Source organism: Callospermophilus lateralis, chromosome 2 (assembly GCF_048772815.1).
Source record: "Callospermophilus lateralis isolate mCalLat2 chromosome 2, mCalLat2.hap1, whole genome shotgun sequence".
Taxonomy (NCBI): Eukaryota; Metazoa; Chordata; class Mammalia; order Rodentia; family Sciuridae; genus Callospermophilus; species Callospermophilus lateralis.
In genome coordinates this window covers 167,871,217-167,943,305 of record NC_135306.1, presented here as the reverse complement: position 1 = coordinate 167,943,305, position 72,089 = coordinate 167,871,217, and the positions used below count along the sequence as shown (strand labels likewise).

General features: G+C 36.8%; 2 protein-coding genes across 2 annotated transcripts; both read left to right on the top strand.

Annotated features, from left to right (window-relative positions):
- The first annotated feature begins 24,617 nt into the window (after positions 1-24,617).
- On the top strand, positions 24,618-25,253 carry LOC143389679 (mas-related G-protein coupled receptor member X1-like). The gene has a single exon (XM_076842571.1). The coding sequence runs from the start codon at positions 24,618-24,620 to the stop codon at positions 25,251-25,253; it is 636 nt and encodes a 211-aa protein (XP_076698686.1).
- A 29,588-nt stretch (positions 25,254-54,841) lies between these two features.
- LOC143389668 (mas-related G-protein coupled receptor member X1-like) lies at positions 54,842-55,936 on the top strand. Its single transcript, XM_076842569.2, has one exon. It carries the CDS (start codon positions 54,842-54,844, stop codon positions 55,934-55,936), a length of 1,095 nt encoding a protein of 364 aa, XP_076698684.2.
- Positions 55,937-72,089: the final 16,153 nt, after the last annotated feature.

Sequence of the window (72,089 nt, the reverse complement as noted above, 5' to 3'; positions counted from 1 at the left end):
TCAGCCCAGGGCGGCTTTCATCATCTTTCTCACTAAGCTTCCTCATTTCTCATGTTCCATTTAGAAGGAGAGATGTAAAATTCATCCTTTCACTTGAACATTTAGAATGCTTTTCAGGTTATTAGTCGAACTGATTTCAATATTGTGGTGTTTCAGAAAAGAAGCAGGCCTCAGGAGAGGGGAGGAATGTAGAGTACCACTCCATGCAGCAGTCAGAACACACAGCCTTTATCACTAAGTTCACTGTCTAACAAAGCATAATTCATGGACACCCCAAAATAACAATAGCAACATCCAAGAACACGGCTCACAATTCACCATAACAGATACAATGAGAATGTGAAAGCTAGAAATATAGTGAAAATTCCCAAAATGTGACACAGAGACATGAAGTCAACATGGGCTATTGGAAAAGTAATGTTGAAAGACTTCCTCAAAATGGGGTTGCCTCAAACATTCAATTTGAAAAAAAAATCAAGAAGAATGAGGAAGAGCACAGGATGGAGGACAGAAAGAAGAAAGGTGGAAAGATGTATAAATAACCATAAAGAAAGATGCAACAACATGAGGTAAGTCTGAACTTATCTATTAATAATGACCTTGAATGTGAATGAATAACATCCAAATACAAAGGCACACTATGACTTGTAGGATTTTAAATAACTATAAAGTAGACTTTGGAGAATTCCCAAATACATATTAATTAAACCTGTTCCTAAACAATAAATGTGCAATGAGAAATTTACAAACATATTGAGAAAGTGAAAAATGTGACCAAAACTTACCAAAACATGTGGAGTGTAGCAAAGGCATATCTAAGAAGAAAACATGCAAAAACATGCATGCATCCAAAATCAAGAAATATTCCAACCAGACAACCCAATGTAATGCTTCAAGGAAATAGAAAAGGAACAAACTTAGCGCAATGTTAGAAGAATGAAAGAAATAATAAATGTTAGAGCATAAATAAAATGGAGTTGAGAAAAACAATATAAGAGATGAAACAGGACAAGGATTTGACTTTTAAAAATAAGAAAAAGCAATAAACATTTAACTATTCTAGCAAGATAAAAGGAGAAGTTTCATATAAATTTAATCAGAAGTGAAAAATAAGACACTATCTCAGGTACCACATGAATGTGAAGGATAAGAAGAGATGATTATGAACAAGTACACACCACAAAGAAGGTAACCTAAAAAATAAACAAATTCCTAGACATATACAGCTTGCTAATGCCTAGTCATGAAGAAGTACAGGACCTGACCAGATCAATAATCAGTGAGGATAACGAAGCATGGGTAAAAATCTGTGGTTGAAGAAAATCAAGGACTTGATGGTTTTGCAGCTCAATTGGATTGAATACTTAAGAATTCAGCAATTTTCCACAAACTTTCCCAAAACATAGAAGGGAAGAAAATATATTCTATGTCTATTTACAATGCCAGGATTACCTTAATACTCAGGCCAGAAAAAGACATCACATGACAAGAAAACTAGGATAATATCCTTGATGAACATAGATATAGAATTCACCAACAATCTACTAGAAGACCCAATTCCATACGTTCAAATATCATGCAAAATAAACAAGTGGAAATTATCCCAAGGTTGGAAGTAGTTTTAAACATTCACAATTCAATAAATGTGAATCTACATCCTAACAAAATGAGAGGCAAAAATCCTATGGTCATCTCCTTATATGCATAGAAATCATATGACAAATTCAACATAATTTCACAATAAAACTCGAACAAATTAGTTATAAAGGGCATTACTTCAACACAATAAAGCCCATATAAGTTTACAAATAACACTATATTCCATAGTTAAATATTAAAACCTCTTCTCTAAAATATGGAGCAAGACAAGAATACCCACTTCTGACAATTGTATTTAACATTAAAATAGAAGTCTTATCAGGACAGTAAGGCAGCCAGAAAAATGGAATATAAAAATGAAGGAAAATGGTATCACTGTTTTTTGATAACATGATCATATACAAAGAAAACTCTAAAGAATACATTATAATTATGATAGAACAGGTAAATAATTCAGTAAAGTTGCAGATACAAAATTCTTACACAAAGTGTGTAATGTTTATCAACCCTAATAATAAAAATTTCCAAAAAAGAAGAGTAGTTGCATCTCTGAAAGACACAGAAAAACAGTAATAAAATACTTATTAGTAAATTTAATTGAGGAGAGAGAAAACCTGAACAATAAAACCTTTTTTTTAAATAAATTGCAGGAGAGAGAAATAAATGGAACGACATTCCATGTTCTTGTGATGGAACAGTAAATACTGTTAAAATGTCCACATGGCCAAAAAAAAGGATCTATAGATTTAATGCTATCATTAATATGCTATTTAATTTTCTTACTGCCCTGATAGGACTTTACACTTTAGTTGCCTTGCTGCCTATATAGATTTCTATTTTTATATTTAAATATACTATTTAAATTTCCACATTATTTTCACAGAAAAAATAAAAATCTATAATTAACATGTTAACACACCAAAAAAGTTTATATCACTGAATCAATGATGAGCCAAAGAACACCGCTGGAGCCCTCGTCATCTCTTAATTCAGGCTATACTGCAAAGACAGAGCAAATAAAATGTGAAGGCACTGCCATCAAAATAGACACATAGGCTCCTGGAACAGAAGAGTGCTCAGAAATTAGCCCCGAATATACAGTCTAATGGTTCTCAACAAAAACATTATGATTATATCACAGGAAAAGAATAGTCTTCTTAATAAATGCTGCTGAGAAAATTCTATATCCATATGCAAAAAAAAATTAAGTTGGGTCCATACTTCAAATCACATACAGAAATATTAGCTCAAAATGAATTAAAGACTAACACGGAAAACCTAATATTTTAAAACTATTGCAACAGAATGGGGGCAGGGTGGTGGAGGACTACACATTAGCATGAGCAATAGCTTTATAATTTTTTTTAATATGTCGAATTTTATTTTTTATGTATTAGTTTTTTTTCTTTTTTATTTGTTTTAATTAGTTACACATGACAGTACAATGATCTTGACATATCATACATTTGAATCAGAGGGGTATAATTTCTAATTTTTCTGAGAATACAGGTTGCAGAATCACATTGGTCATGCAGTCATGTATATACATTCAGCAATAATAAAATCTATTTTATTCTGCTGTACTTCCTTTCTCCCCTTCCTCTCCACTCCTTCCCCATCACTTCTATCTACCCAATCTAATGTGACACACTTCTTTTTTTTTGTTTCCTCACTTTGTCATACATGTATTCTGTATAATGATGAGGGTCTCCTTCCATCTTCCATGTAATTCCCCTTCTCCATCCCCTTACCTCCCACCTCTCTTCCCTATATAGAGGTAATCTTCTTCTCATGCTCTTCCTCCCTACCCCATTTTGAGTCACCCCCCTTATATCAGAGAAGACATTCGGCACTTGTTTTTAGGGATTGGTTAACTTCACTTAGCATAATCTGCTCTAATGCCATCCATTTTCCTGAAAATGCCATGAACTTGTTATTTTTTAGTGCTGAGTAATATTCCATTGTGTATATATACCACTTTTTAATCTATTCATCAATTGAAGGGCATCTAGGTTGGCTCCACAGTCTAGCTGTTGTGAATTGTGCTGCTATAAACATTGATGTGGCTGTGTCCCTGTAGTATGTTGTTTTTAGGTCTTTGGGGTATAGTCTGAGAAGAGGAATAGCTGGGTCAAATGGTGGTTCCATCCCCAGCTTGCCAAGGAATCTTCATACTGCTTTCCAAATTGGCTGCACCAATTTACAGTCCCAGCAGAAATGTATAAGTGTACCTCCCCCCGCCCCCGCCTCCTCACCAGCACTTATTGTTGTTTGAATTCATAATGGCTGCCATTCTTACTGGAGTGAGATGGTATCTTAGAGAAGTTTTAATTTGCATTTCTCTGATTGCTAGAGATTGTGAGCATTTTTTCATGTATTTGTTGATTGATTGTATATCTTCCTCTGAGAAGTGTCTGTTCAGGTCCTTGGCCCATTTGTTGATTGGGTTATTTGTTTTTTGTTATTTAACTTTTTGAGCACTTTGTATATCCTAGAGATTAGAGCTCTATTTGATGTGTGAGGGGTAAAAATTTGTTCCCAGGATGTAGGCTCCCTATTCACCTCGCATATTATTTCTCTTGCTGAGAAAATCTTTTTAGTTTGAATTCATCCCATTTGTTGATTCTTGATTTTAACTCTTGTGCTATAGGTGTCTTATTAAGGAGTTTGGGGCCTGACCCCACATGATGGAGAGTAGGGCCAACTTTTTCTTCTATTAGATGCAGAGTCTCTGGTTTAATTTCTAGATCCTTGATCTACTTTGAGTTAACTTTTGTGCATGGTGAGAGAAAGGGATTCAATTTCATTTTGTTATATATGGATTTCCAGTTTTCCCAGCACCATTTGTTGAAGATGCTATCCTTTCTCCATTGCATGCTTTTAGCACCTTCGTCTAATATAAGATAGTTGTAATTTTGTGGGTTGATCTCTGTGTCCTCTATACTGTACCATTAGTCTAGCAGCCTGTTTTGGTGCCAGTACCATGCTGTTTTGTTACTATTGCTCTGTAGTATAGTTTAAGATCTGGTATAGAAATATACCACTTGTTTCACTCTTCCTGCTTAGAATTGCTTTAGCTATTCTGGGTTTCTTATTTTTCCAGATGAATTTCATGATTGCTTTTTCTATTTCTTTAAGAAATATCATTGGGATTTTGATGGGAATTGCATTGAATCTGTAAAATGCATTTGGTAATATGGCCATTTTAATTATATTAATTCTGCCTATCCATGAGCAAAGTATATCTTTCCATCTTCGAAGGTCTTCTTCTATTTCTCTCTTTAGGGTTCTGTAGTTTTCATTGTATATATCTTTCACCTCTTTTGTTAAGTTGATTCCCAAGTATTTTATTTTTTTTGAGGATATTGTTAATGGGGTAGTTTTCCTCATTTCCTTTCAGAGTATTTGTCACTGATATACAGGAATGTCTTTGATTTATGGTTGTTGATTTTATATCCTGCCACTTTTCAGAATTCATTTACTAGTTCTAGAAGTTCCTTGGTAGAACTTTTTGGGTCTACTAGGTATAGGATCATATCATCAGCAAATAATGCTATTTTAATTTCCTCTTTTCATATAGTTATACTTTAATTTCTTTCATCTGTATAATTGCTCTGGCTAGTGCTTTCAGACCTATGTTGAATGAAAGTGGTGACAGAGGGAATCCCTGTCTTGTTCCAGATTTTAGAGGAAATGCCTTCAATTTTTCTCCATTTAGAATGATGCTGGCCTGAGGCTTAGCATTGATAGCTTTTACAATGTTGAGGTAAGTTCCTGTTATCCCTAGTTTTTCTAGTGTTTTAAACATAAAGGAATGCTGTATTTTGTCAAATGCTTTTTCTGCATCTATCAAGATAATCATATGGTTCTTATTTTTAAGTCTATTGATGTGGTGAATTACATTTATTGATTTCCATATATTGAACCAGCCTTGCATCCCAGGGATGAATCTCACTTAATCATGGTGCACGATCATTTTGTTATGTTTTTGTACCTGATTTGCCAGAATTTTATTGAGGATTTTTGCATCTATATTCATTAGAGATATTGGTCTGAATTTTTCTTTCTTTGAAGTGTCTTTGTTTGGTTTTGGAATCAGGTTGATATTGGCCTCACAGAATAAATTTGGAAGTACTCCCTCTTCTTCTATTTCCTGAAATAGATTGAAGAGTATTGGTATTAATTCTTCCTTAAAGGTCTTGTAAAACTCTGCTGTATATCCATCCGGTCCTGTGCTTTTCTTGGTTGGTAATCTTTTGATGGCTTCTTTTATTTCTTCACTTGATATTGGTCTGTTTAAGTTATGTATATCTTCCTGACTCAATCTGGGCAGATCATATGACTTAAGGAATTTATCAATGCCTTTACTATCTTCTATTTTATTAGAGTATAAGGTTTCAAAATAATTTCCAATTATCTTCTGTATTTCTGAAGTGTCTGTTGTGGTTTTGCCTTTTTCATCTTGTAAAGTAGTAATTTGGGTTCTCTCTCTTCTTCTCTTCATTAGCATGGCTAAGGGTCTGTCAATCTTATTTATTTTTTCAAAGAACCAACTTTTAGTTTTGTCAATTTTTTCAATTGTTTTTTTTTGTTTCAATTTAATTGATTTCAGCTCTGATTTTAATTATTTATTGCCTTCTCCTGCATTTGCTGCTGATTTTTTCTTCTTTTTCTAGGGATTTGAGATGTAGTGTGAGGTCATTTATTTGTTGGCTTTTTCTTCTTTTAAGGAATGAACTCCATGAAATGAATTTCCCTCTTAGTACTGCTTTCAAAGTGTCCCAGAGATTTGGATATGTTGTGTCTGAGTTTTAATTTACCTCTAAGAATCTTTTAATTTCCTCTTTGATGTCTTCTGTAACCCTTTGTTCATTCAGTAGCATTTGTTCATTATCCATGTGATGTAGGAATTTTTCTTCCTTATTTTATCATTGATTTCCAATTTCATTCCATTATTATCAGATAAAATGCATGATAGTATCTCTACTCCTTTGCATTTGCTAAGAGTTGCCCTGTGACATAATATATGGTCTATTTTTGAGAAGGATCCATGTGCTGCTGAGAAAAAAGTGTATCCGCTTGATGTTGGGTGGTATTTTCTATATATGTCAATTAAGTCTGTTATTAATTGTGTTATTGAGTTCTATAGTTTCTTTATTTAACTTTGGAAGATCTGTCTGGTGGTGAGAGAGGTGTGTTAAAAATCACCCATGATTATTGTGTTGTGGTCTATTTGACTCTTGAACTTGAGAAGAGTTTGCTTGATGAATATAGCTGCACCATTGATTGGAGCATATATATTAATGATTGTTATGTCTTTTGGTTTATGGTTCCCTTGAGCAGTATGCAGTGTCCTTCTTTATTCCTTTTGATTAACTTTGGCTTGAAGTCTATTTTATTTGATATGAGTATGGACACCCTGCTTGCTTCTGAAGTCCATGTGAGTGGTATGATTTTTCCCAACCTTTCACCTTCAGTCTGTGTATGTGTCTCCTGTAGGCAGAACATTGTTGCATCTTTTTTTAAAATCCAGTCTACTTGCATATGTCTTTTGATTGGTGAGTTTAAGCCATTAACATTTAGGGTTACTATTGAGACATATTTTTGTTATTTAACATGATTTGTTTTCCTCTTTGATTAGTTTTTCCTTTACTGTACTACCTCCCACTATTGATTTTCATTGTTATTTTTCATTTTGTCTTTATGTAATATTTTGCCAAGGATGTTTTGAAGTACTGGCTTTCTAGTTGAAAATTCTTTTTAACCTTTGTTTATTGTGGAAGGTTTTCATTTCATCTTCAATCCTGTAGCTTAATTTTGCTGTATACAAGATTCTTGGTTGGAACCCATTATCTTTCAGTATTTGAAATATGTTGGTCCAGGATCTTCTAGCTTTCAGAGTCTGTGTTGAAAGATCAGCCATTAACCTGATTGGTTTGCCCCTAAATGTAACCTGCTTCCTTTTTCTTGTGGCTTTTAAAATTCTCTCCTTATTCTGTATGTTGGGCATCTTCATTATTATGTGTCTTGGTGTGGATCTCTTGTGATTTTGCACATTCAGCATCCTGTAGGCTTCTAGGATTTGGATTTCTGTTTCATTCTTCAAGTCTGGGAAGTTTTCTAATATTATTGGATTGAACAGATTGCTCATTCCTTTGGTTTGGACCTCTATACCTTCCTGTATCCCAATAACTCTTAAATTTGGTCTCTTTATGTTATTCCATATTTCTTGGATGTTCTGCTCATGGTTTCTTATCAGTCCCACTGAGCTGTCTACCATCTTTTCGAGATGATATACTTTGTCTTTGTTGTCTGATGTTCTGACTTCTAGTGTTCTACTCTGCTGGTAATACTCTCATTTGAGTTTTTAATTTGGTTTATTATTTCCTTCATTTCCAGGATTTCTGTTTGTTTGTTTGTTTGTTTGTATAACCTCTATCTCCCTGTAGAATTGCTTCTTCCATTTGTTTATGTAACTCATTGTAAAAGTGATATTTCATTGTATGAACTTGCTGAAAATGTCTTCCTTGAGACTCCGGATTCTTTATCTGATATTCCTTCTGCTGTAGATGTTACCTCTTGAAATGTTGAATTGACCTGCATTGTTTGTGGTCCTTTCTTTCCTTGTCTTTTCATACTGCTCACGTTTCTTTCCAGTTTTGTGTACTGTTGTGTTAATGTTTTCCCCCCTGTATATTTATATTGCTCTTGTATAGTTCTAAAGTCTCTCTTTTGTGGAGAAAGGCAATGTCAACAGTTCCCAACATCAATAGTACATCATCTAATCACAAGTTTTCATTAGTAACACATTTATAGTTAGACACTATGTCTACAGATGTTGGCTCCAATTATTATTTAAAATATAGTCATTAGTTTCATAAAAGGCATACCATTTCTGGTTGCATATAGAGAACTAAAAGCCAGGTGTAGGACATTATGTTAAGGAGGAAAGGAGTGAGGGTATGGGGTTAATCTAACTTAGCAACTTTGGAGGAGAACTCTAACCAATAGACGGGTAATTTACAGAAGAATGTATAAATTCAAACCCCTATTTGTATTTAGAAAATTACCCTACAAATACATAGTAAAAGTTAGGGGGTTGAAAGTGGGACAGAGGGAGGAAGAAGGAAAAAACAACAAGGAAAGAAAGAAAAAAAGAGAGAGAGGGAGAAAGAATATAAGAAGAAAAAAAGGGGGAGTTGGGGCATATGCAATTCCTCTATATTATATTATTCTAATGATTCAGTTGTTAAAGTCCTATTTCATGCAATGTTCTTGGTTTCACATATGTTGAGGTTGTGAGGACCAGAGGGGGAAGGGTAGAGGAGAATGGATGAATGGATGAGAAGAGAGAGAAGAAAAGAAAGCAAAAAAAAAAAAAAAAAAAAATCTCAGACTCTGTTTTCTTTTCCTCCAGTAGGTGGAGTTGTCTAGTCCAAGCTTGAAACTCTGTGTTCAGGGTGGTGGAGGTAGCCAGTGTGAGAGGATTTGAGCTTCCACTGGGAGCCTCCCTACTCTTAGTCTCTGAGATGGAAACCAGGTTGCTGTTTTCCATTGAGAGCTACACCACCCAAAAGTTTGTGAGAAAAATTTTGAGATATCACAGCTGGGGGTGGGGAAGTTGGAAAACAGATACCTGATCAGCCACAGAACCATGCTGGTAGCCACACCCACCAATTGATGGCAAGTAAGGTTTTCCAATATGGATTTGGTCTGTTTCCCGCGTAGGGTTTTGGTGAGGTGGGGGGGTGATGGGGAGACCTTGTGCTTTGTCCAGAGCTCCATCTGGTGACCCGAAAGCAAAGCCTCTGCGTTCTGTGCCTCTTCCGTCTGCGCTGAGCAGCCCACGGGACTCCTCCTTCCATCTGCTTGGCCTCATAAATTTGACCCCAAAGTGCAAGAACTAAATAAAAATTAATAAATAAACTTCTGTCAAAACTTAAAGCTTTTGCATAGTAAAAGAAACAGCAGAGTGAAGAGACAATGCAAACTGGTAGAAAATATCCCTAAGTTCTACATTTGATAAGGGATAAATATCCAAAATATATGAAGAAATCAAACTGTGTGAAAAGAAAACACACAACCTGATCAAGAAATGGTCAAAGAACCTCAATTTTGTACCACAATTTGGAAGTCTTTCCCACTCCAAACTAAAAGTAAATTTTCTTTGGATTAAGAAGTTCTGATTGTATTTTCATCATTTATTTTTACGTATTTAGTAAATTGGATTATTCACATCATATGGAAAGTGTTTATTTTATTTTACATGGCACCTTTTTTTCTCAATTCCATTCATTTAATAGTTCATGTTTTACTCACTGCTTTGACATACAACCTCTATAATATTCTAAATTCCCACATGCATTATAAATTTAATTTCTAGGACATTATAAATTTAATTTCTAGGACATTTTCAATATTCAGTTTCTATAATGCAAATTTACACTTATTCAGGCTTTATACTATGTTTTAATCATCCCTATTACTCTTTTCTTTCAGAATATGTCATTGTGTTTTATTTTCTTTGATTTTTAATTGCCTTTTTTAGGTAGAACAAACTAATGATTGTTTATATCATCACGTGGCATGCCACAATATATTTAAACTGTCTCTTTGCTGAGGTGATGTTTGAGACCTGTAGTGTCCAGGAGATCCAAGTCATCCCTGAAAGTTGCTTGCACACTTGTTCCACTTGACCATCAGGAAACTCTCCCTCTGAAACCATGTTATCAAGATCAACAGTGACTCCACATAGTTAAATCAGAGGTCAGTTTATCTACATCTCATCTGCTGACACTACCTACTGACCAAACACCCCATTACTTGGGTTCTGGAACACAACCTCTCCTGGTTTTACCATTTCTTTTTTTGTTAAATTATTTATTCTAATTTGTTATATATAACAGCAGAATGCAATTCATTTCATATTACACATACAGACCACAATTTTTCAAGTCTCTGGTTGTACACAAAGTAGTTTTACACCTTTCATGTCTTCACACATGTACTTGGAGTAATGATGTCTAACTCATTCCATCATCTTTCCTACCCCCATGGCCCTTCCCTTTCTATCCCTCCCCTTTGCCCTATCTAAAGTTCCTCCATTCATCCCATGCCCCCCCCAAAGCCATTATATGTCTGCATCTACATATCAAAGAAAATATTTGGCCTTTGGTTTTTTGGGATTGGTTTACTTCACTTAGCATTATATTCTCCAACTCCATCCATTTCCCTGAAAATGCCATGATTTTATTCTCTTTTAATGCTGAGTAATATTCCATTGTGTAACAATGGTACAGAATAGAGGACACAGAAACAAGCCTACATAATTACAACTATCCCATATAAGACAAAGGTGCCAAAAACATATTGGAGAAAAAATATACTCTTCAACAAATGTTGCTTGGAAAACTGGGAATCCATATGTAACAAAGTGAAATTAAACCTCTATCTCTTACCATGCAAAAAACTCAACTCAAAGTAGATCAAGGACCTAGGAATTAAACCAGAGACCTTGCACCTAATGGAAGAAAAAGTAGGCCCAAATTCTCATCATGTCTGATTAGGCTCCTAATTCCTTAGGAGCAAGAACATTCCTCTTGCCTCCACTTAATGAAATTGTTGTTTACCTCATTTGGCATAGATATTAAAAATTTAATTCATCTTTAATGCAAGAACTAAAACAAATAATCAAAAATGGGATGGAATCAAACTAAAAAGTTCCTTCTCAGCAAAAGAAACAATCAGTGAGGTGAAGAGAAGCTACAGAATGGGATAAAATCTTTACCAAAAGCACGTCATATAGAGCACTAATCTCTAGGATATACAAAGCACTCAAAAACATTAACATCAAAGAAACAAATAACCCAATCTATATATGGGCCAAGAAACTGAATAGACACTTCTCAAGAGAAGATATATAATCCATCAACAAACATGAAAAAAACGTTCAACATCTCTAGCAGTTAGAGACATGTAAATAAAAACTACTCTAAGATTTCATCTCACTCCAGTCAGAATGGCAGATAAGAAGAATAGAAACAACAATAAGTTTTGGTGAGGATGTGGGGGGAAAGGCACAATTATACATTTCTGGTGGGACTGCAAATTAGTACAGCCAATCTGGAAAGCAGTATGGAGATTCCTTGGAAAAATTGGAATGCACTCACCATTTGACACAGCTATCCCACTCCTTGGTTTATAACCAAAGGACTTAAAAACAGCATACTACAGGGACACAGCCACATCAATATTTATAGTAGCACCATTCACAATAGCTAAATTGTGAAACCAACCCAGATGCCCTTCAGTAGATGAATGGATGGGGAAAATTTGGTATATATACACAACGGTTTTCCCATTTATAAAGCAGCTGCTTCTTTTCATATTTTATCCACTAATCTGACATTAAATTTCTACTAGATTCCAATATGCATTTCTGCTTAATTCTGAGACTTTGGTGAACTTTCTAGTTCTCCTACCCATTGACTGCTGGATACAATGATTCCTCCATTTTTCTAATAAAGACCCCTTCAGAACTCTTCCCTTTCCAATCACTATTTGCTTTCTCAAGGAATGTCTCAGCCCTTTGAGAGGGATCTCCAAAGTGTCTACAGTCTAATCTAGGTCTCATTGAGATGATTCCTCAAATAATGTTTAGAACTCAGTGAGTGTGTATTAGTTTGCTAGGGCTGTAATAATGACTGACTGTAGACTGGGTAGATTAAGCAGAAATTGCTTTTCTCACAAATTTGGAAGTTAGAATACTAAAGATTTTGATGCAGAGTGGTCCAGATTTTTCTTAGAATTTTCTCGTGTCCTTGTAGCCATCATCTTCTCTGTTGTGTACTTTCATATTGTTTTCCCTCCATGTGTATCTGCCCTAATCTCCATTTCCTTTAAGAATACCAGTCATGTTGAATTTAGAAACACCCTAATTTATCTCATTTTAACTTCATCTTCTCTATAAAGATCCCCATGTTCAAAAAGCATTATATTCTGCAGTAGTGATAATAAGGTCTTCAGAACAGTGATTTGTGGAGGAAAATAATTGAGCCCATACAAATATTTCTGTGAAATATTTTCTAACTAAGTCTTCTGAACATTTCTTCTGAAAATAGGGACAGGTTCTAGCTAAAATATCATCTACAAAGTGACTAATAGCTTGCTCTGACTGGTACATGAGAAGAAGAAGGGAAGTTGTAGGAGATGAATGAAATTTTAATATCTATGCCAAATGAGGTAAACCACAATTTCATTAAGTGGAGGCAAGAGAAATGATGTTGGATGTATGCCAAACTCTTTGTTTTGGGAAATCAATTGATTCAATTGATCATATGGATAAATTAAAAATAGATGTTTATTTTTATTTGTCAGAGCTGATCATGATTATAGAAAGAAGCATGGAAAGTTTAGTATGTGAAGGTCAATGGAGAATAGGATTCAGGTCTATTCACTTAAATGATACTTTGTGTTTGGGAAAGAAATCAAACACAGGAATGCATTACTTCTGTAATGAAAAAAAACACACTAAAAAATGGGGATAAGCCAACACCTTGAAGACTTATTCATATATGTTTTATTCCATAGGTACAAGCCCCACATTGCAAGATTACATTGCTAACATGGCTACCTAGGATTACAGTGGCTATATAAGGATCCATAACAACAATGACTTGCAGGAAATTGAGCTGGTTGGGATGGGAGAGCCTGAGTGAGTGGAAATGGAAGAGCAATAAAGACTGTCTTGGTAATGGTCCGCACCTGGAATGCTCTGGATTCTGATTTGTCCACAGTAAAGGAAATAGCAGGCTGTTCAATAAGTTCATTGCTTTTTGGTCACCATCTTTCATGACAATTCTTCTAGGCATTTTCCACATAGAGAATGTAATAGTGTCCACTGGCATCTCTCAGTCCTATAAAGGCTATCCCCCTTCATCCTGGGTAAATACTGCACTCTGAATAGAAAAATGCACAAAATGAAAGGCAATATGCCTAGACTTTTTCATTCCCTTTTGAATTATAACATTTTTCAAAGTACAAGCCCATTTTTTCTACCTTGTGGTGTTATATGTAGTTTTCTTCATGAAAAGGCAAGATACAGGAATCACTTTCGTGAAACAAGGTGCTGGCATTGCTGACTACTGGGTTTCAGAATGGGAATTACCAGAACTTTCTCCCTTCTGATCCATATCTCCATAAGCTCCCCTGTATTCACCTTTTGAAACCTGCTTTCCTAGAAAGAATGGCAATTTCTACATGAATTTAAGGAACAAGGTGACAGGTAGGCATTTCATCAGACATGTGTTGTTATGAACTTGATTTCACTGATTTACTTGCTTTTCAAAATGATTCACATTAAGTATCTGAAAGATGTAAAAGAGGAAAAAGATTAATCAATCTGAACTCATTGAGGACAATTCCATGAACAGACCATGCATAAAATTGGGAAGGACTAAGAGAATTTCACAATTCACAGTAATGAATCCTAAGCATTAGTGCCACATCATTTCTATTCTGGGTTTAAAGTGATAAGGGAAGAAGCATGTGCCAATGAAAGCAGCTATCACTACAGCTTCAGAAGCAGGAGATGATGACCAGACAGGAGAAGAACCCCTGCCATTGTCAACCCAGGGCCTGTGGAACATGCACTTCTTATTCATTAGATGATATGTTTGGCTGCTCTAACAGACCCCAATTTTCATAAAGTCTAAGACTTGAGAAAGAGGTGCCAACACAATCAGACATAAGAATTTCTTCCAAATTGCTACTCTACAATCACAGAAAATCCCCCTTGTCCTACATGTTTCTGGACATATCATAGTGCCTCCTGGAGGAAGGGAAAAGAGGACAAATTATCTCCTATTAATCCCATGACTCAGGAGTTGGTTAAATTGAGTCTGCTCTCATCCTCTTCATCAGTACCTAGTAATATGGGGTAATAAACACCATGAAAAACTGAAAAATATGGTCTTTTTCTGATTTAATCCTCTTAACATTTTATATGACAGAGGTGAGAATCAGTATTGGAGAAAATTAGCCATTTCTACACCCCCCACATCTCTCACATTCAGCACTCACATGAAAATACGTTCATTATTTCTCTAAAGTAATGAGTAATGTAAGAGAGAACAGTGAGAAAGACATAGAAAGTGCTTCAAGAGCTGGGTGCTGTGGCACACACATGTAATCCCAGATGCTCCAGAGGCTGAGACAGGAGGATCAGGAGTTCAAGGCCAGCCTGAGGAATTGAGTGAGGCTGTAAGCAAGTCAGTGAGTCCCTGTCTCTAAGTAAAACACAAAAAAGAAAAAGGACTAAAGATGTTTCTCAGTTGTTAAATTTCCTGAGTTCAATCCATGGTACCAAGAGGCAGGGGTAGGGAGAGGCAAGGGACTGTAAGACCTGAGGCTGGCATTGGAGTGACTACTCTTGGTGTCTTTTCAGAAAATTCTGTTGTCTGTTAAAGCCTCAGTTTCTTCAAGAAATAAGTGAGGATATTACAATAGATGGTCATTAAGGAACACAGGGTTCTTTAGTGAAAAAAACAAGCATGACCTATGCCTTATTGAGCTTCTAATTTTAAGGAGTCAAACCTATGACAGACAGCTGGGTGAACTGTAAGTCCCCTGAGTGCAATAACAAAAGTGTGGTTTTCCTCCCCCCAACTCTTTCTGGCTACACAGGGGTGTGAAGCTCCTTGTTCTTAAAGAGCACATGGTGGAGGGCATCCATTCAGTCCTGGATGCATCTACATCTTCAAGAGATATGCATTCTCTGTCCACTCAGAGGCCTCATTTCCCCTGTGAGTGCTCTTCATTATGAAATCCTAGCTCCTTTTGTGAGACAACAAAGGGCACCTGGAATATTTATTCCTAACTGACTTCCATCCACCTTTCTCTTGGTGTTTACTTGAGTGGATACTCTTCCTCTCTCTGTGGAATGCACTTATGCTAGATTTCATTTTGATCCACAATTTGACTGCGATGTTGTATATAAGGTGGGAATGACTTCTCTGCTTTTCCTGCATCCTTGTGGGACAGCACACAGAGTGTGAGTCACAAGGACTGGACTGAGGGCAGACCAGGAGACAGCACTGCTGGGTTCAAATTCCAGGGTATGAGGTCAAGGGATAATAACTTATCTTGTTTGTACTAAAATTCAATTCTCTATAAAATGGGAAAATACTAATTCTTGCATGACAGGTTTTTCAGAGGATTCAAGGATGAAATGCCAGGTAAATTCTTAAGCCCATGCTGTTTGTCTTTCCTCAGGTAGGAGCATGTCATTGCTCCAGTTGAAATTTGCATGAGCAACTCTCCTTCCATTCAAGTCCTGAACTGCATCTACAACTCCTCATAGATGCCTCACAAAAACCTTTGATCTCTAAATCAACTGTGCTAAGAATCATCTGGGAGAAAAAAAAATGAAGTATGTTCCTATTGGACACACCCCAGAGCACCACTTAATAGTCCTCCACAGATATTCCAACACTTAAGTCTCTCTTCAGTGACACTCAGACCCTACCATTGTTTATTTGTTTCTCCTTGGGGCTGCTACACAGTTCAGTTCAAGTACAAATCCTACTCCCATAGTGGATGAAAATGCTTTTAAGTGCTTAATAAAACCATTTTGAAGCCTCACTTAAATGCACTCAGTGGTCAATTTAATTTCTGTGAGCCCACACAAGAAATGCTAACCACACCCAGATCTTTCCACAGAAACTGATAATGTGAAGTTTGTTCTTCTAACTATTTATGTATTTTCAGATACCTTTATTGTATTTTCGTTAAATCAAAATCTGCACTATGCTTAGAATCCTCATTCACTCATGCAATCATTGAACTAAAATGAATACAAAAGATTGTACACATAGAACTAGATGATGGAAATACAAACACTGCTTCTGTCTTAACTGAGACTGATGGATTGAGGCATTTCTAGTTCACCAAGCCAAGCCATCCTCACACCTGTTCTAGGAGGAACCCACGTTCCCTTATGGGCCCTAAATCAAAGTCTTCTCTTCCTAGGAGAGAATATCTTCTTTTCATGGTGATGTCATGACCACCTCTACGTCTTTCTGAATTCCTGCACCTGAGACAAAATTCTGAATGCTGCTCACATTGAGTGGTGATTAGGGCTTCACTCAAGCATATTGAGTGGGGATGTTGGGAATAGACTCTTCCATGTAATAGGGCATGTAATTCTCAGTAAATCTCTACATTCATTTTTGTCTCAAGGCTTATAATGTCCAATCTTAGAATATCCCTCCTGCTACACTCTGACATCATAGAAAAATGGAACTCCTAAAAACATTTTTTAGGAGAACCTCCAGGTATTTAGGCCACAGGCATTGTAGTCCTCCCTACTCCCACTACCCTGGGATCCAGCAAAGGATTCACTTCCCTCCTGCCAGCTCACCTCAGCAACCAGAAGTCCAAATACATAGGGATGCAGAACCTCAGTGCTGTTGGGAAAGAGCACTTCACTCAGAGTCAGGTATTCTCAAGTTGATCAGTGATCACCAGGAGCCACATGCCCATTCAGGGAAACCCAAGAAGGTAGTGAAGTTACAGAATTGCAGTGCTCTGACCTTAATGCCACATGAAGTATGGAATCTGTGTTCAGAATGTGCAGTGTTTCATAGGGACTGTATGTAACTACCATACAGATGAGGAAAGACAAGTTCATATCTCTATACCATAAGTATAATCATAATGGACATAAGGTCTCTGTTCCTGTATATCAGATACCTGGAATTTGCAGAAGCTGTGGTTTTGCTCTTTCTGTATCTTATTATAATATCTTGAACCCAACGCTTGCCCTAAAAATAGGAAAGAATTGGTTCTATTGCCTGGAAACTTACTAAAAAGTATGGAAGAAGAGATATCCTTACATACACATAAAATTTTGGCACACTGACTCTGAATCCTTCCCAGATATAAGATGAGATGGGGTAGAAAGAGGGAGAAAATCCCATTAGGAAGTGTGTATACAGAGATGAGTAAATTTGGAAAGTCTTGTTGGGATGCTTAAAATTGAAACTAATGACTCTACAGTTTTACCAAACACAACTTTTGGTGGTATGCATGTAAGGATAAATAGAATCTGTTAAAATAAAATGGGAGAAAGGTAATTCACAGGTTTGTTTTTAATAAGTGTTTGTGATTTTTTATTGAATTACTTTCATAATGCATTTGTTTAATAATCTGTGCTTGTCCTTGTATTTGGTCATAGTGGAAAGATTCCTTGTTCAAAGGTAGAGTGCTCAAGCAAACAACCATATCTCTAATGGGCTTCAAGTGACTGAATTAGCATAGTGTTTAAAATTCATTGGAGTCAACTCCAAAATACTGTCAAATCCATAATATCCAACCATGTGAGCCCAGAATAAGGCCAAACCCTGTGTTTCCTATTCTCTTCCAAGGAATATGTCCAACCTACTGGGTCAGGAGCTACAACTGTAAACCAAACACAGATAGAACAAGGAAAAACTTGGGAGATTATGGGAAAAGAAAGATGCAGTAAAATATATCTATTTTTCTGATGCTCTTTGACCTTCAAAAAGCCCTCATTGAGAACAGGACAGGTAACTCATTTCAAAGTGAATTTAAAATGTTATACTTCACATAATGAACATAATGAATTTTTATAGCCTTGATGTGACTGATGGCTTAAGATTTGGTACAGAGTTTTCAAAAATGTCATCAGAATATCTTTGGGGATATAGTACCAACACTATTTGGCAATGCTGGTCCTCTCACCTGCACAGCTAGTTCTCTACCCTGAGTTCCACCTCAGCTAATACTCTCCTTATCTTTCAGATTAAATCCTTGTTCTAACTTCCTGTGACATATATTAAGATAAATGCTTATCTACTGGACAAGTTGTGAAGACTGCAATGGGAGATCAGATGCAAACTTGGGCCTGTAGTTCTACCTGTAATTTTTCTTGATTTTTTTAAATTGATATTGAAATCAAATGTCATGAATTTTAACAATTGCTTAATTAGAGTGGATAATGTATGAGTTCTCATGATATTGTCAATTGGCCTTGGTACTTGGTTTATAAAACTATCTCTAGCATCACCAATTTACTCATCTGTGGTGATTCTAATATTTGCGTAGATTGTCCATCCACAAAATGATCTTTTCAATTCTTTTTGACCAATTCCTTCCAAATTATTGCAAAACATAGTAGAGTTTCTGTATGCCCACTACTAAGACTACACTTTGGTAATATTTACACTAATGTAGTATATTATCAAAATCAGGGGTTTATGGTTGTATAACCAAATCACCTACACTACAGATCTCATTTGGATTTCATCATTTTATGCCTGTATCACTTATATGTAAAACTCCATTTAATTGTTTTATAAAATGCAAAAAACATTTACTTGAGTAGCTGAATTACTCTCCAACTAGCAATATATTTTAAAAATCCCACTATCCAAATGCTTCCTATGTTTAAGTTAAGAAATATTATATATAGTGTAACCAGAGTATAGTGGTCTCTTGTGTTTTGAGATATTTTCCATGCCTTTAATTGAGATCTTTCCTTCTTGTGACTCCTTCTTGGTCCTCTTGCTTCATGTTTGGTTTTTCTTTTATTTTATTCTTATAAGTACACCATTTACTTTGGATACTATCCACCTTAATAGATTCCTCTTAATTGTCTTGAAGGAAGCCATCTCCAAATAGTTATATTTCTGAGATAATGAAGATTAGGACTTCCAAAAAATTTTCAAAGACAGTTCAACAAATAAATAAGGTTCTTATGAAATATTTATGGAATAAACCCACAGAAGAAAATTTCTGTATTTTTAAATTTGTGACACAAGCTACTCCTAAAATAGAGATTAAATTACCTTACAGTTTTGATGGAAGTCAAAATGTCATAGTCCAGGCTCTGGGTCAGGCCCCATGGTGGGTGATAGGAGTGCACATGAAATAAGGGTCATATCTCCAGCCAGGTAGCAGAGAGTTGGATGGGGCCAGTCTTGCTCATTTATAAGAACTTCTTCACATGAAATCTAGGGGTTGTATGAGAGCTATATTATCTAAGAAATATTACCAAGTCCCACCTCTCAAATATTCCACAAAACCTCCTCATACTGCTACTCTTGAGACCAAGCACCAATCAAATGAATTCCTGAGGGAACAAAATTAAACCATATCTAAACCATAGCATTATCCAATGGGACCCAATATTTATGTCCATGTCAGCTTCCAATTCAAATTAGAGTTTTAACAAATGATATTTAACTATTATGAGTTATATGAAGAAAAGACTGGAAGTCATGTGACATCATACATCAAATTATGAAAATTTTAAAATGACAAATTTCATGAATGAAGGGGGGTAAGAATATTTTATCTACTGAACACTCACATTTTGTAAGAGATGTCAGTAAACTTCTTTATACTGACAAATTAAAAATAGAAATATGTTTACTAATCAGGTCTAATAATGAGAAAAATAAGAATGGGTAGATGTGGTAAATAGAGAATAGGATGTGATGAGAATTGTATGCCCATCCCTTTGCTCTGTTGTTTGAAATGAACATATCAAAATTAATACATTCCTATGATATAAAGAAATAATAATATGGGACCAAGGCATGATGAGTCTTCAATGACCCAAAGATAGACTTGTTATTTAGTAATAAAACTCAGTATGAAAGCACAGATTACTTACATTCTTTTCTAGGATCCTAGTTGGTGAGGCACACAGAAGAGAAACTACTTACAGTAGGTGTACTGAAAGGAATGGAAGGAGGAAGCCAATATATGAGTGGAAATGGTGCAGATGCTCAGATACATCCACATTAAAATGAAGCCCCAGATGATTATGTTCTCCAATTTGCTCGCAATCCCGGAACAGGAAATCCCAGGGGTCATTCAGATTTTAACAGCTGCAATTGGTCCTTAGGTTTATATACTACTTCCATAAGCATTTCTCCACTTGGAGAACAAAGAAATATACCTTGGTGTCACTTCATCTGAGAAAGACTCTCTCCTGTCAACACAGCTCAGCTCTCCACCTCTGGACAGGAGAATGACAGAAAGGTAAGAAGACTCAGAATTCCTATTATGTATGGGGTTTGCTTTGAGTTAACATCCCTGTGTTTCCACTGTAGGGTTCTACCTGGAGAGGGTCAGGGTGCTTCCTTCAGGGAAAGGCAGGAGACAGAATCATCCTTCTGAAGCCTGGGTGCTCCAGCTCCTACTTTGAGTTTAAAATGGGGTTAAAGAAATCTTTTCAAATTATGATTTATCTCTCATTATCCCCTTTTCAACCATTTAAACCTGCTCTCATGGATAGGTTTCTGCCTTTTCCTAAAATTTGTTTAAAAAGTTAAGCCACAGGGAGATACTGAGATAAGAGGCTTTATATTGAGTTTCATTGCTTTCACTTATTATTCAAAAATAATATCCCCTTGAACTTCTAAGATTCTAACAAGAAATAGATGATTCAAATTGGAAAAATTGAGGAATATCCAGGAAGAACTAGTTACAAAGTTGTGCAGGATTAGGGGAACAATAGCAATGCATGGTGTGGTGCCCTAAGGAAAGCAGAAATGAAGCACTGTTTCCACAACTAGAGTAAAAGGGACAAAAGAAGGAGCAGCTACCAGGGATGGAGCATAGCCATAGCTGCAGCTGTACTACTAAAGGATGACCAGGCAGGTGGAGAAGCAGTGCCATTACCAGCACACTGCCTAGCAGGAGAGAGTTAGAAGATCTCAAACTCAAATCCCTCCCTCCCATTCTCTATTGTCTTGATTGTATCACCAGTAGGTCATTTCAACCAGAAACAATAAGGAAAAGGATGCTATTGATGGTGTTTGAAGAAGCCACTAGCTTGGAACTCTATCAAGACAGAGATGAAGGATGGAATAAAAACTGTCAGAACACATAAAACTATGCCTCACCACTCCTTGATTCTTCCTACAATCTGGATTTTCCTCAATCTAATATCATTGAATCCATTCCCATTTTATCTACATTGAAATATTTTTTCTATTTACATGTTATTTCCCTTGAATCAATTTTATGGAACAACCACTGATATTAATAAAAAATGCCTTGAAGTTTGAATGCCATTTTAAAAGAGAAAAGCTTCTTTCTTGCTTGGAGTGAAAGTGTGGCTCAAAATGAACCACTACTCACCTTAACAGGATATGTGCTAGACGTGTGCTGTAAGCTCCAGAGCATCAGACTCAAAAAATTCTTTCATAGTGCGGCTGTGCAACCCTGGGAGGGTCCCATCATCTGTGGTCCTAAAGGACTTACTCCCATATCAGAATGGATGCCTGTGAGAAAATAATGAAGGAAATGCAGGATATGCTCCTTCTATTAATCCTATAAACCAGGAATTGATTACATCCCTGTCCTCACTGCCTTTAGTCAGTGCCTAATCATGTGGTGATATCAGCATTAAGAGAGGAAGGTAAATGGAATATTGAGACCCACAGCCCAGAAAATCACTGTTACAGAAGAGAAAAACTGTGCTGTGCGACTGTAGAATTTGTGACAGGTGCTGATGGTGTCTCAGATTCTGTGGTCTCTGAAGATTTAGGCAACATGAGGTAGAGAAGAGTGGCAAATCACCAGGTAGGGCTCCAGCAAAACAGGGACTGGAATTGGTCCTCCTCTTAAAGATGTGATTCTGGATCATTACTTTATTTGAGCCTCATTTTCTTTATTTGTTAGGTGAGGATATTATAATAGATGATGTATGAAGAACATATGGTAAATATTGGGGTAGAGTAGTACATAAAGCAAATAAATAATGCCTTGAGTGGAAGGTCTTTATTGAGCTCCATGATTGATGACAAAGACAAAAACACTGGTACCATAAAGAGAAATGTGGAAACTGCATTCAGTCAGGACACCAGCACTTCTATTTTCCTCCTGTTTCCTGTGAAAATCAACCAATGCTGAGGAAACTTGTCTATCCAAGAAAACTCATGATGGATACTTTGACTTGAAGATGCCTCTCTGCAGGCCCAGAGGAGAATGTGCCCTCTGTCCCCTTGGAGGCCTCCTGACCCTGGGTGTCCTCTAGATTCTGAAGTCATAGCTGCCCTTGTGAGACAGCAAAGGGCTTCTGGTTTCTCATATCTATCCCTGATTTCAACACTCTTCCCTTTTGTGCCCTATTTGATGGGCTTCACTTCCTCTCTGTTTCTGAACTGTGCTTAGGCTAGATTTCATTTTATTTGTAATTTGAATGCCATCTGAGATTAACTTGGGATTTACTCCTCTGGTTTTCTCTCATCCACATATAATTAACCCAGTGTGGTGTTGGGTTCAAAAGCTGTAGAACCTGAGGTGCTAGAATCCACACTGTGTGATACCAGGTTTAACCATTCATCCTGCTTGTGTTTCAATTCCATCCTCTATAAAACTGGGACAGACAGAAATTCTTACCTTATTATCTTTTGAGAGGATTCAAAGTGAAATTATGTGATGCACTCTAAATTAACTCCTGTTAATTATTAATATATGAGTGGGTCCCTTTACCAGTTTGAAATGTGTTTGAAAAACACATTTTTTACACCTCAAATTAAAATCTCTCTTTACATATCAAGCCATGCCCTCTTTCAAATTCACTTCATATAATCTTCTCACACTAAAGCTTTTATCAAGAAGAAAATCTTACTGAGGATTTCCTGGGAGGGAATGGAGTAAGTTTATATTGTTTACACCTCTATAATCCTCCATAGTTATTTTTCTATTTCAAATACTTCTTTTCATTGGCACTCACACCTCACCCACATTCAGACCCTCCTGTTTTATATTGTTGAGAAATTCAGCTGAGATACAAATCTGACACCAACACCCCACCCCACACTGTGCACCAAAGGCCTCTAGGTGCTAAACAAAGCCACCATGAATTCACACTCCAAAGACTTATCAGTAGTCAACATCAGTTATTTGGTCACATAGAAATAATCCTAACTATACTCAATAATGCTCGCATTGAAGATTATGATGAATGACATTTTCTTCATCTCATTATGTGTGTGTTAAGGTCTTTCATTTTTATTTTCCATTTAACCCACATCATCCTGCACTGTCAGGATTCTAGTTCGTTCCTTAAATAGATTTTGAGAACATATGGGCCACACATAGGGTTCTGCACTGGGGATTAAAAAGTGAACCTGTCTTCAATGCCTGACACACTGAGCTCTTTCTATGACCAGCCATTCTCAGTCCTGCTTTAGCAGAAGGTCACATTTCCCACATGGCCATAAAGCCAGGTCTTCTTTCTCCTCCTTGAAGGAAACCATCTCTGTGATGGGGACATTATACTCACCTCTGTGTCTGCCTCAGTTCCTACACCTGAGATAAATCTGTCCCAGGACAGAGTAGTGCTGGTCCCACTCTGAGGAAGTGTTCATATTATAGTACATTTGCTTGTCACTTAGGTTCAGGTCAGAGAGCTCAGGCTGTTAGACAATGACTACAGAATTCGAATCCATATTTCAGGCATCCCCAGCTGTTGATAGGTTACTTCACTTATGCAATCCTCTCTTTTCCTGCTCTTTAAAATGTATATAGTAATCTCCTCATTACAGGATGGTCCTGATAATCTGAGCTGTTTCTTCAAGTGCTCAAGTCTTCTTTGTGTTCCTAGGGGCACCACTGAAGTCATTAGGAGCCTGGATCCAACCATCACAGCCTGGAGCACAGAAGCCACACCAACCAACGGAAGTTATAAAGACTTTCCTGCAATTTGTGATAAGAATAATCTGATTACTATAGTGTTGACCTTCATTGTTTGCCTGTTTGGGCTGGCAGGAAATGCATCTGTGATCTGGTTCTTGGGATTTAAAATGCACAGCAATCCCTTTTACACCTACATACTAAATCTGGCTGTTGCTGACTTCCTCTTTCTCTGCTTTCATACCACTCATTTACTCTTAGAAGTCATAGAAATTTTGCTTCCCATTGACAACTCTATATATGGCATCCTAATAATTGTGTCAATATTTTTCTACATTGCAGACATGAACATGATCTGTGCTATTAGCACTGAGCGCTGCCTGTCAGTCCTGTGTCCCATTTGGTACCACTGTCATCGCCCAAGACACACATCAGCTGTCATATGTGCCCTGCTCTGGGCCCTGTCTATGTTTCTGAGCATCCTATGTATGGTCATTTGTTTTTCTATCAATATACCTGCAGATGATTGTAGAAAAGTTGAATTCACTATAGCGTCATGGCTGGTTATTTTATTTGTGATTCTATCAGTGTCCAGCCTGGCTCTGATGGGTAGGATGCTCTGTGGATCCCAGAAGAAACCTCTGACCAGGCTGTATGTTACCATCCTGCTCACAGTGTTGGTTTTCCTCCTCTGTGGTCTGCCCTTCGGTGTCACTGTGTTCCTGTTATGGTGGACGGAGATTGACTTCCAGGCATTTTTGTGCTTTTCTCTGGTTTCAACTGTTTTGTCCTATGTTAACAGCTCTGCCAACCCCATCATTTACTTCTTTGTTGGCTCCTATAGGCAGCAGGTGCAGAGGCAGAACCTCAAGCTGGTGCTTGAGCGGGCTCTGCAGGACACTCCTGGGAAGGATGAAAGTGGAGGCAGCCTTTCCCAGGGAACCCTGGAGATGTCAGGCAGTAGAGTGGAGCAGAGATGAAGACCTTCTGCTCTGGTCCATCAGATGTGCCTTCAAGAGCCAATAATGCCCAGCCACACTTGACAGATATCTGCTCTGCTCTCAGCCTATCTGCTCTGCTCTCAGCCTTTTGCCCCTGAACTTCTTGCATGTCATCCAATGAGTTTATGTTAACCTGTATTTTCTTCTTTCTCTTATGGAAATCAATCTTATGTAAGAATGTCTCAATCTATTTTTGATATTTTCAATAAATGTCTTGTCATATCTTCATCTAAATCTTTTTAATTAATGCTTTTATTTGACATATTCATTCCAGTGGAAAAATATACTTGTACAAAATTATGAACCTGGTATTTTTGACCATTTTCTACCTGAACTTATAGAAATAATGATCTCCTACCTTTCTCTGCCTATGCTGTTAAGAACTAGTCTTGTGCTGTGTGTTGGGACATTGATGCAGATAGAAAGCTTGGTTATGAATGAGTGAGTCTGGTACAGTAAATCTTGCTGAATTCCATCAATTTTGAAGGCAGAGTCCCTACCTGCATAACAACAACTCAGGAAATTAGTTCATGAAAAGTCTTCTGGTAACATTTGTCCATGGCATGGTGATAAATTGGCCTTGGCTTTTAGCAGTTAAAACCATGAGTACTGGTAAGTGGTTATTTAGCTGTTTACTGCACAAGTATTCAACCTAGAAACATGTGGCATAACCTGAAATCGTGGCAAGTGTAGGGACAGAGATCCTGAGATTGCTATATTATAGATTGCACAACACTTGGAGTCAGGACACCTGGATTCTCAACTGATCCCATGATTAAATTGGGAGACACACTCACCCAAGGCACCCTAAAGATGTACTAAGTTTATTGGATTGCCAAATCTAAATCTTATGCCATTTGTGAATGGGAATCTGTGTTTCAAAATAAGATAGGGACATATGACTCACTATGAACATGGATTAAAGGAAACAGCATTGTGAGACAGCCAGCCTGAGAAGTTGACAACATTTGACATTTAACTTTTCGGGACTGGCTTGCGTTACTTAGCATGATAGTGTTCAGATCCATCTACTTACTGGTAAATGCTATCAAGTCATTCTTCTTAAGGCTGAATAGTATTCCATTGTGTATATGTATCATATTTTCTTTATCCATTCATTTGTTAAGGAGCTCCTGGGTTACATCCAAAACTGGACTATTATGAATTGTGCTGCTATAAACATAGATGTTGCTGTATCACTATGGTATTCTGATTTTAAATCATTTGACATATACTGAGAACTGGAATAGCTGGGTCATATTCTATTACCTGTTTTGTAAGGAATCTCCATACTGATATGCAAAGGTATTTCAAATAATGTGGGGGATAAAAGAAAGCTCAATGGAGTAGACAAAGAGGAATGAAGGGAAAGGATGAAGAATGGGATAGGAAATGAATCTGACTTAATATTCCTATGTACATATGTGAATATACCACAATGAATCTCACCATTGCATACATCCACAAGACACTAATTTTTAAAAAACCTTAACAAAATAGCAGAAAGATCAGAAGAGTAGAGGGAAATGAACAGAAGGTGAAAAGAAGGAATGGGAAGGGGAAGTAGTGGGGACTTGATTAGAACAAATTATATTCCATGCATTACAATTGTGTCAAAATGAATCCTGTTGTCATGCATAACTAAAAAGAACCAATAAAAATAGTTTATGATCTACTTTTGGCTATATTCACAGTGAGCATGCATTCTTCAACTTATGTGGCAGGTACTTGCACTCAGTAGATCATGGGGTATATTTTGGGAATCAATATTATTCATACACCAAAACTCACTTTGTAATTTCCTTCTTTCTTCTTTATAAAACTGGAGTACAGTTTTAAAGAAATTATCTCCTTAGAGATCTGATGTACTTGGCCTAATCATTCCAGCATGCAAACACAGAATTAGGGATAAGTGCGAAAGAAGATTTCACAAGTAAGTGTGTGTGTGCGGTGGCCAGTAGAGAGGGAAGTGTTCTTGAAATACTTGGAATGTGAACTGACAATTTGACCATTACCTAGTATTTGCCTTTGCCAATTTTTCAGTCACATCAATAGTTGAGTTTAACAATGAAAGATGAATAGGCCTTGGATGGATGGAAATGAGAAAAGAGGTGATTCATAGTGACAATAAAGGAAAGACACTTAAGTAGGTCACCATAAAGAAAGTGGAATAAAATGAGGTCTTCCTGGACTTATCTGTCAATAATAACCTTGAATGTAAATGAATTGCATTCCCAAATACAAACACATGGGTACTTAACGGACATTTAACAAATACTAGTATTAATTTCAGATGCTGAGCCAGATTTGGCATCATAACTAGAACACAGAAACTTGGACTTGGCATATAGCATTGCTTTTGACCCAACAAATGCATTCTTTTTAGCAACCATCAGGAAGGAAAACCAGAAGCACTGTGCTTTAGGTAGGATGGGAAACAGTATACAACACTTACACACTCTTTTTCAGAAGAAGTTCTGAAGGTAGAAATATTGTATTGCTCCACTATATTAATGACATCATAGTAATTTGAACTGATGCTGAATAATTGGCAAGTGCTATGGATATCAAGGAAATGAAAATCACAAACATTCAATGTCCTGACCACCTGTGAAGTTTGGTCAGTTTAGTCATGCTGAAACATCCCCTTCAAAGCAAAAGATAAGATATTTTACTTCCACTTCTATCTATCAAGAAAGAAGTAGAAGAAAACCCAATATTTGATACTATCAGGCTTTTATAATTGGGACTTTATAATTATACACAATAGTGGGATTCATTGCTACATATTTGTACATGAACACAACATAAATTGGTCCAGGGGGAAAAAAGTGGTAAGCCTCTTAGGTTTGGGAGGTAGCATATTGTAAATAGGGAGATTCCAATCAGATCTAATTTTACTACCATTTTCTTTGATCACTCAGGCCCAGAATGTCTCAGAAGTTTACTCTAGACTCTTATCAAGGGTTGAGGACAGCTGGCAAACTGCTATGGGCTCTGTGGATGTGTGAAAAGAAAACATAGAACACCCAGGACACTTATCTTGAGACCTTTCATAAAAGAGCCAAAGAAAAAAAAAGTACATTATTCAGAAAGAGTGGTGGCAAATTAATAGAATAGTAGGAAATGACCCAAATCTTTAAGAGAAGGCTTATTTCATATAAAGACAAATAAAAATTACATTTTAAGGTTATGTAAAAAACTTGCTCTGTGAAAGAAGCCAAACAAGAAACCACATTATATGATACCATTTCTGTAAAATACACACAACAGACAGTCCAGTAGAGACAGAAAGTCTCTGGAGCTGAGGGAGAATGGGATTTGTAAGGAGAGAAACAAGAACAGCAGAAAAGAACTAAAAGATATAAGATTTCTGGAGGTGATGAATATGTTCCAAAATTATATTGAGATGCTGTTAACACTAATGTGTGTATAGATGGAAAAGCAGTGTACTATGTATTTGTGTCAAATGTTAATTCTCAGTAGAAGGCATACATTGCAAAAGAAGCATGAAACTATCAAAGAAATAGGATCAAGTAGATATCATCCAGCTCTGTACTTGGCCACCCTAATGCTGGTACAGTTAGATCATCAATGGAACAGCCATGGTACCAGAGATGAAAGTTAAGTATTCACCCTGCAGCACAATCTCACTCCCTCTACCAATTTGGATATGAGACATCCTCTAAAAGCTTCTCTTTGTGTTGAAATATTCAAGTGAAATGATTAGATTCTAAGAGTTGTAACCAAATCAATGGATTAATCTATTTGATGTATTAATGATTTGAATGTAACATTTTTCCCTTTATTGTGGTGCTGGGGATTGAACCCAGGACCTTGTACATGAGAAGCAAGCACTCTACAAATTGAGCTAAACTACTTGTGAATCAATGAAAGAGGAGAAAGACCTCTACAATGAAAACCACAGAACACTGATGAAAAAAATTAAAGAAGACTTTAGAAGATAGAAAGATCTACCTTTTTTTCATGGATAGGCAGAATTAATATTGTCAAAATGACCATACAACCCAAAACACTATACAGTTTTAATGCAATTCAATCAAAATCCCAATGACATTCCTCATAGAAATAGAAAAAACACTCATGTAATTCATCTGGAAAACTAGCAGACCAAAAATAGCCAAAGCAATCCTTGGCAAGAAGAGTGAAATAGGTGGCATGGCATCACTATACCAGAACTTAAACTATTCTACAGAACTATAGTAATAAAAATGACATGGTATTGGCACCAAAATAGAATTGTAGACCAATGACAAACAATAGAAGTCACAGAGACAAACCCACATAAATACAGTCATTTCATACTAGACAAAGGTGCCAAACATATATTGAGGAAAAGATAGCCTTCAACAAATGGTGCTGGGAAAACTGGAAATTCATATGCAGCAAAATGAAATTAAGCCCCTATCTCTCACCATGCACAAAACTCAGCTCAAAGTGGATCACGGACCTAGGCATTAGAATAGAGATCATGTGTCAAATCTTATGATATCACATTAGTTCCTTAATAAGATTCCTATAGCACAAGAAATAAAATCAAGAAACAATAAATGGGATGGATTCACACTGAAAAGCTTCCTCTCAGCAAAAGAATCAGTGAGGTGATGAGACAGCCTACAGAATGGGAGCAAATCTTTACCACGAGCACGTCAGATAAGCACTCATCTCTGGGATATACAAAGCACTCAAAAACCTTAACACCAAAAAATAAATAACCCAGTCTATAAATGGGCCAAGGAACTGAACAGACACTTCTCAGGAGATGATATACAATCAATCAACAAATATAAGAAAAAATGCTCAATATCTCCAGCAATTAGAGAAATGCAAATCAAACCTACTCTAAGATATCATCTCACTCCAGTCAGAATGGTATCTATTAAGAATACAAATAACAATAACTGTTGGTGATGATGTGGGGAAAAAGGCACACTCATACACTGTGGGCATGACTGCAAATTGGTGCAGCCGATATGCAAAGCAGTATGGAGATTCCTTGGAAAATTGGGAATGGAAACACCATTTGTACTACAGGAACACAGCCACATCAATGTTTATAGCAGCACAATTCACAATAGCTCAACTGTGGAACCAACCTAGATGCCCTTCAGTAGATGATTGGATAAAGAAAATGTGGCATATATACACAATGGAATATTATTCAGCATTAAAAGAGGACAAAATCATGGCATTTGCAGGTAAATGGATGAACTGGAGAATATAATGCTAAGGGAAATTAGTCAAACCCAAAAAGCCAAAATGCCAAATGATATCTCTGATTTAAGTATGCTGATCCATAAAATGCTGGGGGTGGGGGTTAACTAAGCTCTAGATAGGCTAAAAGAGAAAAGGGGAGGGAGGGGAAAGAAGGAGGTGTCGGGGTAAGAAAGACCGTGGAATGTGATGGTCGTCATTACCCTAAATACAGGTATGAAGATATGAAGGATGTGACTCTACTTTGTGAACAACCAGAGATATGAAAATGTGTGCTCTATATGTATAATATGAATTGTAATGCATTCTGTTGTCATGTATAACAAATCAAAAATTTAAAAAAGAGGGAAATCAGAGTGCATGTATTAGATGGTACCTGAGTGGCTGAAGAGACTACAGATAATAGGATTATTAAAACATTCCAAGGTGAGAAAAAGAGAGGAGAAGTATGCATATCATTGTTGATTTCAAATATATATGTTCTCCTTGGATCCTCTGTTTTGTCTTGTGGGTATTGGGGTTCAGGGAACCAGAGGGAATCCTGAGATTTTTTGATATTGTTATTTCTGTGAATAATCAACTTTCCTTTATCTATGTCTCCTGTCAGCATTCAAGAAATGGGGACAGGCTAATCTGTGGGCATGAGAAAAAAATCTGAGACTCTTCCCAATTCTTGACAGTATTCTTGAGACAACAATTCTGTGATTTTTATAATTCTGGAGATAATGGCTTAATGCAAACAATTCTAATAGTGAGATTCCAGGTTCTGGTAGTATGGTAGAAAGGTGACCAAGAGAAGGTAGGACTTTGAAAAATACTTTTAAGACAAATTTCATAGACAAGCGCCTCTCAACTTCTGTTGAGGGAAACAGCCACCTCCCAGATAAATTATTTTCATTCAAACTTATACGAAAAAGATATTCTGTTTTAGAAATATGAGGTAACCTGTACTGTGTTCAAAATTGTAAAATAATTCATTGTATCATACAAAGATTCTCTTATTTTATATTCCATTGTACCAAAAATATATGAAGGATTATAAGCAAAATATGTCAATTTTCCTGCCAACAGTGGATTATGTTTGTTTTCCATGAGACCTTCTCATTGATATGGCTGAAGTATTAAAACTATACTGTAAATATTTTTTAAAAAACTTAACAGCAAAATCTCCAAATAACTCAATTAATAAGTGGACAAAAAAACTAAACAGTCATTTCACAGAAGTAGAAATATGAATGGTCAACAAAATAATGTTCAACAGGTCAGTTAGAGAAATGCATGTCAAAACTATTCTAAGATTTTATCTCACCCCTGACAGAATGGTAACTATTAAGAATACAGGTAAGCAGTAAATGTTGTCTTGGATATGAGGGAAAATATTCACTCATATATTACTAGTGGGAATGCAAATTGGTGCAACCACTCTGGAAAGCAATATGGAGTTTGCTTAAATTGCACATCAAAACTACATTGGGTTTCATTTCACTCTGCCGGGGTCCAGCCCCAGCGGGGTCCAGGGAGTCCTGAAGGAGGAGTGGCGTCGGCGAAATGATGAGACAGGAGTCGTTCCGTTTGAGCAATCTCCAGAGAGAGAGCTAAAGCAGCTTTCTCTGGGTCCCCTTTTTATTACAATTTTTCTCATCATTATAGATTCACAATACGTCATTGATTATATAATTTAAAACTTTGCCAAGACATGACATTTCCTTAACCATGATTGAGAGCACACTGATCTACATTCTTCCAGGATATGACCCCCAGCCATACAATCATCAAAGTACAGAATCATCAATAAAACATGTCACCAATTTACATCCTTCAGATTTTCCCAAGATTTACTATTTTTCCCAAGATACGTTATTTCCTTATTAACTGATGCCAAACTACGTAACCAGACTCTAAGTCTCCTAGCCAATCATTAACCTAAAGTACACTTGTACTTTATTTCTAATTCAAAATTCCCATCTAAAAAAGTCCCTTTAAATCTTATATTTAAAATATCCTAAAGTTTATGAATCATCCTTAAAACATATCAGAAACCTATACAACTTAAAGACTTAAGAATTTCTAAACTTAAGAATCTAAATAAAATGATATTTCTAACATTATTCTAAAACTGTGTCTTATAAACCTATTTTAATTGATTCCTAAATTTATTTTCATAAAACTGGTTGAGCTGCTTTCTCGAAGAGTTTCTTTGTTTCTCAGTCAAGGTACACTAGTTCTCAAAGAGTTTGTTTCTCAGTCAAGGTGCACTAGTTCTCAAAGAGTTTGTTTTTCAGAGGATGATTATTGTCCATTATTAGGTTTGTCCACAATGTACTAAGATAGAAGAATAGCCTTTTACTTTGTCCTTGATATGCTGAGGGGTGGGTAGAACGGCCTCCAAGGCATGAACTACCTGTTCTGTTCTAGCCATCTGAAATTTAATTTGTTTGGCATTTAACATACTCATGCCTCCTGTGAGAAACATAAGCATGAAAATGCAAAGTCCCAATTACATAAAAAAGGGTCTCATGGTTTCGGTTACCCACCAACCAGCGTGGCTTTGCCAGCATTCATCCTCACTGTGACCCTGTCAAGACAGTGGGAGAGCGGCTTTGCCAACACTTTTTCTCACTGTGACCCTGTCAAGACAGTGAGTGGGGGATCGCCTCCACCATCACTCCAGTTAGAATGGCAGTGGTAGAGCATTTTCCTAGCATGTATGAGGCCCTGGGTTTGATTCTCAGCACCAAATGAAAATAAATAAAATAAAGTCCATCAACAACTAAAAAATATTTTAAAAAAGAATAGCAATCATTAAGAAAACATAATAATAACTGCTGATGAGAATGTGGGGATAAAGGTATACTTTTCTGGGAACTGGACATCAGTACAACCACTTTGTAAAACAGTATAGAGTCTTCAAAAGACAAGGATTATGTCATTATATGATCAAACCTGCCTCATACATTGTTATTTATCCAAAAGTACTCAAATCATCATACCATAGGGACATAAGTACTACAATAATTATAGTGGCACAATTCCATAAAAGTATACCATAGTGACATAGGCACATCAATGATTATAGCAATACAATTCATAGAAGTCAAATTATGGAGCCTCTTCACAGATGAATGTGTAAAGAGAATGTGATAAAAGTGCAAGGCATTTTTGTTCAGCCATAGAGAAGACTGAAATAATGGCATTTTCTGTAAAATGGATGGAAGTGGAAATCATCATGTTAAATGAAACAATTCAACTCAGAAAGTCAAGGAATAAATGCTTTCTCTCATGTGTAGAAACCAGAGCAAAATAAGGGGAAATGTGTGGGTAAATATTGTGAAAATAGAAAAGAGGTCAATGGAACAACAGAAGGGGTGTAAGGGAGAGGAAGAATGGACAAGAAAAGACAGGATTTAGATGAATATATATAAAAAAATCTAAGTAAATAGAAGGAAGACCAGTAGACAAGAAGAAGGGGAACAGAGAACAGAGGAGGCATGGAAGGGGAAGTACCAGGATCAGAAGTAAAGCAAATTGTATTCCACATTTGGATGATTATGTCAAAATGAATCCCAATATCATGCATAATAATAATGCAATAATAATAAAGATATTTACAAAGCAAAGTATGTATGTGTGTGGGGGGTGTGTGTGTAAAATATCTCTAAAAACTGGGGAGACCTAGAAGCAGCAATACTTCAATAGATTTGAGTCTCTAAATACCATTCTTAAGGCTACTTAAAAACAATGGATAGTTCTAAGACAAAAATATTACAAGAACCATGTGACCCTTAAAAAGGAATCCTAATTCAGGAACCTAGAATGATCGGGACTTGGAAAACAAACACAGAAACCACCTTAAAGGGCATCAAATAGGATAACCATGGCTAATTTAAGTAACAAAATTTCAATACTGTCAGATTCTAGCTTATTGGCTCAAGAATCCATGAATCAAAAATAACATGAATGTATATAGGAATACCATAAATGGGGAGAAGAAAAACTGTTTCCTTCCAACAGAATGCCAACTGAAAATTGAGACAATCAGGAAAACAATTCTTGGCAACCACTGATGTAAAAATACACCCAAGAAAAATTAACAGATGCTAAAATTTAAAGTGGGCTCAGAAATGGATCTTAATATAACTCAAAATATTTCCCCACAAAACTCTTACTAGTTCCAAAGCAGGGGAAGTAATAATAGAGGATAAACATGGCATTCACCATCTTGATCTAGTGATTAAACTATCACTACTAACCTGGGACGAACCCATATCATTCAAGGTATCATGTGAATGTAGCATCACTTATGAGCATTCCAGCTAAAATGTATGATCTGGGTCTAATTGTAAAGAAGGATTAAGCAAAAGAAAATTCTACAAACTACTATCCCATATCTTTCAAAAATAGGCTGAAGTCATAAAAGGAAATTTTGAGAAATTGAGATAACTGAAGAACACCATGGAGATTGAACAAAGGCAGGCAATATGTGAATTTCAACCTAGATCATTTTGCAGTAAAGAGCATTCTTGATGAAACCTGAATGGGATTTCTGAGAGGTGTACAAGAGTTTTTGTACTATTCAAACTTTTCTGTAAATTTGAAACTTCATCAAAATACAAAAGAAAGTAAAAAACTTACATTCTCATTTTGAATACCAAACATCAAGTTTTCTTGAAAAACAGTCCCTCAGATACCACAGATATATATATAAACAGTGATTCCTAGAGTCCTTTCCAAAGAGACCTAGTGCCAATAATCAAACAATCACAGTGTTCATATTTGAGTAGAAGTAAATACTTATATCTATTGAGGGCTCTAAATTATAGTCAGAGCTGACACAGAAGCCCAGGTACCCAAACTGCCATTATTCCCTCTTATGGTAAATGGAAACCAATAATTGAAAGACTCTTAGGCCATTTGTATCAGAACCCTTTATGTTACAGGCAAACCCTCATCTCTGCAGTTCTAAAATACATCCTTGGAATGGTGGACTGACTTGGCAGTTTACAAAACCCTTCTATTGGTAGTGGTGTAAAATACTCTAAAGATCAGATGGATGTCCTAAAATTCTACCCTCTTCCACTCAAAAACAATAGATTAAAAATTACACTGAATTCCATGGAAATGGTAGAAATTGCTCACATCAAACATTTAACAGATGCATGCATGCTTGTCCTGATGGCATAACCATTTATTTACCAGATCTGACCTAATAAAAAAGTAAGAGGACATGTCAGATGGTAGAGCACTGACATCTATCAACTAGTAGTACTAATTGCAAGTGCTGAGCCAGGTTTGGCATCATTAGTAGAAAACAGAAACTTGGACTTGGTACATAGCATTGCTTTTGACCCAACAAATGCATCCTTATTTAAACATATCAGGAAGGAGGGTCAGAAGCACTATGCTTCATGTAGGATGGGAAAGAGTATACAACACTTATACACTCTGTCAGAACACATATTGAAGGTAGAAACATCATATTGCTTTACTATATTGGTGACATAATAGTAATTTGAAATGATAATGAACAACTGGAGAGTGCTCTGAATATCAAGGAAATGAAAAGATTCAAGGTCCTGATCACCTGCAAAATTTTTAGGAGTTTGGTGGTTTTAGACGTGCTTAAACCGCCTCCTAAAAGCAAAAATAAGATATTGTACTTCCACATTCAGCTATGAGGAAAGGAGTTGGAGAAACCACAACATTTTATACTATCAGGATTTTTTAAATGGTGCTTATAATAGTGGGATTCATTGTGTAATGGTTTGGATAGGAAATGTCCCCAGCGCAAGAAGTTTCAGAGGAGAAAAGATTGGGTTGTAAGAGTCTTAACCCTTTGCTTGGATTGTGGCTCAGTGGTAGAGCACTCCCCTCGCACATGCAAGACCCTGGGTCCAATTCCACTACCACATAAAAATGAATAAGTGAAATAAAGGCATTTGTGTCCAATTACAACTAAAAAATAAATATTTTTTTTTAAAAAGAGGGTCCTAACCCAATCACTGAATTAATCCCTGATGGGATTAATTAAAGTGGTTGAATGTCACTTGGAAGAGGTGGGAATTGGGGGCTGTCTATGGGGTATATATTCTGTATCTGGAGAGTCGGGGGTCTCTCTCTCTCCCTCTGATTCCTGATCACCATGATGTGAGCTGCTTCCCTCAGCCACACTGTCTGGCCCTGATGTTCAGTCTCACCTTAAGCCCTGAGAAATTAAAACCTCTAAAACCATGATGTATGTATGTGGGTGTGTGTGTGTAAAATAGCTCTAAAAACTGAGGAGACCAAGAAGCAGCAATACTTCAATAGATTTGAGTCTCTAAATACAATTCTTAAGGCTACTGGAGAGTGGGGGTCTGCGAAATACACTTTTATTCCTCTACAATAGTGTTTCTTGGGTCCATTAGTCACAGTAGCAAAAAAAGCAGACTAAAACTATTGCGATATATTTGTACATGAACACAAGATAATTTGGTCCAGGGGAATTAAAAATGGTAAGCATCTTAGGTTTTGGAGATAGTATATTGCAAAGAAGGAGATACTGATCTGACCTACTTTTCCTACCATTGTTTTGAGTACTCAGGGTCAGAATGTCTCAGAATGTCTCAGAAGTTTACTCTATCCTCTTATCAAAGGTTGAGGAAAGCTCACAAACTGCTATAGACTGCATTTGTGCAAAGAGGATGTAGCACACCCAGGACATTTATACCAGAATTTATTTAAAAGACCCATTGGAACAAGAAGTGTATTATTCAGAAAGACTGGTGGAAAATTAATAGAATAGTAGGAGATGACTCTAATCTTAAGGGGAAAGTCTGTTTTATATAAATAGAAAAAGAAAATACATTTTAAGTATTTGTAAAAAAAAAAAAATCTTGCTCTGTGAAAGAAGCCAGACAAGAAAATCACATGTATGGTGCCATTTCTCTAAAAACTCCACATCAGACAAATCAGTAGAGAAAGAAAGTCTCTAGAGCTAAGGAAAATGGGATTTGAAAAGATGAGAAATAGGAGTGGATGGGGGGCCTAAAATGTAGCGGGTTTCTGGGGGTGCTGAAAAGGCTCCAAAATTATATCAAGTTGGTGTTTAAACCAATCTTTTTATAGACTAAAAACAGGCATACTATGCATTTCCATTATGTGTTAAAGTCAACTAGAATGCATACACAACAAAAAAGGCATGAAACAATCACGAGAATACAATTCAGTGGGCATCAGCCAGCTCTGTACTTGGCCACCCAAATGCTTATACAGTTAGATCATAGATAGAACAGCATGGTACCAGCATGGTATGTATGGGTCCTGCAGCACAATCTCACTCTCATTCATAAGGTTTGGATATGAGGTGTCCTCTGAAAGCTTCTGTTTGTAGAGAAGTAAATATCCAGGTGAAATAATTAGATTCTGCAAAATAAAACTTAATCAGTGCTTTATTCTATTTGATTTAAGAATTTAAATGAACTGAGAAGTAGTTACAGGCACTTGAGGCATGGCTAGAGGAAATAGGTCTTTACTGGTTGTGTGTCTTTGTTTTGTTTTATCTTGTTACCGATCTATCTATCTATCCCCTGCCACTCCCCTCTCTTCCTCTCTCTTTTTTCTTCTCCATACTTCTTCCCTTACATCATCTTCCTGGCTCTCATGAGCTGAGGAACTGTCCTCTGACATGCCCTTCCACTATGTGCTCTGCCTTACCTTAGGCAAGAGCAATGACATGAGGCAATGAACTCTGAACATATGAAACTATGACCCCAATAAAAGTTGGCTTCTCTCACTTGTTAGTGTCAGTTATTTGGTTGCTTTTGATGAAAAACTGACTAACACACTCATCACAGTTGGTCTGGCTCAGGTACTGCTGCTGAATATGTAACCTGTCATCAATGAAAACCTACACTGAGGCCCCCAGCATGGGACCATCATCTAAGGAGACCAAACAGACAGTTTGACATCTGGTATTAGTTGGAACCTTACATCCAGAAAATGACAGCAATTCATCCTGACCACGGTTGACACATACTTTAGGTATTACTATTTGCCCTTTCCTTCCCACAATGCCTCCACCAGTACCATTATCCAAGGACTCCCAGAATCAGGGAAAGGACCAAGGTGAGACAAGTGAGATACGTAATGGAAAATAGGAAATGTCATCTTAAAGTTGAATTCTAAGGCAGCTTACTCTCCTCACCCTAACTCCACCCCTACATAGAGAATCTGCTTCACAAACATGAAACCACATGCAGCTACTGTGGGACCAAGCAATACTCTCAATGGCCAAAGAGGATGGAGTGGATGTATTGAATCTACCAGTCATACCTTGTAACCCATCATCTGAGACTGTAAGTGAAAAAGAGCCCTCCTATAGATACAATACAGGTTTCAGGGATCCTTAAACCTAGGTAGAGGAATGTTCATGACAAGAACATTTGAGCCCATGTAAGAAAAGAGTGGTCCCACTAAACATAACTCTCAGAAATAGCTGGGGGAATTTGGACCTCCACGCCGGCAACTAGTCTATGGATATCTAGAGGTTCTGTGTCCCAAAAGAGCATGCTCATACCCATGTACAAAAAAAGGGTCTCTCTGATCTTAACAGGATCATTGCCCCTGCTCTCCTTGCGCTCTCCATGCTAACAAGGCACAAAAGAAAGGCATCAGCATCTTTCCAGGAGCAACTGATCCTCAACACCATGGGGGGAAGGATTGTTGCCACATAGAGGGGCAAGAGGAATGTGCTGGCCACAGGTGTCCTTTCTTATTTACATGCCAAGTTTCAACCTCAGTGTGCAAAAATTAGCACCCATTACCAATAAGGACCTAACCAAAAGAAGTTCAGACCTTCAGGATCTAGTCACTGTGCCAGATAAGCCACCTTGACAAGCAGAAACTCTAGCAAGGATGGAGAAGGGACAAGTTAGAGAACCAGGGGCTATAACTCTTCCCCTATTCCTCTCTAGCAAGCTGTGAACAGGATGAATCCTGGAGAAGCTGTGACAAGATGGGGTGAATTAAATTTGATAAGTAAGTGGAACTCAGTGGTTCAACTGTGGAAAATAGCAGGCACTCTTGGTGCCAGTTAGGTACACTTATCCTCAAGTGGAAGTTGAAAACCTCTTAATAGCTCACAAGGGAAACCCTGCCAATGAACTGTCCTTGGGAGCTTGGACCTATTTCACAGTGTGCATACCTCAGTTCAGGCTGCCTGGAGCCAATGACTGACCAATGTGCATGGTGCACAGGAGCCTAGATCCCTGAGTCAAGAAGAGACAAGCTCTCCAGTGATCTTAACTCCAGAGACCTCTGCAAGACTATGCTGAAGCTAATCTTCAATGAAAGCTTATTCTTGTCCACATTCTTCTCTTTCCTGCAATCCTTTCCTCACTCTCTTACTTCTGCTGAGAGCATTAATTAATAAAGCCATGCACACCAACCCCCGTGCCATATTCCCCTTCTGGAGAACTGCCCTGATATTATAGAAGTGATCTCAATTTTAAAATAGACACAAAGTTTTAATGAAGCTTAAGTTGAAGAAAAGCACTTTGAAAGTCAAAAACTCTAGACCAGTGATGCTCAGACCTCACTGTGCCTGAAAACTAATAATAGAATTCCGAAAATGTCATTTCCTAGGTCCTATCCTTGATATTCTTACCAAAACTCCAGAATTGTGATTTAGAATTCTCATTTTCTAAAGTTTTCTTTCTGTCTACTTATCAAGGGTTTGGAAACCACTGGAATAGAGAACTCACTCGTACTAAATGAAATAGACAAGCCTCTGTATAAACTGGGATGGGTAAAATGAAATTTTGAGGTCACATCCTATTTTACAAGCCTGTGGTGCTTTGTAACTAATACAAATGAACAACACTTAACTTTGAAAATGATCTTGACTTCAAGCCAATTATAGGATTGGTATAAATTAAATGTGCTATCAGTAGGGTGGCTTCTGAATTTTGGCAAAAAAATTCCAAGTGTATTTAGTTTATTATATTTATGAAATAGTAAGAGTATTATTAATAGTACATAGTTTGTGCAGGTTACTGTAGCAGATGATACAGACTGGGTTAGGATGAAGAAATCAATAACACCATAATATCAGTGACTTAAGGGAGTGAAAGTTTATTTCTTGTTCATAGAAAGATAAAAGCATGTCTAGACACCTCTCCAGGACTCCCCACAAGTCTGCCATGTAGCAGTATCACAGCTTCCATCCTGAGGCCTCACAACTCAATATCATTGCTAGAGAGACTCCCACCGGAAATTAAGTGCTCGGGTCCTGAGGCATCACTGACCATTGCCATTGATCACATTGGTCACACAACACATGGGCCAGAATTAGTCCTATAATCTGATCACAACAGGAAGAGCCAAGGCTAAGAGTCAAGTCTAACCCTGCTGTATGTTCACAATGAGATACTAACTCTATACTGAGTGACCATCCATGTCAACACAGTTGTTAAAAACAAAGGGGGAAGATATAATAAGCTAGAAAAAAGAAAAAAAACTATATATGGCACTACTACTAAAGGTTATTAAACATTTCCTTCAAGGCATTCACGATACAAATTCTTTGGAAAATATCAAGGCACAAAAAGTGTGGTGAATCACAACAGTTGACCTCATAACAGCAAGGAAGCGAGGACACAGGAGAGGGGAAGAATCTGTGGGTAAAATAGACCCTGCAAAGGAACTCCCCTAGGCACCCATCTCTTTCAGCTAGCTCCCAAATCTCCAAGATTCCGCCATCTTCCAATTGTACCACCAGCCTGGTACCGAGTCTTCAACACTTTGGTCTTTGTGAGATGCTCCAGAATTGCAATGATTCAGCCACATGTTCTCTCTCTCTCTCTCTCTCTCTCTATATATATATATATATATATGTATATATATATATATATATATATATATATATATATATATATATATACACATATTCCATTTCTGCAGTTTCCTTTATTAAAGTCTCAAATTAGGAGTACAATCTCATTCATGAAGGTTGGAATTAACTTCTTCCATACTTGTTAGTGGTCATGGTTTGACATACTCCCATGAATCGTATTTCTTCTTAATGGACCTAGAACACTGAGTCCTTTCTGGAAAGTCTTCCATTTAACGTGCTCATATCCATTAGATAAATCACTATGCATGGTGGTTATAGCTTTAACACATAATTTTCTTTAATAAGAAGAGTTGAAAGTAATCATTAATCTGTTGTACATGCACTGAAGAATTGATATTTTGTTGGGGGTTATGAAAACAACATTATCTCCTTGGACATCTCCATCAGAGATCTTGGTGACCATATACATTGTCAGTGAAGATTAATATTTTGAAAAGAATCTTTTTTTTTGGCAGGAGGTCTCAAGAGTGAGCTTAAAGTATTCAGAAAATTATGATGAAAAGAGACATGCTGTCATCCAGGCTTTGTTGTTCCAGTCTTAGAGCACAGGCAGAGTAGATTTACTGATATTAAAAAGGGCTCTCATACATTCATAATGCTGAACACTATGGCATTGGCTTCAACTTAGAACCACCAGCTGCATTAGCACCTAATGAGACAGATAGTCTGTCTTGGAAGATTTAAGCACACATTGACATTTTCTCTCAAGGTATCAAAGTCCTAGGGCCATATTTTTCCAATACAAGGCTATTTTCTTCCTTTTTTCAATTTTTAAAATTTGTTTTAATTAGTTGTACATGACAGTAGAATGCATTTATGTACTTTAATATATCATTCATAGGTAGGATATGATTTTTCATTTTTCTGAGTGTACATGTTGCAGAATCATATTGGTCATGTAGTCACATATATACATACAGTAATAATGTCTGTTTCATTCTAATATCTTACCTATCCCTGAATCCCCTCTCCTTCCCTCCCATCACTTTCGTCCATCTAATCTAAGGTAACACTCTTCTTCCCTAGTGCTCCCAACTTATTATTAATTAGCATCTGCAGGTTAGAGAGAACATTCTGCCTTTGGTTTTGTGGAATCGGCTTACTTTGCTTAGCATGATATTCTCCAACTCCAACCATTTACTGGTAAATGAGATAACTTTACTATTCTTTAAAGCTGAGTAATATTCCATCGAGTATATATACAGATGTTTTCTTTATCTATTCATCATTGGGGGACACCTAGGTTGGTTCCAGAGCCTAGCTATTGTGAATTGAGCTATTATAAACATTAATGTGGCTGCATCACTATAGTATACTGATTTTAGTTCCTATGGCTGTAAACCAAGGAGTATGAGGGCCAGGTCAAATGGCAGTTCCATTCCCAATTTTCTGAGGAATACTGCTTTCCTTAGTGATTGCACCAATTTGCAGTCCTACCAGCAATGTATGAGTGTACCTTTTTTATCCCATCCTTGCCAACATTTATTATTGCCTGTATTCTTGATGATTGCCATTCTGACAGGAGTGAGATGAGATCTTAGAGTAGTTTTGATTTGCATTTCTCTAATTGCACAGATATTGAACAATTATTCATATATTTGTTGATCAATTGTATTTCTTCTGAGAATTGTCTGTTCAGTTCCTTAGACCATTTATTGATTGGGCTTTTTGGTTTTTTGGTTTTAAGTATTGAGTTCTTTATATACCCTAGAGAGTCATGCTGTATCTGAGCTAAAAAAAAGGGAGGTGAAAGAACTCTGCAATGAAAAGTACAGAACACTTAAGAATGAAACTGAAGAAAACCTCAGAAGATGGAAATATCTCCCATGATCCTGGATAGGCAGAATTAATATTGTCAAACTGGCCATACTACAAAAAGTGTTATACAGATTTAATGCAATACTTTGGGATGGGCTTACTTCACTTAGCATTGTATTCTCCAACTCCATCCATTTACCTGCAAATGCCATGATTTTAGTCTCTTTTAATGCTGAGTAATATTCCATTGTGTACCAATGGTACAGAATAGAGGACACAGAAACAAGCCCACATAAATACAACTATCTCATAAAAAGACATAGATCCCAAAAACATATATTGAAGAAAAGATATCCTCTTCAAGAAATGTTGCTTGGAAAACTGGGAATCCATATGTAACAAAGTGAAATTAAACCTCTATCTCTTACCATGCACAAAAATCAACTCAAAGAGGATCAAGGACCTAGGAATTAAAATAGACACCTTGCGCCTAATGGAAGAAAAAGTAGGCCCAAATCTCCAGCATGTCTGAATAGGCCCCTAATTCCTTAGTAAGAGTCCTGTAGCACAAGAACTAAAACCAAGCATCAATAATGAGATGGATTCAAGCTATCAAGCTTCTTCTCAGTAAAAGAAACAATCAGTGAGGTGAAGAGAGCCTACAGAATTGGAGCAAATCTTTACCAGAAACACATCAGATAGAGCACTAATCTCTAGGATATATGCAGCACTCAAAAACCTTAACACCAAAAAAAATAACCCAATCTATAAATGGGCCAAGGAACTGAGCAGACAATTCTCAGAAGAAAATATACAATCAACAAACTTATGAAACAATGGTCAACATCTCTAACAATAGGAGAAATGCAAATTAAAACCTCACTAAGACTTCATCTTACTCCAATCAGAATGGCAGCTATCAAGAATACAAACAACAATAAGTGTTGGCAAGGATGTGGGGGAAAAGGCACACTCATACATTTCTGGTGGGACTGAAATTTGGTGCAGCTAATCTGGAAAGCAGTATGGGGATTCCTTGGAAAAATTGGAATGGGAACCACCATTTGACCCAGCTATCCCTCTCCTTGGTCTATACCCAAAGGACTTAAAAACAGTACACTACAGGGAAACAGCCACATCAATGTTTACAGCAGCACAATTCACAATAGCTAAATGTTGCCCTTCAGTAGATTAATGGTTAGGGAAACTTTGGTATATATACACAATGGTTTTTCCATTTCTAAAACAGCTGTTCCTCTTCATGTTTTATCCACTAGTCTGACATTAAATTTCTACTAGATTCTCATATGCATTTCTGCTTAATTCAGAAATTTGGTGAACTCACTAGTTCTTCTATGCATTGACTGCCAGATACAATGCTTCCTCCATTTTTCTAATAAAGACCCCTTCAGAACTCTTCCATTTCCAATCACTATTTGCTTTCTCAAGGAATGCTTCAACCCTTTGAGGGGAATCGCCAAAGTGTCTACAGCCTAATTTAGGTCACATTGAGACTGATTCCTCCAATAAGGCCTAGGACTCAGAGAGTGTGTATTAGTTTGCTATGGTTGTAATAACAAATAACTGAAGACTGGGTAGATTAAGCAGAAATTTCTTTACTCATAATTTTGGAAGTTATAATACTAAGATTTTGGTGCTGAATGGTCCAGATTTTTCTGAGAATTTCCCCCTGTCCTTGTAGACATTGTCTTCTCCTATGCATACATTCATATTATCTTCCCTCTGTGTGTATCTGACCTAATCTCCATTTCCTTTAAGAACACCAGTCATGTTAAATTAGGAAACACCCTAATTATCTCATTTGAACTTCATCTTCTCTATAAAGATCCCCATCTTCAAAAAACATCCTATTCTGCAGTAGTGAAAATAAGGTCTTCAGAACAGCAATTGGTGGAGGAAAATAATTGAGCCCATAATGAGATGCCTGTTAAATATTTGCTAACTAGAACCTCTGAACATTTCTCCTGAATATTGCAAATAGGTTTAGTTAAAATGTCATCTACAAAGTGAAGTTTGCTTTGACTGGTACATGAGAAGAAGAAGGGAACTTGTAGGAGAGAAATGAAATTTTTAATATCTATGCCAAATGAGGTAAACCACAATGTCATTAAGTGGAGGCAAGAGAAATGATGTTGGATGTATGCCAAACTCTTTATTTTGGGAAGTCAATTGATTCAATTGATCATACTGATAAATTAAAAATAGATGTTCATTTTTATCATTCAGAGCTGATACAGATAATAGAAAGAAGCATGGAAAGGTTAGTATGTGAAGGTCAATGGAGAATAGGATTTAGGTCTACTTATTTTAATTGATACTTTGTGTTTGGGAAAGAAATCAAACACAGGAATGCATTACTTCTGGGATGAAAAAACAAAACACTAAAAAGTGGGGATGAGCCATGTTGATACTTAAAGACCTATTCATATATATTTTATTCCTTAGGTACAAAGCCCCACATTGCAAGATTACATTGCTAACATGGCTACCTAGGATTACAGTGGGTATGTAAGGATCCATAACAACAATGACTTGCAGGAAATTGAGCTGGTTGGGATGGGAGAGCCTGAGTGAGTGGAAATGAAGAGCAATCAAGACTGTCTTGGTAATGGCCCATACCTGGAATGGCTCTAGAATCTGACTTGCCCTCAGTACTGTACAAAAAATAGCAGGGCTGTTCAAAAACTTTATTGCTTTTTGGTCACCATCTTTCTTGCCAATTCTTCTGGGCATTTTGCAGGTACAGGATGAAATAGTGTCCTCTGGCCTCACTCAGTCCTATAAAGGCTATCCCCCTTCATCCTGGGTAAGTACTCCACTCTGGGTATAAAAATGCACAAAATGAAATGCATTTTAGTCCTTTTGAATTCATTTTTGAATTATGATTTTTTTTCAAAGTAAAAACCCCTTTTTTCTACCTTGTGAGTTATTTGTAGTCTCCTTTATGAAAAGGCAAGATACAGAAATCTTTTGCGTGACACAAGGTGAAGGTATTGCTGATTATTTGGTGTCAGAATGGGAATTACCAGAACTTTCTCCCTTCTGATCCACCTCCCGATAAGCTCTCCTGTATTCACCTTTTGAAATCTGCTTTCCTAGAAAGAATGGCAATTTCTACATGAATTTAAGGAACAAAGCAACACATGACAGGCATGTGTTGCTATGAACTTGATTTCACTGGTTTACTTGCTTTTCAAATAATTCTACATTAAATGTCTGAAAGATCTAAAAGAGGAAACAGTTAAGTCAATCGGAACTCATGGAGGACAATTCCATGAACAGACCATGCATAAAATTGGGAAAGACTAAGAAAAATTTACAATGCATAGTAAAGCATCCTAAGCAAAAATGCCTCATCATTTCTATACTGGGTTTAAAGTGCCAATGAAAGCAGGTATAACTACAGCTTCAGAAGCAGGAAATGATGACCAGACAGGAGAAGAACCCCTGCCATTGTCAACCAAGGCCTGTGGGACATGCACTCCTTATTCATTAGATGATATGTTGGCTGCTCTAACGGACACTAATTTTCACAAAGTCTATGATCTGAGCTAGAGGCTCCAACAATCAGACATAAGAATTCTTTCCAAATTGCTCTTCTACAATCACAGAAAAGTTACCCTTACCCACTTTTCCTGCAAGGTTTCTTGACATATCATGCTGCCTCCTGGAAGAATGGGAAAAGGGGAGAGATTATCTCCTATTAATCCCATGACCCAGGATTTGGTTACATTGCTTCTGCTCACATCCTCTTCTTCAGTACCTAGTAATATGGAGTTATAAATACCATGAAAAACTGAAAAATATAGTCTTTTTCTGATTTAATCCTCTTAAAATATTGTATGACAGAGGTGAGAATCAGTATTAAAGAAAATTAGCCATTTCTACACCCCCACATCTCTCACATTCAGCACTCACATGAAAATACTTTCATTATTTCTCAAAAATAGTGAGTAACATAAGAGAGAACAGTGAGAAAGTCATAGATAGTGCTTCAAGAGCTGGATGCTGTGGCTCACACATGTAATCCCAGATGCTCCAGAGGCTGAGACAGGAGGATCAGGAGTAGAATGCAAGCCTAAGCAATTGAGTGAGGCTCTAAGCAACTCTGTGAGTCCCTGTATCTACATAAAACACGAAAAAGGACCAGAAATGTGTCTCAATTGTTAAGTGTCCCTGAGTTCAATCCATGGTACCAAAAGGCTAGGATTAGGTGGTGGGGTGGCTGAAGAGACCTGAAGCTGGCATTGGAATGACTACACTTGGTGTCAATTCAGAAAATTCTTTTGTCTGTTAAAGCCTCAGTTTCTTCAAGGAATATGTAAGGATATTTCAATAGATGGCGATTAAGGAACACTGGCTTCATTAGTGAAAAAACATGCATGACCTATGCCTTATTGAGCTTCTAATTTTAAGGAATCAAACATATCATACACTAATGACAGACAGCTGGGTGAACTGTAAGTCCCTTGAGAGCAAATAACAAAGGTTCTGGTTTTTCCCCCACAACTTTTTCTGGCCACTCAGGGGTGTGAAGCTCCTTTCTCTTAAAAAGCACATGGTGGAGGCCATCCACTCAGTCCTGGATGAATCTACATCTTCAGAAGATATGCATTCTCTGTCCACTCAGAGGCCTCATTTCCCCTGTGAGGGCTCTTCATTCTGAAATCCTAGCTCCCTTTGTGAGACAACAAAGGGCACCTGGAATATCTAATCCTAACTGACTTCCATCCACTTTTCTTTTGTTGTTTTCTCAAGTGGATTCTCTTCCTCTCTCTGTGGAATGGCTTAGGCTAGATTTCATTTTCATCCACAATTTGACTGCGATGTTGTATTTAACGTGGGAATGACTCCTCTGCTTTTCTTGCATCCTTGTGGGACAACACACAGAGTGTGAGTCACAAGGCCTGGACTGAGGGCAGACCAGGAGACAGCACTGCTGGGTTCAAATTCACAGGGTATGAGGATTAGGGCTAATAACTTATCCTGTTACTAATAAAAATCCATTCTCTATAAAATGGGAAAAATACAAATTCTTGCATGGCAGGTTTTTCAGAGGATTCAAGGATGAAATGCCAGGTAAATTCTCAAGCCCACGCTGTTTGTCTTTCTCAGGTAGGAGCATGTCATTGCTCCAGTTGAAATTTGCATGAGCAACTCTCCTTCCATTCAAGTCCTGAACTGCATCTACAACTTCTCAAAGACGCCTCACAAAAACCTTTGATCTCTAAAGCAACTGTGCTAAGAATCATCTGGGAGAAAAAATGAAGTAGGTTTCTATTGGACACACCCCAGAGCACCACTTAATACTCCTCCACAGATATTCCAACACTTAAGTCTCTCTTCAGTGACACTCAGACCCTATCATTGTTTATTTGTTTCTCCTTGGGACTGCTACACAGTTCAGTTCAAGTACAAATCCTACTCCCATAGTGGATGAAAATGCTTTTAAGTACTTAATAAAACCATTTTGAAGCCTCACTTGAAATGCATTCAGTGGTCAATTTAATTTCTATGAGCCCACACAAGAAATGCTAAACATACCCAGAACTTTCCACAGAAATACTAATAATATGAAGTTTGTTCATCTAACTATTTATGCATTTTCTGATACTTTTTATTGTATTTTCATTAAATCAAAATCTGCACTATGCTAAGAATCCTCATTTTCATCCATTCATTGAGTGAAAATGAATATAAAAGATACTGCACATAGAACTCGATGCTGGAAATACAAACACTGCCTCTGTCTTTACTGAGACTGATGGATTGAGCCATTTCTAGTTCACCAGTCCAAGCCATCCTCACACCTGTTCTAGGAGGAACCCAAGTTACCTTATGGGCCCTAATCAAGGTCTTCTTCTCTTCCTAGGATGGAATATCTTCTTTTCATGGTAATGTCATGGCTACCTCTACATATTTCTGAATTCCTGCACTTGAGACAAAATTTCTGAATTCTGCTCACACTGAGTGGTGCTTGGGGCTTTCACTCAAGCATATTGAGGGAGGATGTTGGGAATAGAGTTTCCAGTGTAATAGAGTATGTGAACTCTCATGATATTCTCTACTGGCCTTGGTACCTGGTTTATAAAACTATCTCTAGCATCCCTTATTTCCTCATTTATGGTGACTCCAATGTTTGCATAGGTTGTCCCCCAAAAATAAATTTTTCAATTCTTTTTAAGCAATTCCTTCCAAATTAATTAAAGACTAGTAAAAATTTCAAAACATAGTAGAGTTTCTGTATACCCACTACTCACACTTCACCCTGGTGATATTTACACTAATGTAGTACATTACCAAAATCAGGAGGTTTTGGTAGTATAAACAAATCACCTATACCACAGAGCTCACTTGGATTTCATCATTTTATTCATGTTTCACTTTTATGTAAAAATCTATGATATTTAATTTTTTTAAAAATGTGAAAACATTCATCAAGTAGCTGAATTACTCTCCCACTAGCAATTTTAAAAATTCCACTATCCAAATGCTTCCTATGTATAAATTAAGAAATATTATATATAATATAACCAGAATATGGCAGTCTCTTGTGTTTTGAGACATTTTCCATGCCTTTATTTGGGATCCTTTTCTTCTCGGTTCTCCTTATTGGTCCTCCTTCTGCATGTTTGTTTCTTATCTCTTATTCTAATAAGTACTTTGGATAATACCCACTTAATAGATCCTTCTTAATTGTCTTGAAAGATGCCATCTACAAATAGTTATATTCTGAGATAATGGATATTAGGACTTCCAAATAAATTTTTCAAAGACATATCAACAAACAAATAAGCTTCTTATGAAATATTTGTTGAATAAACCCACAGAAGAAAATTTCTGAATTTTAAACAGAGTTCTTTATTATGTAGTTTTACTTACTATATCAAAATTTCTGACAAAAGCTACTCATAAAATAGAGGTTAAATTACCTTACAGTTTTCATGGAAGTCAAAATGTCATAGTCAAGGCTCTGGGTCAGGCCCCAGGGTGGGTGATGGGAGTGCACATGGAATAAAAGCCATATCTCCAGCCAGGAAGAAGAGAGTTGGATGGGACCAGGATTGTTCCTTATAAGAACTCCATCACATGACATCTAGGGGTTGTAGGAGAACTACATGATCTAAGACTATTACTAGGTCCCACCTCTCAAATATTCCAAAAACCTACCCATACTGCCACTCTTGAGACCAAGCACCAAAGGAATGCCTGAGGAAACAAAATTAAACCATATCTAAAACACGTATCCAATGGGACCCAAGATGTATGTCCATCTCAGCTTCCAGTTCAAATTACAGTTTTAACAAATGATATGTAACCTATTATGAGTTACATGAAAAAAATAAGGGAAGTCATGTGAGATCATACATCAAATTTTGAATGTCTACACTACATGAAAATTTTATAATAATAAATTAGATGAATAGCATGTGGGGGAATATTTTATCTACTGAACACTCACATTTTGTAAGAGATATCAGTTAACCACTTTATACTGACAAAATAAAAATAGAAATATGTTTCCTAATTAAAGCTAATAATGAGAAAAATAAGAAAGGGTAGAGGTAGTAAGTAGAGAATAGGATGCAGTGAGAAAAGGATGCCCATACCTTTGCTCTGTTGTTTGGAACAAACAAATAGAAAAGAATACACTGCTGATGATATAAAGAAATAAAAATATGGGACCAGGGCATGATGAGTGTTCAATGACCCAATGATATACTTTGTTTTTTAGTAATAAAACACAGTTTGAAAGCTCACATTGCTTACATTCTTACCTAGGATCCTATTTGGCAAGGCACACAGAAGAGCAACTACTTACAGTAGGTAGAGTGAAAGGGATGGAAGAGGGAGGCCAATATGTGAGTGGAAATGGTGCAGAGGCTCAGATACATCCACATTAAAATGAAGCCTCAGATGACTATGTTCTCCAATTTGCTCGCAATCACAGAACAGGAAATCCCAGGGGTCATTCTGAATCTTAAAAGCTGCAATTGGTTCCTAGCTTTATATACTGCTTCCATAAGCATCTCTCCACTTGGAGAACAAAGAATTATACCTTGGTGTCATTTCATCTGAGAAAGACTCTCTCTTGTCAGCACAGCTCAGCTCTCCACCACTGGACAGGAGAATGGCAGAAAGGTAAGAAGAGTCAGAATTCCTGTTATGTATGGGGTTTGCTCTGGGTTAACATCCCTTTGTTTCCACTGTAGGGTTCTACCTGGAGAGGGTCAGGGTGCTTCCTTCAGGGAAGGCAGGAGACAGAATCATACTTCTGAAGACTGGGTGCTCGAGTTCCCACTTTGATTTTAAAATACGGTTAATGAGATCTTTTCCAATTCTGATTCATCTCTCATTATCCTATTTCCTACCATATAAACCTACTCTCATGAATATATTTCTGCCTTTTCTTAAAACTTATTGAAAAAATTAAGCCACAGGGAGATATTGCTTACTTGAGATAAGATGCTACATAATGGGTTTTATTGCTTTTACTTATTTTTCAAAAATAGTTTCCCCTTTTAATTCTAAGATTCTAACAAGAAATAGGTGGTTCAATTTGTAATAATTGAGGAATATCCCAGGAAGGTCTAGGTACCAAGATGTGCAGAATTAAGGGAAACAATAGCAATGCATGGTGAGGTGCCCTAAGGAAAGCAGAAATGAAGCACTGTTTCCACACCTAGAGTAAAAGGGACACAGGAAGGAGCAGCTACCAGGGATGGAGCATAGCCATAGCTGTAGCTGTACTACTAAAGGATGACCAGGCAGGTGGCGAAGCACTGCCAATACCAGCACACTGCCTAGGAGGAGAGAGTTAGAAAATCTCAAACTCAAATCCCTCCCTCCCATTCTCTATTGTCTTGATTGTATCACCAGGTAGGTCAGTTCAACAAGAAACAATAAGGAAAAGGATGCTATTGATGGTGTTTGAAGAAGCACTAGCTTGGAACTCTGTCAAGACAGAGATGAAGGATGGAATAAAAACTGTCAGGACACATAAAACTATCCCTCACCACTCCTTGTATCTTCCTAAAATCTGGATTTTTCTCAATCTAATATCATTGAATCCATTCCCATTTTATCTCCATTGAAATATTTTTTCTATTTAAATGTTATTTCTTTTGAACCAATTTTATGGAAAATCACTGATATTAATCTAAATGCCTTGAAATTTTAATGTCATTTTAAAAGGGAAAAACTTCTTTCTTGTTTGGAGTAAAATTGTGGCTCAAAATGAACCACCACTCACCTTAACAGGATATGTGCTAGACCTGTGCTGTATGCTCCAGAGCATCAGACTCAAGAAATTCTTTGATAGTGATGCAGTCCACCCCTCGGGGGGCGTCCCATCATCCTATGGTCCTAAAGGACTACACCCATATCAGAATGGATGCCTATGAGAAAATAAAGAAGGAAATGCAGGCTGTGCTCCTTCTATTAATCCTATAAACCAGGAATTGATTACACCCCTGTCCTCATTGCCTTTGGTCAGGGCCTAGTCATGTGCTGATATCAGCATTAAGAATGGAATATTGAGACATACAACCCAGAGAATCACTGTTACAGAAGAGAAAAATTGTACTGTGGGACTATAGAAGTTGTGACAGGTGTTGATGGTGTCTCAGATTCCGTGGTCTATGAAGAGGCTTTGGAAGCTCTGAAAACAAAATAAGGCAACATGAGGTGGAGGAGAGTGGCATTTCATCAGGTAGGTCCCCGGCAAACCATGGGCTGGAAATGGACCTCCTCTTAAAGATGTGATTCTGCAACATGACTTTGTTTGAGCCTCATTTTCTTTTTATGTTAGTAGAGGATATTATAATAGATGATCTATAAAGAACACATGCTAAATATTGGCATAGAGTAGTACATAAAGCTAATAAGACATGCCTTGAGAAGGTTAATGACGTAGACCAAAACACTGTACCCTAAAGAGAAATGTGGAAACTACATTCAGTCAGAACACCAGCACTTCCATTTTCCTTCTGTTTCATGTGAAAATCAATCAATACTGAGGAAAATTTTGTATCCAAGAAAACTCATTATGGATACATTCACTTCAGGATGCTGCCATGCAGGCCCAGAGGAGAATGTGCCCTCTGTCCCCTTGGAGACCTCCTGCCCTATGTGTCTAGATTCTGAAGTCATAGCTGCCCTTGTGAGACAGCAAAGGGCTTGGGAATTCTCATATCTATCCCCGATTTCTACCCACTTCCCTTTTGTGCCCTATTTGATGAGCTTCACTTCCTCTCTGTTTCTGAACTGTGCTTAGGCTAGATTTCATTTTATTCACAATTTGAATGCCATCTGAGATTAACTTGGGATTTACTCCTCTGGTTTTCTCTCATCCACAAATAATTAACACAGTGTGGTGGTGGGTTCAAAAGCTGTAGAACCTGAGGTGCTGGAGTCCACACTGTGTGATACCAGGTTTAATCATTCATCCCACTAGTGCTTCAATCCCATCCTCTATAAAACTGGGACAGACAGACATTCTTATCATCTGTTTTTGAGAGGATTCAAAGAGAAATCATGTTATGCACTCTTAACTCTTGTTAATCATTAAGATATAAGTGGATCCCTTTACCTGTGAAATGTGCTTGAAAAACGCATTTTTTAACACTTCAAGTGTAAAATCTCTCTTTACAACTCAAGCCATGCCCTCTTTCAACTTCACTTCATATACTCTTCTCACAGAAAAGCTTTCATCAAGAAGATAATGTTTCTGAGGATTTCATGGGAGGGAATGGAGTAAGTTTATATTGTACACACCACTATAGTCCTGCATAGTTATTCTCCTATTTGAAATACCTCTTTTCATTGGCACTCACACCTCACCCAAATTCATACCCTCTTGTTCTATACTGTTGGGAAATTCAGCTGAGATACTAATCTGACTCCCCGACCCCACTATGCACCAAAGGCCTCTAGGTGTTAAACAAACCCACCATGAATCTACACTCCAAAGGCACATCAGTAGTCAACATCAGTTTATTTGGTCACATAGAAATAACTCTAACTAAAAGCCAATACTGCTCACATTGAGGATTATGATGGATAGCATTTTCTTCATTTCATTATGTGTGTGTGTGTGTGTGTGTGTGTGTGTGTGTTAACGTCTTTCATTGTATTTTCATTTTTATTTTCCATTTAACCCACATCATCCTGCCCTGTCATGTATTCAGTCATTAAATAGATATTGAGGGCCTGTGGGCCACCCATAGAGCTCAGCTCTGGGGATTAAAAAGTGAGCCTGTCTTCAATGCCTGACACACTGAGCTATGTTTATGCCCAGTCATTCTCAGTCCTGTTTTACCAAAAGCTCACATTATCCTAGTAGCCATAAAGCCAGGTCTTCTTTTACCTCCTTGAGTGAAGCCCTGTTTGTAATGGGGATGTTATCACCTCTGTGTCTGTGTCCATTTCAGCACCTGAGAGAAAACTGTCCCAGGTCATTATAGTTCTGGTCCCACTCTGAGTGGGAGTGTTCAGATTGTAGCATATTTCCTTGTCATTTAGGTTCTGGTCAATAATTACTGTTATTAATAAATCCAACTGTTCAGACAATAACTACTGGATTACATTTCATATTTCATAAATCCCCTACTGTGGATAGGTGACTTCACCTATGCAATCCTCTGTTCTCCTTCTCTTTAAAATGGATATAGTAATCTCCACAGAGCAGGGTGATCCTCATAACCTGAGCTGTTGCTGTGAGTGCTCAAGTCTCCTTTGTGTTCCCAGGAGCACCAGTGAAGTGATTAGGAGCCTGGACCCAACCCTCACAGCCTGGATGACAGAAGCCACACCAACCAAAGGAAGCAATGTGTACCATCCTCCAATCTGTGACATTGATAGTCTGCCTCCAAAAGTATTGACCTTCATCATTTCCCTGGTTGGGCTGACTGGAAATGCATCTGTCATCTGGTTTTTGGGTTTCCGCATGCACAGAAATGCCTTTTACACCTACATCCTAAACCTGGCTGTGGCTGACTTCCTCTATCTCTGCTTCTGTATCACTGATGCCCTGATAGAATTCATTGCAATCACGCTTCACACCTACAGCCATATATATGGCATTATAGAAACTGGGGCAATTATTTTCTACATTGCAGGCCTGAGCATGCTAGGCGCTATTAGCACTGAGCACTGCCTGTCAGTCCTGTGGCCCATTTGGTACCACTTCCATCGCCCAAGACACACATCTACTATCATGTGTGCCTTGCTCTGGTGCCTGTCCATGGTTCTGAGTACCCTGGAGATAGTCTGTTTATTTGGCTTCAATGTAACAAGAGCATTGTGTGGAAACATTGAATTTACTATAGCTGCATGGCTGGTTCTTTTATTTGTGGTTCTCTCAGTGTCCAGCCTGGCCCTGCTGGGTAGGATGTTCTGTGGATCCCAGAAGAAGCCTCTTAACAGGCTGTGTGTTACCATTATGCTCACAGTATTGGTTTGCCTCTTCTGTGGTCTGCCCTTTGGTGTCTATTTTTTCACGTATAAGTGGATTGACAATAATTACCATGTACATTTATGCTTTTTTCTGGTTTCAAGGGTTTTATCTTGTGTTAACAGCTCTGCCAAACCCATCATTTATTTCTTTGTTGGCTCCTATAGGCAGCGGGTACAGGGGCGGGACCTAAAGCTGGTGCTTGAGCGGGCTCTGCAGGACACTCCTGAGGAGGGTGAATGTGGAGGCAGACTTTCCCAGGGAACCCTGGAGATGTCAGGCAGCAGAGTGGAGCAGGGATGAAGACCCTCTGCTCTGGTCCATCAGATGTGGCTTCAAGAGTCAACAATACCCAGCCAACCATATGTGACAGATATCCGCTCTCCTCTCAGACTTTTGCCCCTGAATTTCTTGCATGTCATCCAATGGGTTTATGTTAACCTCTATTTTCTTCTTTCTTTTATGGAGACCAATTTTATGTAAGAATGTCTCAAACCATTTTTGATATTTTCAATAAATATCTCATCATATCTTCATCTAAATCTTTTTTTCATTAATGCTTTTCTTTGACATATTCATTCCAATGGAAAAAGGATATTTGTACAAAATTATAAATCTCTTATTTTGACTGTTTTCTACCTGAATTTATAGAAAATAATGATCTCCTATCTCTCTCTGCCTATGCTATTAGCAATTAGTCTTGTGTTGTGTGTTGGGATATTGATGTAGATAGAAAGCTTGGTTATGAATGAGTGAGTTCTGGTACAGTAAATCTTGTTGAATTCTGTCAATTTTGAAGGCAGAGTCCCTACTTGCATAACAACAACTCAAGAAATTAGTTTATGAAAAATCTTCTGCTAACATTTGTCCATAGCATGGTGATAACCTGGCCTTGAGTTTTAGCAGATAAAACCATGCCCATTGCTCCTGAGTACTGGTAAGTGGTTATTTAGCTGTTAACTGTACAAGTATTCAACCTAGAAACATGTTCCATAACCTGAAATCATGGCATGTGTAGGGACACAGATCCTGAGATTGCTAGATTATAGATTGCTCAAGGACACCTGGATTCTCAAGTTGATCCCATGATTAAATTGGGAGACATGCTCACCCCAGGCACCCTAAAGAGGTACTTATTGAATTTCCAAATCTAAATTTTATGCCACTTGTGAACTGGAATCTGTGTTTCAGAATAAGATAGGGGCATATGACTCACTATGAACATGGATTAAAGGAAACAGCATTGTGAGACAGCTAGCCCAAGAAGTTGACAACATTTGACCTTTGACTTTTTGGGACTGTCTTGTTTTACATAGCATGATAGTGTCCAGATCCATCCACTTACTGGCAAATGCCATAAAGTCATTCTTCTTTATGGCTGAGTAGTAATCCATTGTGTATATGTATCATATTTTCTTTACCCATTCATCTGTTGATGAGCACCTAAGTTACTTCCAAAACTTGACTATTGTGAATTGTGCTGCCATAAACTTTGATGTTACTGCATCACTGTAGTATTCTGATTTTGAAATCATTTGGACATATACTGAGAACTGGAAAAGCTGGTTGTATGGTGGTTCTGTTACCAGTTTTGTGAGGATTCTCCATACTGATATGCAAAAGTTATTCCAAATAATGGGGGCAGATAAAAGAAAGCTCAATGGAGTAGATAGACAAAGAAGAATGAAGGGAAAGGATTAAGAATGGGATAGGAAAAGACAGTGAAATGAATCTGACCTAACATTCCTATGTACATATATGAATATACCACAATGAATCTCACCATTGCACACATCCACAAGAAACTATTTAAAAAAAAAAAAACATAACCAAATAGCAGAAAGATAAGATTAGTAGACGAAAAGGAACAGGAGATTGGAAGAAGGGATGGGAAGGGAAAGTAGTGGGAACTTGATTAGAACAAATTATATTCCATGCATTCACAATCATGTCAAAATCAATCCTGTTGTCATGCATAACTAAAAAGAACAAATAAAAACAGTCCATGTGTCTACTTCTGGCTATAATCACAGTGAGCATGCATTCTTCAACCTATGTGGCAGGTACTTGCACTCAGTAGATTCTGTGGTATATTTTGGGAATCAATATTATTCATACACCAAAGCTCACTTTAAAAATAGTGTAATTTTTTTTCTTCTTTAGAAAACCAGTGTACAGTTTAAAAGAAATTATCTTCTTAGAGATGTGATGTAATTGGCCTAATCATCCCAGCATGCAAACACAGACTTAGGGATAAGTGTGAAAGAAGATTTCACAAGTAAGTGTGTGTGGTGGTGGCCAGTAGAGAGGGAGGTCTTCTTGAAATACTTAGAATTTTAACTGACAATTCTACATTACCCAGCATGTGCCTTTGCCAATTTTTCAGTCACATCAAAACTTGAGTTTGGCAATGAAAGATGAATAGGTCTTGGATGGATGGAAATGGGAGAAGAGGTGATTCATAGTAACAGTAAAGAAAGGACACATAAGTAGGTCACCATAAAGAAAGTGGAGTAAAATGAGGTCTTCCTGGACTTTCTGTTAATAATAACATTGAATGTAAATGAATTACATTCCCAAATACAGAGAGTGACTCATAGGATTTTAAAATGAAACAAAACCCTACTATATTCTGCCTATAAGATATTCCAAATGGCACACAAAAAATTTAAAGTGAAAACATGAAATCTGGAGATGTAGCTGTTTTAGAGCATTTTACCAGCATGCATAAGGCCCTAGGCTCAATACCCAGAACTACAAAAATATGGGAAAGAAGAAAAATGGTATTACATACCACTGTAATCCAAATGAAGTTTGATAGATAGATAGATAGATAGATAATAGATAGATAGATAGATATATGGACAATAGATCAGATGAACTACACTACTTTAGGTCAAACATATAAAAAGAGACAAAGAACACATTGTGTTATAAAAAGGAGGTCAATTAATCAAGAGGATATAATGATTGTAAATATATATGTACCCGGCATTGATACACACACACACACACACACACACACACAAACTAAATATTCATGGATCAAAAGGATCAGATAGATTGCAATATAATAATAGTGGGAGACTTCAATATGCCATTTTCAACAATGGACACCTAATTCATAAAGAAAACTGATAAAGAAACATTGAACTTGAAAAACACTTTAGGCCAAATGAGCCTCACAGACATATAGAGAACACTTTATCCAACTGAAAGACAACACATGTTTCCCTCAGGTGCACATGGAACATCTGCCAAGATTGATCATAATTAGGATACAAAACAAATATTGGAAAATCTAAGAATATTGATACCATAAAATTTTGACAACAAAAGTATCAAGTAAGAACATAGAAAAAATGATGAAGACAAAGAAAATGAGGAGGAGGATGAGTAGGGGGAAGAGGGATAGAAGAAAGGGAAGGAAGGAAGGAAGAAAGGAAAGAAGGGGAAACGAAAGAAATATATATGTATTGCCATAAAGATGCAACAAAATGGGGGATGCCTGGCCTTAAATATCAATAATAATATTGAAAATAAATAAATTTAATTGTCAAATACAAAGACACATTGTGACTTACTGGATTTTAAATAAAAAAGAGGAATTTTGTAAAGTTCACAAATGCATGAAAAGTAAACATAGTCCTAAACCACAAATGTGTCAATAAAAGAAAAACAAAATATTTTTAAAAATTTAAAACAAAAATTGCTACAAATATAGTGAAAGACAAAAATGAGTACAACATACCAATAATGTGGAATGCAGCAAAAGCATTTCTAAGAGGAAAAATTATAGCACCAAATTCATGCATAAAAATCAAAGAAAGATTTCCCATAAACAACTTAAAGCAATGGCTTAAGAAAATAAAGAGGATAAAACTAAGTCAAATATTAGCCCAAGGGAAAATAAATGTAAGTATCAGAGCATAATAAATAAAATAGAGTTGAGTAAAACAATAGATGAATGAAAACAAATATTTGATTTTTAAGAGATACACAAAATTAACAAATATTTATCCACACTAACAAGAAAAAAGAAAAAAATGATGTTCACATAAATAAAATCAGAAATCAAAGATAAGACACTATAACCAAAGCCACAAAAATAAAAAGGATTCAAAGAAGCAAGTACATACCAAAAAATTTGGTACAGTAATAAAATTAATAGAATGCTAGACATATATAACAGATTGATGCTTAATCAAGAACAAGAATAAAATATGAACACATCCATAATAAGCAAAGAGATTAAAGCAGCACTTAAAAAATACTCTGATCATATGAAAAATTGTGCTCTATATGTGTAATAAGGATTGTAATGCATTCCACTGTTGTGTATTTTTAAAAAATAATAAGATCAATAAAAAATACTCAAAAGAGTATTTTTTGTGTATTTTGATCAAAAAGAAAATCCAGGACTTGATGTCTTCACTGCTCACTTGGATCAAATATTTAAAGAATTCACCAATTATCCATAAAATTTTCCAAAAAGTATAATAGAGTACTGTCTATGTCTTTTTCAAAAACCAGCATTACCTTAAAACTAAGGCCATAGGAAGACACCACAAGACAAGAAAACTATAGGATAATATTCATGATGAACATAGATGCAGCTTTCCATAGATAACACCCAATTGCAGACATTAAAACATGATGCACCATAATCATAAAATATGATGCAAGCAGGCTTACACATTCACAAGTCAATAAATATGAATCTGCATCTTAAAAAATGAGGACAAAAATCATATGGTCATCTCCTTAGGTTCATAAAGATAATTTGAAAGTTTCAACATACTTTCATAAAAAAAATTAGGTATAGAAAGAATGTCCTTCAACACATTAAATCCCATATATAACAAGCCTACAAATAACACTATATGCAACACTTAAAAATGGAAACCCCTTCTCTAACATTCAGGACAAAATAACAAGGACCACTCTTGCCACTTCTGTTCAAAATAATAATAGAAGGCTGGGAATATAGCCCAGCTGGTAGAGTGCTTGCCTCACATGCACAAGGCCATGGGTTCAATCTCGAGCAACACACACACACACACACACACAAAGAAAGAATAAGTCTTATCAGAGGAGTAAGGCAAGCCAAGAAAAAGGATTATAAAAATGAACAATAGATGTGTCACTGCTTTCTGATGAAATGGTTATATATAACAAAATTCTAAATTCCATTACAAAAAAGTAATAGAATTGATATAAAATTCAATAAAGTTGTAGATACAATTTGTTACACAAAGTCAGCTATGTTTTTCAACATTAACCATAAAAATTGCAGAAAAATAAATCAAGAGAAATTTCATTTCCTACAATAAAATACCAATAATTTTATAATAATAAATATACTAAATTTTATGCTAACAAATATAAAAATAGTTCATACGTTCTTAATATCAAAATTAAATTAAAATACTTGAGGTAAATTTAATAGAGGAAGTGAGAGCATTAGAAGTTCAGTTTCCAGAATTTTTCATTATTACACATCTTCACTACAATGTCATAATTACTTGGGCTTTATATTGTTTTTAAATCATCCCCATTAACCTTCCTTTTCAGAATATGTAATTATGATTCATTTTCTCTTTTTTGAATAAATTTATTTATTTATTTTTAATTGCTTTTATTTTTTAAATATTTGACAGTGGAATGCATCACAATTCTTACTACAAGTATAGAACACAATTTTGAACATTTCTGTTTGTATATAAAATATGTTCACACAAATTCATGTCTTCATACATGTACAATGGATAATAATGTCCATCACATTCCACCATCCTTGCTAACCCCCTGCTCCTTCCCTTCCCCTCCCACCCCTCTGCCCTATCTATAGTTCATCTATTCCTCCCATGCTCCCACTCCCTACCCCACTATGAGTCAGTCACCTTATATCTGAGAAAACATTGGTCATTTATTTTGGGGGGAGTGGCTAATTTCACTAGCATTATCTTCTCCAACTGCATCAATTTACCTACAAATGCCATGATTTTATTCTCTTTCATTTCTGAGTAATATTCCATTGTGTATATATGCCACTTTTTTTTTAATCCATTCACCTACTGAAAGGCATCTAGGTTGGTTCAACAGTGTAGCTATTGTGAATTGTGCTGCTATAATCATTGATGTGACTGTGTCCCTGTAGAATGCTGTTCTAAGTCCTTTGGGTATAGACCAAGCAGAGAAATAGCTGGGTCAAATGGTGGTTCCATTCCATTTTTTCCAAGGAATCTTCATACTGCTTTCCATATTGGCTGCACCAATTTGAATCCCACCAGCAATGTATGAGTGTGCCTTTTCCACCCACATCCTTGACAACATTTACTATTATTTCTCTTCATAATAGCTGCCATTCTGACTGGAGTGAGATGGTATCTTAGAGTAGTTTTGATTTGCATTTCTCTAATTGCTAGAGATGATGAACTTTTTTTTCATATATTTGTTGATTGATTGAATATCCACTTCCTAGAAGTGTCTATTCAAGTCCTTGACCATTTATTGCTTGGGTTACTTGGTTTGTTTTTTTTTTTGGTGTTTAGCTTTTTTAGTTCTTATATAATCTAGAGATTAGTGCTCTATCTGATGTGTGAGGGGTGAAGATTTGTTCCCAAGATGTAGGCTCTCTATTCACCTCACAGATTTTTTTTTCCAAGAAGAAACTTTTTAGTTTGAGTCCATCCCATTAATTGATTCTTGGTTTTAATTCTTGGGCTATAGGAGTCTTATTAAGGAAATTGGGGCCTAATCCCACATGATGAAGATTAGGGCCTACTTTTTATTCTATTAAACGGAGAGTCTCTGGTTTAATTCCTAGGTCTTTGATCCACTTTGAGTTGTGTTTTGTGCATGGTGAGAATGAGGGTTTAATTTCATTTTGTTGCATATGGATTTCCAGTTTTTCCAGAACTATTTGTTGAAGATGCTATCTTTTCTCCAATGCATGTTTTTGGTGCCTTTGACTAATATAAGATAATTGTAATTTTGTGGGTTATTCTCTGTGTCCTCTTTTCCATACCATTGGTCTACCAGTCTGTTTTGGTGCCAATACCATGCTGTTTTTGTTACTATTGCTCTGTAGTATAGTTTAAGGTCTGGTATAGTGATGCCATCTGCTTCACTCTTCCTGCTAAAGATTGCTTAGTTATTCTGAGTCTCTTGTCTTTCCAGATGAATTTCATGATTACTTTTTCCATTTCTATGAGAAATGCCATTGGGATTTTGATTGGAATTGGATTAAATCTGTATAGTGCTTTTGTTAGTATGGTCATTTTGATAATATTAATTCTGCGTATCCAAGAGCAAGGTAGATCTTTCCAAATTCTAAAGTCTTCTTTGATTTCTTGCTTTAGGGTTCTGTAGTTTTCATTGTATAGATCTTTCACCTCTTTTGTTAAGTTGATTCCCAAGTATTTTATTTTATTTTTGAGACTATTGTAAATGGGGTAGTTTTCCTCATTTCCCTCTCAGAGGATTTGTCATTGATGTACAGAAATTCCTTTGATTTATGGGTGTTGATTTTATAACCTGCTACTTTGCTAAATTCATTTACTGGTTCTAGACGTTTTCTGGTGGAGCTTTTTGGGTCTCCAAGTATAGAATCATATCATCAGCAAATAGTGCTAATTTAAGTTCTTCTTTTCCAATTTGTTTCCATTTAATTTCTTTCATCTAATTTCTCTGGTCAATGTTTCAAGAACTATGTTGATTAGAGGTGGTAAAAGAGGGCATCCCTGTCTTATTCCAGTTTTTAGAGAGAATGCCTTCAGTTTTTTCTCCATTTAGAGTAATTGACCAGAGGCTTAGTATAGATAACCTTTACAATGTTGAAATATGTTCCTGTTATTCCTAATTTTTCTAGTGTTCTGAACACAAAGGGGTGATGTATTTTGTCAAATGCTTTTTGTGTGTCTATGGAGATGATCATATGATTCTTATCTTTGAGTCTATTGATGGATGAATTACGTTTATTGATTTCCTTATGTTGAACCAACTTTGCATACCTGGGATGAATTCCACCTGATCATGGTGCATAATCTTTTTTATATGTTTTTGTATTCAATTTTCCAGAATTTTACTGGGAATTTTTGTATCTATGTTCATTAGAGATATTGGTCTAAAGTTTTCTTTCTTTGATGTGTCTTTGCCTGCTTTTGGAATCAGGGTGATATTAGCCACATAGAACGAGTTTGGAAGTGCCTCCCCTTTTTCTATTTCCTGAAATAAATTGAAGATTATTGGTATTAGTTCTTCTTTAAAAGTCTTGTAGAACTCAGCTGTGAAACCGTTGGGACCAGGGCTTTTCATGGTTGGTAGGCTTCTGATGGCATCTTCAATATCATCACTTGATATTGGTCTGCTTAAATTGTGTATATCTTCCTGATTCAATCACAGCAAGTCGATTGACCTAAGAAATTTGTCGATGCCTTCAATATCTTCTATCTTATTGGAGTATAAGATTTTTAAATAATTTCTAATTATAATTTGTATTTCTGTAGTGTCTCTTGTGATATTACCTTTTTTATCAGGTATGCTGGTAATTTGAGTTCTCTCTCTCTCCTTCTCTTCATTAGCATGGTTAAGGGTCTGTCAATTTTATTTATTTTTTCAAAGACTCAACTTTTTGTTTTGTCAATTTTTCAATTGTTTCTTTTATTTTGATTTCATTGATTTCAGCTCTAATTTTTATTATTTCTTACCTTCTACTGCTTTTGCTGATGATTTGTTTTTCTTTTTCTAGGGCTTTGAGATGTCATGTGAGGTCACTTATTTGTTGACTTTTTCTTCTTTTAAGGAATGAATTACATGCAATGAACTTTCCTCTTAGAACTGCTATCATAGTGTCCCAGAGATTTTGATATGTTATGTCAATGTTCTCCTTTACCTCTAAGTATTTTTAAATCTCCTCTTTGATGTCTTCTGCAACCCAATTTTCATTCAGTAGCATATTGTTTAGTCTCCAGGTGTTGGGGTAATTTTTATTTTTTATTTTGTCATTGATTTCCAATTTAATTCCACAATGATATAAAAAATGCATGGTCTTATCTCTACTTTTTTTATTTGCTAAAAGTTTCTTCGTGGCATAGTTTATTTTAGAGTCAATTTTAGAGAAGGATCCATGTGCTGCTGAGAAGAAAATGTATCTGCTTGATACAGGTTGAAATATTCTTTATATGTCAGCTAAGTCTAAGCTATTGATTGTATCATTGAGTTCTATAGATTCTTTATTCAACTTTTGTTTGGAAGATCTATCCAGTGGTGAGAGAGGTGTATTAAAGTCACCCAAGATTACTGTGTTGTGATTAATTTGACTGTTGAACTTGAGAAGAATTTGTTTGATGAACATAGCTGCACCATTTGGGCGGGGGCACATATATTCATGATTGCTATGTCTTGTTTGTGTTTTGTTCCCTTGAGCAGTATGTAATGTCCATCTATATCTCTTTTGATTAACTTTGGCTTAAAGTCTACTTTATTTGACATGAGGATGGAAACCCCCACTCGCTTCCGCAGTCCAAATGTGTGATATGATTTTTCCCAACCTTTCACCTTCAGTCTGTTTATGTCTTTTCCTATCAGATGAGTCTCCTGGAGGCAGCATATTGTTGGTTCTTTTGTTTTTATTCCAATCTGCTAGCCTATGTCTTGTGATTGGTGAATTTAAGCCACTAACATTCAGGGTTACTATTGAGACATGGTGTGTATTCCCAGCTTTGTTTATTTTTGTTATTTATCTTGACTTGGTTTTCTTCTTCTATTAGGTTTTCCTTTAGGGTACTACTTCCCTCTGCTGATTTTCATTGTTGTTTTTTATTTCTTCTTCATGGAATATTTTTCCAAGGCTGTTTTGTAGTGTTGGTTTTCTAGCTATAAATTCTTTTAACTTTTGTTTATCATGGGGTTTTATTTCATCTTCAAATCTAAAGCTTAATGTTGCTGGATCCAAGATTCTTGGTTGACATCCATTTTCTTTCATAACTTGATATATGTTGTTCCAGGATCTTCTAGATTTCAGGGTCTGTGTTGAAAATTTTGCCTTTATCATATTTGGGTTTCCCCTATAAAGTCTTATTTCTTTCTCTTGTGGCTTTTAAACTTCTCTCCCTTTTCTGTAAGTTGGGCATTTTCATGATAATGTGCCTTGATGTGAATCTTTTGTGATTTTGTACATTCGGTGTCCTGTAGGCATCTTGATTTGGATTTCCGATTTATTCTTCATGTTTGGAAAGTTTTCTGATATTATTTCATTAAATAGATTCTTCATTCCTTTTCTTTGGGCCTATATGCCTTCCTCTATCCCACTAACTCTTAAATTTGGTCTTTTTATGATATCCCATATTTCCTGAGTGTTCTGCTCATGGTTTCTTACCTTTATCACTGTGTGGTCTATGTTTTTTTCAAGATTATAAGTTTTGTCTTCATTGCCTGATGTTCTATCTTCAAAGTGGTCTGCTCTGTTGGAGATGTTTTCATTTGAGCTTTCAACTTGTTTTGTTTTTCTTTCATTTCAAGGATTTTTTTAAGAACCTCTATCTCCCTGTTGAGGTAATCTTTTGCTTCCTGTATTTACTTATGTAGCTCCTTGTCAAAGTGAACTTTCACTGCCTGTATTTGTTCTCTTATATCTTCCTTGAGTTCACAAAACATTTTAACCATGTACATCCTAAACTCCTTCTCTGTCACTTCTTCTGCTGTTGCTGCCAATGATTCTAATGATGTGGTGACTTCATTTGTTTCGGGCACTTTCTTCCCTTGTCTATTCATGTTGTTCATGCATCTTCCTTTCCAGCTATGTGCATCTAGATTGTTACTGTTTTTACCCTATAGATTTGTAGTTCTTTTGTAGGGTTCCAAGAACTCTCCATTGTGAGGAAGGACAATGTTAACAGATCCCAATATCAACAATATACCATCTATGAACAATTTGTTGCTATTAAGACACGTTTAAAGTTAGTCTCAATGTACAGAAATGTTGGACTTAATTATTATCTAAAATATAGTCAGTAGTTTCATAAAAAGTTTACAGTTTCTGATGGTGGACAATGAACTGGGGGTGGGGCATAGGACAATGTGCTGAGGAGGTAGGATGTGAGTATATAGAGTGAATATATCTTAGGAAGTGTGAAGGAGAAATCTAATGAAAAGGGTTAGTAGCAAGAGAATAGACAGGAAGTAATTTAGGGTAGGCAAGTACGTGGGATGACAGTAGAGTATATAAAACAAACACACATATGTATTTAGAAAAATACCAATGTTAAAACAATAAAATTTGGAGTGGAAAGAAAAATGATAGAAGAAAAAGGAAAAGAAACAAAAGTGCATATACAACACCTCTAGATTATATTATCCAGATGACTCAGTCCTCAAAGTCCTCTTTCATGCAAAGTTTTTGGTTTCACATATTTTGGGGATTTGAGGGCCAAAGGATAGAGGGGTAGAAAAGAAAACACAACAAATAAAGAAACAAAAAACTTGAATGAAGAAACCAGGGTTGTAGCTACCTTTAGAGATCCGCATATTTCCTGCCTCTCTTCTCATCCAAAAGGTGGGGTCATCTGTTATAAGCTGGTGTCTCTACCCTCTGGATGGTGGAGGCAACCAGGGTGAGAAGACTGGTTCTGGTGTAGGGAACCTGGAGGCAGGGAGTGACACCTGCCAGTTCCTGCAGGGAGACTTCACTTCACGGATCTCTTTTTGAGACTGCTTGTATGACTTGAACGCCCAGCTCTATCTCCCTCTCTTGCCTGGAGATTTCCAAGTTCCTGCTTTCTCTGTTAGGTTTCCAACTTTAGCCCCATCTCTATCTCCTCTAGCAGTTCCCAATTGAGAAAACTCACACCAGAGCTCCCATAGGCAGCTCACTGGTTGCACAGCACACCTGTGTTGGGCAGATATGGTGTTGGGTTACCGCTGCTGGGGAGCAGGGAAGGTTGGAAACCTGGTATCTGGCTGCTGGAGATATGATCTGGGAACTGCCCCCACCTAATATGGTGAGAATGTTGAGCCAAGATGGCTTTTAGCACTGGGGTGTCTGGTGAGGTGGAGGGAGCCAGGTGCTAAGAATAGGTAGCAGCTGAGTGACCTGCATGGGAGTGTAGCGAAGTCTTGGCGATCTACAGATGTGTTGATAGGTGACTTATTTATTTATTTTAATTAGATATATGTGACAGCAGCATGCATTTTGATTCATTGTACCCAACTGAAGCACAACTTTTCATTTCTCTGTTTGTATATAATGTAGCGTAGCACCATATGTTCAATCATACCTAGGGTAATAATGTTCAATGCATTTCACCACTTTTCCTGCATCCATACCCTATTCCTCCCCTTCCTCCCCTTTGCCCAATGAAAGTTCCTCCATTTTTCCTATGCCTATGGATCAGCATCCACTTATCAGAAAGAATATTAAGTTTTGTATTTTTAGGATTGGCTTACTTTGCTTAGCTTGATATTCTACAAATCCACCCATTTACCTGCTTCATTTTTAATGGCCTCTTTTAGATACAGACACACTAATGAATATTGATACAACAGCATGGCATGCCACCACTGTTTAAATTATCTCCTTGGCTGAGGTGGTCTTTCAGTTGAGACCTGAAGTGTCCAGGAGGTCCAAGCCATCCCTGCCAGCTCCTTGCACACATGCCTCATTTGGCCCTCAGTACACTCTCCCTCTGAAACCATGGTATCAAGATCAACAGTGACTCCACAGAGTTAAATCAGAGGTCAGTTGATCTACATCTCATCTGCTGCTGACACTACCTACTGATTAAAGACTGCATCACTTGGGGATCTGCAATACTCCCCACTCCTTGTTTTCCCGTTACAGAAACAGCAGCTTCTTCTCATGTTTTACCCACTAATTCAATACTAAGTTTCTACCAGATTCCCATATCCATTTCTGTCTAATTCTGAGACTTTTGATCCATTCCCTACTTCCTGTATGTAAAGATTGCTGGGTCTGATGTTTTCTCCAGACTTGTACCTGATGATGACCCCTTTGGAACTCTTCCCTGTTCAATTTTTAGTTTCTATCTCTAGGAATTCTCTAGCCTTTGGTGGATAATCTCCAAAAAGATCATAGTCGAATCTAGGTCACATTAAAATGCCAATTCCTGATTAGTACCTTAGTTTGCTGATTAAACAACAGAAATTTATTTTCTCACAATTTTGGAAGTTTAAATATTGCAATTTTAGTGTTAAATTAGTCCGTCTTTTTCCTGAGGACCCACCCATTGCTGGTTGTATGTTACCATCATATTTTCTTATGGTCTTCCATTTCTGTATCTCTGGTGAAATCTCCTCTTCCTGTAAGGGCACCAGTCATATTAGATTAGGAACACCCTGATAATTTGATTTTAATTCCATCATATCTTTAAAAATTCCCATCTTCTGGGGCTGTAGCTGTAGCTCAGTGTCAGAGCACTTACCTAGCATGTGGAGGCACTGGGTTTGATCCTTAACACCAAACAAAAATAAACAAATAAAATAAAGGCATTCTGTCCATATACAACTGCCGCAGTCTGGCTAGGCACAAATCATGAGCCACTGAAGCAGGAACAAACTTTATTTTTGAACTGAAAGAAAAAACCTCACACACACTCCTGGGGAATTCTCCCGAATGCCACGCGGCTCCTCCAGGAACCCCCAGCCGGAAATCTATCTCCCGGAAATCCCTCCTCCTGCACTTCCCCAACCAATGGGAACTCTCGGGGAATCCCCGGAAATCCCCACGAGAACTCAAAAGTAGCGGCAGAGGCAGATAGTAATGCCTTGCCTGTCAATCAATACTGTTGGCAAAATGCCAGGGGCCATACAGACTCGGCCATGGCTCTCAGCATACAACTACAAAAAATATTTTAAAACATATTCCTATCTTCAAAAAACATACTATTCTGAGGCACTGAAGATAAGGCCTTCACAATAGGGATTGAGGGAGGAACAAATTTTTGACCCCATAATAAGTTTCGTGTTGAATATTTGCTAAAAAAAAAAAAAAAAAAAAACAGAAAAAGGAAAAAGAAAGAAACAACAAAACTGTTTTGAGTATTTGAAAATTGTTATAATTCAAATGTTATTTTAAAAATGATGAACAGTTTAATAGACTGGACCATGAGGCATAAAAAGGAAAGCCATATGAGAAGAGCATTTAAAATGTTAATCTCTATGCAAAAGGAAATAACAATTTCATTAAGAGGAATAAAGATGATTTATATGTTGTAGTGCCACACTCTTTACATTTTATAAATGAAATCAATAGATACAATTGATCATACTGATCAATACAAATTTATTATGCAGAGTTAATACTTTTAAAAGAAACAAAAATGGAAAGTATAGTAAGTAATGGCCTATAGAGAATGGGATTCAGGAATATCCACCTTGTACATAAATATATATGGTAGGGAAACGAATTATACACAGCAATGCATTACTTCTGTGATAAAGTAACATACCCCCAAAGCCTTTGAACAAGACATGATGATCCTTGAAGATACATTCATATATTTTACAAAGCCCCAAATTACAATACCACATTGCTAACATGTCTTCCTAGGCTTACACTTGCCAATTAAGTGATCCACAATAGCAATAACTTATAGGAGATGAACTTGTTGGGTTGGAAGATTAGAGAACAGAGACCAAGAAATATCTCAGGAACAGATCAACCTTATGTGGATCTGGTTTCAGATTTGCCCACAGTACTGTATAGGACATCTCAGGGATAAATATTTTCATTGGTTTTCCTGGTTCCCAGCTTTGACTCCAAGTCCCGAAGGCAGCTCCCATGTAGATGATAGAAAAAGGTCCTCTGTGGTCCCTCAATCATTTGAACATTAATGCCCTTGATCCTTGGCAAATTCTTCAACTCTGGGCAGAAAAAATGTACAAAAGGAAAGGATAAAAGGTAAAAATTATTTTATTACCAGTGTCAACACAATTTTTTCTTTGTGGTGTTACGTGCAGAAGGTGTTGGAATTTCTTTCAGGAAAAGTCAAGATGCTTGAATCTTCTTCTGAAAACAAGGTATTGTCATCCCTGACTGTTGGGTTTCAGAATGGAGTTTTCCAGAGCTTGCTGTCTTATAGTACATCTCTTCACATCCTTCATAAAATGGGAAAAGACTAAGTTTTACATAACAGGCTTTTCACGAATTTAAAGATAATAGAAAGTAAACTCTCAAGCATGTACCATCTCTCATTCACTCAGGTACAAACTTGTCTTCATTCCCCAGCTAAAAATTTATAAAATTCCCATTTTAGAAATAAATCTGCTTTAACAGAAAGAATGCCAATTCTTACAAGCATCGAAAACACAAGATAACAAATAGGCATTGCCTTCCATTCATGAGGTGCTGTGAACCTGATTTCAAAATTATTCAACATTGTGGTTCTGAAAATCCTAACAAAACAGATGAGTCAATCTGAATATTTAAGGAAGATTCTATGAAAGGACTATGTACAAAATTGGGCAGAATGATGCACAAATACCCTAAGCAATAGTGAAACATCATTTTCATTCTTTTAGATTTAAAATGACAAGGCAAAGAGCAGGTTACAAAGCCAGGGGCCATAACTGTAGCTGCAGCAGTAGGAGATGATGATCAGGCAGAAGAGGCCCTGCCATTGCAACACTGGGCCTGGGGAAACATGCACTCTTTATTCATTACAGTCAGACTGCTGTCACAGACACCAATTGTCATGTTTTTTAGACAAAATACAAAGGTATTTTCTACCTGAGATGTAACCTTCAAGGCCTCAGACATCAAAACTCCTTCCAAATTGCTACTCTTCAATCCCAGCAAAGGTACCCTCATCCTGGTTTTTCTACAAGGTTCCAGGATGTGTCTACCAGGAAGTCTGGGAAGAGAAGGAGAGACTACCCTCTTCTATTAATCCCATGTGCCAGGATTTGATTACATCAACCCTTCTCACCTCCTCTGGGTCAGTACATAGCCACATGGTTTTCTCAACATCAAGTAAAACAACAATATTGGGGTTTTTTTCTGTTACAATCCTCTTAGAAATATTATGTGATGAAGGGAAGAATGAATATTGAAGAAAATTGGGAGATTCTGCAGCCCTATTATGTCTCCCAGATTCTGTGAGGATATAAAAATAATTTCAAAGCTTCCTATGAGTACTGAATGAGAATAGTGAGAAAACCCTGAAAAAAACATGAAAGGGCCAGGGAGTGGTGTTGGCATGGCTCTTCATGGTGTGAGTTCAGGCATATTCCTTTGTCTGTTAGCCTCAGTTTCTTCCTGTATTAAGTGAGGATGTTATAAGAGAAGGCCATGGAGGAACATAAGGTCCAAATGTGAACAAACCAGGAATTACTTGTTCCTTAAGGAGCTTCTAAATACATCACACACTAAAGAAAAATGTGAATTCTGAGTCCCCTGCTGCATGGGCTCTCTTTCATCCAGCAGGGAGGTCCATGG

Excerpts from the sequence above, each read along its gene's own strand:
- LOC143389679 (XM_076842571.1), top strand. The coding sequence starts at position 24,618 with ATGAACATGATCTGTGCTATTAGCACTGAGCGCTGCCTGTCAGTCCTG.
- LOC143389668 (XM_076842569.2), top strand. The coding sequence starts at position 54,842 with ATGGATATAGTAATCTCCACAGAGCAGGGTGATCCTCATAACCTGAGC.